The sequence below is a fragment of the Haemaphysalis longicornis genome, unplaced genomic scaffold (assembly GCF_048455015.1).
Source record: "Haemaphysalis longicornis isolate Haplotype H1 unplaced genomic scaffold, Haemaphysalis longicornis Haplotype H1 scaffold_10, whole genome shotgun sequence".
NCBI lineage: Eukaryota > Metazoa > Arthropoda > Arachnida > Ixodida > Ixodidae > Haemaphysalis > Haemaphysalis longicornis.
The window spans coordinates 143856618-143927714 of record NW_027526204.1 but is presented as its reverse complement, the minus strand read 5'-3'; the positions used below and the strand labels follow the sequence as shown (position 1 = coordinate 143927714).

Sequence of the window (71097 nt, the reverse complement as noted above, 5' to 3'; positions counted from 1 at the left end):
TATACCTTTGCATACCTGTTCTCGCTTTCCACACTCTCTTGCGAGCCTGCAGACGCTCGTCTTCCATCCAGTTCCTAGTTAAGCTAGCGCTGGGCGCGTTGCTCTAAGTGCTCGACTTTCTGGCCGCGTTGCTCTAAGTGCGCGCGCAGGCGGACGCTTTTTCAAGTACATGTGGTTCCTGAAAGCGAACACTCTCGATCATTACAGTAAAGACGAAAATGTTTTTTTGATCTTGGGTGGTCTTTTGGATTCCGTACCGAAGCGCAGAACGTTTGCTCCGAATACGGTCGAAGCACACACGTACGTCGGTCGTTCATCTGCTGTTAACATCAGCGAGCGTGTTGATCCGTTTTTATAATTGTGTCATTACCGTCAAATCTGAACAAAGTAAGATAGGATGATGAACGAAGACGCACTTAGCACAACTTTACTTGCTACTTGATTTAACCTTGATGTTATGTACCGACTGCAGCTTCATGGTATATTCAAAGTGTGAGCAAAGCAAATTTCGTGGCTGCCTTGATACTGAGGGTACCGTCGAACGTCACTTGTAGGTTAAACGGCAAGGCATTCTGGCCCCCTTTGTTTAGCTTGAAAAATAAAAGAAAAGCCAATGAAACCCTCCCTCAAAAAAAAAAAAAAAAAAAAGAAAAGAAAAGAAACGAGGTTTCGCCAAGATTCGAACCATGGACTTTTTCAAAATAAAACGCCAGCACACAAGTGCGCAACCGCTCGACCACGCCAAAAGAAGACGCGGGCTCCAAGAATTCGGTACCCTAACAGAGGCTGCCAACGAATATTGTCGAGTGATTTGCTTGGGTCATGTTTGAGAAATTTGAGCCGTGGTAACCCTTGTTTCTTACGCACCCATCTTGGATCCGAGGGCAGTTATGCTATTACTACAAGCGATGCAACCACAGCCCCCTTATTTGAGTCAAGGTAAGCTATCGCAAAACCTCGGTCTTCCCTACGGAAGCCGGTAGCAACGAATGGAATGGCATGCGCCGCTACCATTCTGGCGTTGATAAGGCTTGGTCGTCACGCACCAATCTTGCAGCCAAGCCCCATCATGCTAATACTACAACCCTTATTTAACTTTAAAAAAAAGCTATCGCAAATACCCGATCTCCCCGATGAATACCAAAAAGGCAGAAATGAATGAGCGCTTTCGAACAGAAATAGCTTGCAATTTGTCTCGAGGCAGCCGATAACTGCAAGTTAAAAAGAAATTGATTCTCTTCTGCTGAAAGAAATGACCCCAAACCACGAGGACGTGAAACCCGACCGCCGCTGCCAGCTTTCCGTTGCTTTCTCGCGCTGCGTCGGCGGATATCTGGCGAGCGTTGACATAAGCGTTGCTCGCGCGTCAGCTCGCGTCGCCACGCGAGGAAACGTCGAAAGTACGCGGCATGTGGTTGGGCCCTTAACTTCTACTAAATGTGCGTCAGCTCCCCAGCGCCTCAGCCCTAAAGTCCCTTCATCAGCTTTAGCTCGTTCGAGGGACTTTACTCAGCCCCAGCCTCGCGCACGAAGCGAAACCATCGGCCGCCGCACAAAACGAAAAAAAAAAAAAAAAAAAAAAAAAAAGAAAAACCCACGTCGCATGAAGTCACGCACGGCGAGAACGTGACGTCACGCTGTGACGTCGCCGTTTGAAGGGGGTGTGGCCGGCCTGGGCCCCTACGGGATATGCTTTTATGGTTTAGGAATACGCTGTCGGGGGAGTACGTCCCGTTTAGCTTACGAACTTGCTCCCATATTTTCTTTGATGTTACTGAGCTTTTTATGGACGAAACAAAAGTTTTCTACGAGACTCTCGGTTTTGAGGCGGATTTACCTTCTAACATTTATGAGATTTTCCTGCGTTGGGTGCCTTCGAAAGGCTCCCCATGCTTTATTTTGCAGCTTTTTTGCCTCCTTACATTATTGTGTCCACCAGACTTCGTAGTTTTGCCTTACCAGTCCCGCGGACTGTAGAATAACTACGCGCGCAGCATTAACGATGCAGGATGTAAACAGTTCGCTCACTTCGTCAATACTAAGAGTGTCCGAAAAAAAACATTGTCTAAATTTGCTTCTAAAGTAAAAAAGTCCCCAGTCGGCAGACTGAAGTTCCCACCTGCGCGGTTTCGTTGGGATAATTGTTGGTGATGAAGTTACGTTCATGAGCACAGGTGATGAATCGCTGGAAGCAAAGGGCGAACTAAAAGACACATCTATACAGCTCATCTTTCCTGAGCTCGGAGAGCAGCATTTAGTTTTACTGCTGTTATGAAGGCCGAAGTTAATTGATAATGTAAAATCCCTCTAAAATCTGGCCACGTGCATCAGTCTTTTCACTCCCACAGAAAGAGGAGTGGGCATTAAAATCGCCAACTATTAAAAACGGCTCTGGCAGTTGGTTTAGTAGGTCTTCTAAATCTTGCAGCGTTATTGTGAGGTGTGGTTTGAGGTACAAGCAGCACACTGAGATTGTTTTGGACGCTACTAATGTGGCATCCACTGCTCCTCACCTATCTCGTGTGCTCGCGCTGCGATACCATTTCGGGCAATTATGGCAATGCCACCAGAGAGCCGACCTGTTCGTCTGCTCTCGGTCGCAACAAAATACCTGGTATCCTGGTAAACCGTCGCTGTCGTCGTGACAGTGCAAAAAGACATATGGCCGTCATTATAATCCTGCTGTCCGTACCTCCATTTTCATCACCTTGTCAGGCGAGAGCGAGATGTCGTGACAGTCCTCGACGTCGAAGTGCACTCCGTCCAACGGACAGCTGACGCCTCGGCAAGAAGCGCCATCGAAGCAGACATCCCAGCAGGACTTACACACGGTGTGGGAACACGGCAGCAGAAACAGGCGCGTCGGGATGAGACGGCATACGCTGCAAACCCTCGCCGGAGGCACGACACTTCGAAAGTTGGTCGCTCGGAAGTTTACGCCAGTCGGAAGACCAGAGACGCGGTACCAGTTGCCGTCCGGCATTTCCACTACGATTGGCGGTGCAGTTAACGTCCACGCGTGGCTTCAACCATATGGTAAACGGCTCAATGGCGGAAGCGACGCCCGATTCCCGTTCCAAGTATGCGCTCCTCCCAGAAACGTTCGGTGATAAGCTGCAGTGATTATTCATTGCTGACGCTCTGTTGACGTCCACAATGTACGATTGACCAACGGACAACTGAAGCCAGCATCACAATCTAGGCTACGATAACAGATAAGGGCCCCATTTTCGTGTCCCCTCTGTCTTACCCCTTCACAATGCTAAAGCGATAAGGTTGGCGAATAGCCCAAGTGGGAATTCTGAAAGCAATATCGGCCCCTGGAGACAAGCGATCGATTGCACTTGCGAAGCGACGTAGTCACGATCTATGTTACTGCTGCTGCGGTAATTAGGCGGGCATAAAAGGCGGAAAAATATCTACAAAATTTTAATGTTAGCAACTACCAGAAGTTAGATAAAACTGCTAGAATACAACTTCGCAATTACGATCATAACACATCTGGGTGCTGAGCGGTAAACGGTCGTCGAAAGCAACAAAAGCGTTTGTGTTCACCGAAAGATTTTGCGGCTACAGGGGCAGTTTTTTTTATAGAAGATGAAAACCAGAACGAGCATTAGGATGATATCGGAACACGTTTAAAGGCTACACTAACGATTCGATACCGTTTTGTTTGAAGTGAAAGACCACAAGCTCCAGAGCATATTCTGTGTGCACAAGTTGAGATCGATGATTTGTTCAGAAATGAACAATTTATGTATTTGATCCTCATGACAAAGCGATTAACAGAGGGTGTATAGTTACGTAATACAATAACAGCAAAATAAATTAGATCGATGATTTGTTCAGAAATAAACAATTTGTTTTTTTTATCCTCATGACAAAGCGATTAACAGAGGGTGCATAGTTACGTAATACAATAACAGCAAAATAAATTAGTTCGGCTACCGGCTTTCGTTAAGGCTGCAGGTCATTTCTTGTTTTCTTCAAGATTCTTGCTAAAAGGAAACCCTACCAAGAAAGCCCAGCGAACGCCCAGTAAACCAACCAAAGGCACAAAGGCGAAGGTGCACAAATACAGTGAACACCCAAGTGACCGTAAAACAATTGTCAGATCACAAGAGGCCACCCGCCAAAAAAAAATGGCAACATGTCCTTGTTAGAGGTGTGCGCCTCGACTACTTCACGAATAGTGTTTGCTATTTTATTCGCAGCGCAGTTTTACCGGTCGAAGTATTGGTTGTTTTGGAATATTTTTCGGTATGTTTTTGTTCTTGTTGCGGAGGAAGTTCCTCGTTTTCCATTGCTTGCGGCTCTTCTAGTCATCTTGGCAGTTCTGGGCAGGCTTGAAGAAAGGGTAGCTACGATTGAGGCCAAGCACGATCGCTTGGCGGCTATAGGATCAACGCCCTAGAAGTCAAACAGAAACACGGAACATTAAAGAAGGAACAAGCAGAACGACCGAAGGAAGCAATTGCTATGAGAATGGGACGCTTAGACACCAACCAGAAAGATGAAGCCGAAACAACGCAACAAATCTAATCGCACACGGGTCGTCGACGAGGTGACCGTTATATGTCAGTGGAACTACCGAAGCATAAAAGCCAAGGAAAGGGAGCTTATCCTTTACATAGGGAGCCAGGACGCACACCGACAACCCCTAGTCATAGCGCTACAAGAGACCTAAGCCTTGCATGCCGGGGTACAGTACGCATACCGACCCGACCGAAAAGAGCACCGCCGTCCTCGTGCGTAATACGGTCGCTGCGACGCAACACGTCACGGCGCAGCACGGCTGCGACCACACGCTGGTCGAGCTGCACGCGAGAGACATTGGGCGCGCCAAGAACGTATTCATACTAAACGTTTAATGAAGACCGGGAGCCGAGCACCAATACGATTTCGATGCCATACTGAAGGACGCGATGGGGCTAGCAAAAGGCCGCACGCCCCTGGTTATGGGCGACTTTAACGGGCCTCGCCTCATATTGGGCTATAAAATTGCACCCAAGAGAGGCAAGGCTCTTGTCCAAACCATGGGAAAGCACGAGCTGTACCTCATCAACGAGCCGGGAATCTCGACCCTAACGGGTAACAGCGTGATCCGACCCCCAGTAACAGCGACACGACCCCCGATCTCGCGTGGTCCTCAGGGCCGCTAGAGACGAGGTGGAAGTGCGACGACGCCGACCTCGGCTCGGATCACAAAATCATCAGGATAGATGTCCTCGGGCCTCAGTATAAGGCGGTGTACGAGAAGGCGGGGATAACGGATTGGGATAAGATGAGAAAGCACACGAGTGAGAGGGAGCAGGAAGAAGATGCCGACCCATTTGCGGAATCCTACGGAGACTGCGCCAGACGAAAGCAGGCCACGCTCCAAAAGTACACGCAAGAGATCACCACGACGGTGGACACGCCTTTCGTGGACGCCAGGCTCTCCAACCTGTGGGCGTTGCGCCATTCGCTCACTCGCAGGTGGAAGCGCCAGCGACGTCACAGGAAACTGGCTAGGGGCATCGCCCTACTCAACAAAGAGATAGAGGCGTAGGCGGCCAAACTGTGCAGGGAAAACTAGCATAAAATGCGCGAAGGTCTACAAGGGCGATTGTCGGCGCGCAAGACCTGGAAATTGTTGCGTCACCTCATCAATCCCGCATATAGCAAGTCGACCACGAATCGGAACCTGACCAAAGTCATCAATAATTACGACGGGGATAGCGCCGAACTGCTCAGAGACCTCCAAAAACGTTACCTCCAGATCGAAAAGGGCCGGTATCTGCCACCACAAGTGTACGAGGGGACCCCTAACGAGGAGCTGGACAGACCCTTCGCCATCTCCGAGCTATGGGCCGCCATCGACGAAAGCAACAGAAAAAGCGCGCCCGGGGCGGACGACATCACCTATAAGCTACTCTTCAACATGTATGGCAGAACGGCCAACGAGCTGCTGCAACACATCAACGAGGCGTGGGAAACGTAGCGACGACCGCAAGAATGGAAGACGGCCAAGGTCCGCTTCAAGCCGAAGCCGGGCAAACCACCGTCGATCGAGAACCTGCGACCCATATCGCTCACGTCCTGAGTGGGCAAGGTCATGGAGAGGAAGGTGTTGCAGAGGCTGCAGAGACACCTCGAGAAAACAGGACAGATGCCGGCGACCATGTTCGGTTTCCGCAAACATCTCGGTACGCAGGACGTCATGGTTCTGTTGCACGAACTCGTCATCAAACAAGCAACCATATCGAGCCCTAGAGCCATCCTGGCCCTCGACCTCAAGGGGCCGTTCGACAACGTCGCCCACGCCAGCGTCCTGCGTAACCTGAACGGGACCGGCTGCGGCGCCAGAGCTTTCCACTACGTCCGCAACTTCCTCGAGGACAGAGCGGCCGTTCCGACGGCGAAGACGGACCCGATAACGCTAGGAGAACGCGGAACACCCCAGGGGTCCGTAACATCGCCCCTGTTGTTCAACCCGGCACTGCTACCCCTGCCTAAACTGATGGAACGCATTGACGGGTTAGGCCACGCTTTTTACGCCGACGATATCACCGTCTGGATGAACAGGGCCGGATCGGAGGGGTGGATGGAAGAAACATTGCAGCGCGCAGCGACGACGGTCCACGAGTACGACAAGTCGTGCGGCCTGAGCTGCGCCCCCCAAAAGTCCGAGCTCTTAGTAGTCCAGCTGGGCGTCGGCAAGAGGAGTGCACATGCATGCGGCCTGACGATCGAGATCGACGGCATCCAGGTCGAACCTACTCAACAGTGTCGGATCCTGGGGCTGTTGCTCCACAGCGACGGCAAGGCGGACGCGGCCGTGGACAAGATATGACTAACGTCGGAGCAGGTCCTCGGCATGCTCCGCCGCGTAGAAAAAAGAATCGGGCATCAAGGATAATGACGCGCTGCGCCTGGTTCCAGTCTTCGTGATTACAAGAACCACTTACTCGGCTTCATACCTTAACCTACCGGAACACAGAAGACAAAATTAGACGTCATCTTGAGAAAAGCCACGAAGCAAGCCCTTGGACTACCCGCGTACACGTCGAACAAACGGCTGTACGAGATGGGGGTCCACAACACCGTGGACGAGCTCGTGGAGGCGCATCTCGCGCTCTCTCTAACCAGAGGGTGCGTCTCAGCGGGTTCGAACACGGGAGGAGGATATTGGAAAAGATCGGATGGAGGCCTGAACCGGTGCAAACGTCCGACTGCGTCCCCGAACGTTGGAGCGACAAGATCAACACAAAACCTCTCCCACGCAACATGGAGCCGGGGGAGGATGACGACAGGAGAAAAGGAGCGCGCCAAGGCTTCGGAAACGCGCTTGGAAGGCAACTCCAACGTCATGTACGTCGACGCCGACCTGTTCAAGGGAAGCGACAAGGCCGCTTTGACCGTAACAAGAGGCAGGCTCGTCGCCGTGGCGTCCACGAGGACAAGGAACGCAACAAACGCTGAAGAGATGGCGATCGCATTGGCACTAATCCAACCCGGGGCAACGCACGTCGTAACAGACAGCAAGAAAGCCTACGCGAACTACCGCGGTGGGTTGATCTCCTCCGAGGCGGCGCGCGTCCTCAAACGACACAAAACACCAGACAATGAGGTAGAACTGATTTGGACCCCCGCGCACTCCTCCCTGTCGGCAACAACATCGCCGACTATTACGCCCGAGACATGCTCCGCCGGGAGGTGGAGGAGGCGGGGGTCGACTCGTTGACACCAATCACTACCTATAAATATATCATTGCAATGTAGAGGGAAAACAGACAAACACTACCCGAGCCTCATCACTCCCTCACCCGCAGGGACCAGACGATAATACGCGGAATACAGGCAGGGTCTCTGGCCCACCCAACACTACTACACAAGATGTATCCGCATCAGTACCCCGAGCTCTGTCCGTTCTGCCAGACTAGCAAAGGAACGTTACAACACGTCATCCTAAAGTGCACCGCACAAAGGCACCAATACCCGACACACCCTCCCCTTCTCCCCTTCCCCTTGATGAGCGATGGGAGATCGTTCGGCTCAGTCCCTCCGCAAACGTCCACGCGAGCCTAGCGGCCCGTGGGCGGGAGTTCCTAGCCCGGTACGGAGCCTGGAACTGAGGCTCCGCTCCCGTCGACGGGTACGCTCACTTTCTCGTATACTAAGGTTTGATCAATCAATCAATCGGTATGTGTTCGAATAGACCATTAGAAGTTGGCTCCACCGCCCAACATGTACTTATTAGCTTCACTGCTCGGCATGCCCCTTGGGTTGGCTTTTCTGCAATACTCCAAAGTTGTGCAAGTAAGCCTCAGACGTGCAAGCCTTGCGCGAACAAGCATACCCCAACTCTGGGGTACGATGTTAGCTGAAGTGAAACGTTGCTCGCGTAAAAAAAATTCTGCAGAAATTCAGAGAATTATCTACTAATGCGTAGTATTCATATGCCGCTTGTCTCGAGAGTGACTTTTTTCCAGCCAAATTTTTGGTTTTTTTCTATAACCTAGCTGTCCGACCAATTATCTCCAATTACGCTATTATAACGATTATGGGTGAAACTTTCGCGAAATATTCAATATTGTAGAAATGGCACGCGTTATACGTTTTTCCATTTTCCGTAATTTTTTAACATTTTTCCTATTTTCTAGTTTTTCAAAATTTCGTCCGACCAATTTTCTCCATTTACGTTATTACAACGATTACATTCGGAACTTTCGCAAAATTTGCATTATTGTGGAAATGCAGGGCGTTACACCGTTTGCCATTTCCATGATTTATTTTATATATATTTTTTTTGTTTTTCAAAATTTCAATCGACCAATTATGTCCATTTACGCTATTATGACGATTACAGGTGGAACTTCCTCGAAATCTGCATTATTGCGGAAATGCCATTCGGTATACGTTTCGAAATTTTCCGTAATATTTTTATACTTTTGTTATTTTTTAATTTTTCAAAATTTCATCTGACCAATTATCTCAGTTCATGTTACTATAAGGATTACATTTGGAACTTTTGCAAAATCTGCATTACTGTGGAAATGCAGGGCGTTACACGATTCACCATTTTCCGAAAGTATTTTATATTTTACTTATTTTTTTGTTTTTCAAAATGTCGTTACACCAATTAGCTCCATTTACGCTATTATAACGATTTCAGGTGGAACTTTCGCGAAGTATGCATTATTGTGGAAATGCAGAGTGTTACACGGTCGTGGCTGTGGGGGTACTCGGAAAAGAATGCCACGCATTAATTTACAAGACGGAACGAGATTTAATATCAGTATGGTGGCGTTAGTGAGGAATCAAGTTGTTACTTGCTAGTCATCATGGAGGAAAGAAAAGCTATGCTCGTAATGCTTGCAGTAAGGTACTGATCACCCAGCCCAGCCTCTAGCATGCCAATACCAAGGGCCTAAATTTTCAATGATGGGGGAGGGAGGATGCAACCACTCAAATAGGCTCCCTCTATTCGCATCAAACAGAGAAACTTGCGTTTCGTCACAGCGACGTATAACAATTCTTTTCCCGCTGTGTAGCCATCGTTCTTAATCTTCTATTTTTATTTTTTCATACGAATTTCTTACCAAGTACTACTATTATATGAACATCAGCTTGTCAGGTCCTGACAAGCTTCCTTTTTTTCGTCGCAACGTTTTACAGCCACAGGATATTTGTATTCTATATACTCAATGCGATTCCCAGTCAGTGTCAACTATCTGTATTGGAAAGTATCGGATTCTATTCACGATCAGTTCATATTCATATTCAATTCGCAGCCCCCCAATTTGATATTTGCACACCTTCTGGGCCAGGTGCGTCCAAATACTTTACTGAAAAACGGTAATTGGAATGTCCGTACATTTGTAAAAATTACTAACAGAAAGCATTTATTTTGCTCAACTTGATAGAAAACAATGTCTTCAAGCATTTTTGCTCGGTTGCAACCAGTTCGTGGTGGGTGTTTGTCATACCATCTCATGGTTGCCCGGCTGAAGCCTTGCCTGTTCACATTTTTTGATGGCGACACCTCAATCCATTCCATGCCAGTTTGCGGACCTATGATTACTTTCAGCAGGTTGCAAATGACACCACAGTTCCGGACGGCTTATTTACCACATCTGTGATAAGTCAACATTCGTGGGCGAATTTGGCACTGACGAAGAACTTCAGGCCTGATCACATAGAATAGCAAAAAGAAATAATGTGTCATCAGCACCTTAGCCCAACATTGCATATAAGTAAAAAAATTTTAAAAAGCAAAAATTTGAAGAGTTAAAAATGAAAGAGAGAGTCATTGTTAATAGGCTGAGAAGTAGAGATCTTCGAAGAGTAGTAATATGCACCCATTTTATGTTAACAGAAATATTACACGCTTTTGTGCCCATCTGTTCAGCGCAAATGAAATCGTTTATTTGCTCACAGGTTGACAAAAGGCACTTAACTTGTAACTCTAATTTTCCTTCCATTTTCTTTGATGGAGTATAATGTCATACCATAACTACAGCAGTGGTGAAATCAAGCAGAAACCAAATATAACATCTGAAATCTGCCGGATATGTATTTTACACTTTTCAAGACACTTGAAAATGAATGCTGGACGAAGGTATGCAGGATCCCAAAATACGGTGTCAAGTCCGTAATATTGTCACCAAAGAAATTATTGAAGTAGAGTCAGAGGCCTACTTTGAATTAAGTAAGCTTAAAACCCCTAGGAAAAGTCCTAGTGAAAGATAGTAGTGAAATCCTTGTTGACATAGGTGGGTGACGAACGATATGCCCATTTTGAAGCAAGGTCTTGGCAGTTAAGATATTGAAAAACAGCCTCAAAAAGTGCTTTTAAACAACCACTTTATTTTAGAAGAAAGAACTGTACAGAATGTATGACACAAAATACAAATATTTAGCATAAATATTCTGTGACTATAAAGCACTGCAGCAGTGTCTTGAAATGCGTCACGATAGTGCCAACATAAATCTTTGGTTGAAAAAATAAGTAACAGGAACCGACTGCCCCACCACGTGGCACATTTTTCAGCAACAACATGCAATATGTCCCTGCATTCTCTTGCTACCGTTTTAAGATAATCAGTAAAGAAACCCCAAAAAGGAGTTTTATATTTGTGTTATAGCAAACCAAACCTTTTTGAAAGACTTCCTTGGTCACTGCAGCAAAGAAGCAGCAAGACTTCCCAGACCTTTCCGTGAAAAACCAGTTCAATGGCCATTTATTAAGAATGCTTTTCGCCCCCAACCTCTCTTAAAAAAAGTATTTTCCAAGACTTAGCGTTTTCATTTTCATCTTCATTTTCAAACATAACCTTCTTATTGAGTACTTTACAAAGATAAAGATACAATTAAATAACACTTAGCGTATGCCAACACCTTGAGGTATTTGAATGACCACTAAGAAAATTGTCATTGAATGTTGCATTTCTGCAGACGAAAAGTAAACGAGAGTGGAATGCAATGAAAGTTTCAATAACCTCATGCAATCCTGACTATTCGAATTTGGATCAATTAGTTTGTAAAAGTAGCAAAAAAGGAAAAAAATCGAATACTCGACCATTCGCTAATAAGTTCAGACACTTCCCGAGAAAAAATTTGTATCTGGCAATGTTCGCACTTTTCATATTTCCCTTTCCCATACGAAACTTGCCAGTGTTTTAGTTGGTTGAAGTTGTGGCTTTCAAATGCACCTGTAAAAAGAACCCACTACTGCTTCTTTTTTTGAGCAGGTTCAAATCAGTTGCAGCCCAAGAACAGGCCGCTTAGTGGCCCTGCATTATACAGTTGAACCTCGATATAACGAACCTCGATTTAACGAAATTCGCGATATAACGAATTTTTTCAAGTTTTCTAACAAAATTTTGCTAAATGCATGTATTTTTGTCTCGATTTTACGAAGTAATTTTGTGCGGCGCTTTCGATTTAACGAAGTCACGGCAAGAAAGGAAGAACGAAATTCCGGTCGAGGCACGTTTTATTTTGCCTCTCAGGCCCTACATTGAAAAAATTCAGTGCTCAAATTGACTCTTGAAGGCTCAAATGAAAGAAAAGCGGTGAAATCTACGGTTAACAACAATTAAAAGCGAAGAACGAAGCTGCACAAACCGCTAGCGGTCATAGACGGTTTAATAGTGCGGCCACTATTTTGACGTCTCCATCGTTGCCTACGCCAGCGCCCTCTATGCTTAGGCTACCGAAACCTATTTCAAGCTTTTTTTTTTCAACGCGTCATTGCTCACGGTGCTGCTGCTCTAGGTTGTGCTCGCTGATAACCAAATTAATATTTTGTTCGTGCATCGTTAGGTGAGTTTTGTAAGCAGCATGAGCACTCCAAGAGAAAGAAAAGTGTTCCGAACAAGAGCCTGAGGAAGCTCGGTGAAACTGACAGCCACCGAAGTGTGATGGATGCCATCGATGTTCTGCGGAGGCACGCAGGTGCTCACGAATGTTAAGACCTTGTTAGCGCTGTCAGCATACGACCGTCACGTAAAGCCCGCCCTGGTCAAGAAACGCCAAGCACTGCTTACGGACTTCTTCACTACGGCTTGAACATCGAGTGCTGGTGGCAATAAATTGCTCTCTTTGAACGTGGTCATCTTCGTTTCACCAACGTTCATTAGACAGCTGCGGTGCGGAGAAATCAGTTTCGTAAGGGCTCAGTGGGCATAAAAGTAATTGCTTAATCGAATTTGGCCGGAAGAATTTTATTTAATGTAAGCTTTCCGCTTTCCGGAGCACGTAAGCGCTGCTCCACACAGTGAAGCGGTCCGCGTGTACTCCGCTGAACTCGCAATCATGGCTTTATCTCGAGTGTTGTGGTTGCATCACGCGCCTATACTGCAGAGCCTTTGTACATGAAAAAAGTCTTTCGAAAGTTTCATAGCAGCCTTGCGCTGTTGGCCCGCCGCGCCTAGGCCCCTAAGCCTACCACAGAATAGACGAAAAGAGGCGTAACTTCGAACGAGTACCTCGGCGGGGTGAAGTTCACGGGACATGGACGCGGGCGCGGGTTCAATTGACTATAACAGCGGCATTTAGTAGTGACCGAAATGAAAAAACAAAAAGTGGAAACCTAGTTTGCTATCATATTTAATGAGGCGTTGCGGAAAAAGCACCGGTTTTACGATGACACATGAACTACCGTCGGCTATCCGAATTCCATTGCCCAAGTGTTGAAACTCTTAATTCACACAATTTTCGCGGCCAGTTTTAGTACAAATTTCGCTTTAATTGGAGAGGTAACTACATAGCAGTTGTTGCCTGGCGAGGGCCAAAGTGTTAAAACCCCAATAACTGGTTAAATGAACTGTAAAATCGAAACCTCGATTTTACGAAATTCTCGATTTAACGAAATTTGCGGCCCCAAGTACGACTTCGTTATATCGAGGTTTAACTGTATCAGTACAGTCTAGCCCACATATAATAGCCCACCCGTGACCATAAGAATATGCGTTATTTCGATGGCGCATAATTGCAAGTACAATGAGCGTAATGCTCTTTGCCGATGGGCTACAAAGGACGGACGGTGTAAAGCTGGCTTTGCGACATGGGTTGAGTTAATGATTCTGAAAATCAGTTCGGTAGAGATTAGCGGCAGCAAATCATCGACTCTGACATGGGAAGCCATGAAAATAATTGAAATTGACTGGGACCATTTTATTTGCGCCACTGAAGATGTTGAAACTTTGAAAGCTTGCACGATTAAGTGGGGTGGGTAAGAGCGGTGCAGAGGGTCAGACGACACCGAAACTTCTGAGCCTGCACCTATAAGCACACCTGTAGCAATGGGCTATATAGAGGACCTAAGAAAACTTGTTTATGCCAAGGGCCTTGGTGAACAGCACAGTGTGGCTTTCAATACACTGCAAACTGCCCTCATTGGGTCTGTGATGAAGAAACAAAAAGCCATTACGAACTTTCTCGCAAAAGAAAAAAAATACTGTGTTTTGACTAGAGAATTTTTTAGCTGTTGTCCATTTGCTATAAACTTTGGGACATAACAAACGGAGGTCACATGACACTCGTTTCGGTAAAAATGGGCTCGACTGTATCTAAAAAAACCCTCTTTCAATCCCCCCGTCATTCAAAGATCACCCTCCTACCCCCACCTAGACAAAGGAAATGAAGTTAGAAAAAAAAATACAGGGATTAAAGGCAATTATTATTATTTATTTGATCTATTTTTTGCAGGACAACTGGCAGCCCTCCCACTCAAGTTGAGGGTGCACGACCCTTGTGAAGGTCAGAGTTCGTAACACCCCTTAAACAGTGAGAGAGACAGAGAAAGGTAGCTTTTATTTAGGCTGAAAATGCCAATCTTGCCACAAAATCAGAAGGAACTAGTGGCAGCGTAGATAAGGTAATACAGTGCAGTGATTTGCTTATTTTTGCGCAGCCGTAAACATAAAGGTGTTTGTGGTGAACCTCTACTGCAAAGTTGCACCGAATTACGTAACTTAAAGCCTGTGAGGTATTGAAGCTGTTCCTGCTAGCTACAAAAAAAAAGATCTAGGCATGGTATTTTTTAAAGACCTGAGTCAAGTCAGTTTGTCAGTTTGACTTACACCCACAGCATCTAGCTGCAGGGGTTGAGACTGTAGAGGAGTGCCAAAATGCAAGGTTTTGCATTGTTTATAACTTTGAATACTTGAAGCTTGAAGTTTCTTCACCCTTCAATCAGTGACAACACACTTTGAATTGGAAGCTAATATCCGCAGACCCCAACTGAAACTGAATGAAAATAAACAGGAACAAGTGGTGTGGCTAAAAGGCTTCTAAGGCTTGTGGGCACTGGCGGATCCAGAGGGGGGGGTCCGGATGTAAATTTTGGAATTGATACCCCCAAGATGATGACCTCTAAGGTCTAGTTGACGATTTTTTTTCTACGTATTTCTTGCATTTCTGGTTTCCCATAATTTCGGTGAATAAAAAAAAAGGCTACTATCTTCCTCCTCCCCCTTATCACTATCATCATCATCACAACCGATAGAAGCTGACCCCCCCTCAGGAAAAACCTCTATCTGCCCCTACTTGTAGGGGCAGATAAGTGGGACTACAAGCTACACTAAGAAATGAATCCGAGCGAACATATTTCACATGCAAAGGGCCTATCTGCCGTGTGCGCGCGAGTGTGCATCACGAGCCGATATTCCGCGTTGAACGAAAGCACACAGTAGGCGCACTTGTACGGTTCGTCGTAAGAGAGGATGAGCATGTGCCTCATTAGCTTCCACTTCCCGTTGAATGTATATGAGCAAACGGTTCTCCTCCTTGATGTGAGTACCTCTGCTGCACCACTTCAGCCCTGCAACTGAATGTCAGTGCCGGGCACATTTAGCACTCCAGACGCGTCCGATTGGCGTGCGTGCGAGTGTGCTTGACTAGGTTCTCCTTCTGCGAGAACGCGCGGGAGCAGATGTTGCACTTGAACGGCCGTTCCTTTGTGTGGATGCGAATGTGTTTCCTCACGTGGCTTGTGTAGATGGAACTGTACGGGCAGAACGGACAACAGAAACGTTTTTTTCCGGCTGTGTTGCGAGTCACCTGAGTACTTGCGGTGGCTTCAGCACGAGCTAACGCCACATCACCATTCCCACCAATGTTGGAACTTGTTTCCACGACACCCATGTCTTGGGTACTGAAACGTGGAGTGCTGGCATTCTGATGCTGGCTGGAACCTAGACCTTCTTGTGGGTGGCACCACGCAACTTCGGAGTGTGAAACTGCAACAGCAAGAATCAAGATAGAGTAAAATAAAGTTGAACTAAAACCTTCATTAAAGGGGCCTCGTAGACAAAATACAAGTTTGTTTTATTTGAAAGATTTCGTGTCTTATAGTGCCCCCAGCACTTGTCTGGCAGCAAATGATGCCGTATTCACTGAGAAATTAATCAATTTACGTTAAAATCTTGATTCTTCCACAAAATTGTGTGTTTGCGTGACGTCTGCCATGAAGTCACAAGGGCGGGTATTCAGACAAACTTCCAGTGCGTCATTGAGCAGTGCTTTCCATCAGTCCTCCCAGATGGTGCCACCATACGCAGCAGTGAACTCTTGTCCGCCGTTGCTCTGTTTTTGACCGTATTTCCACCTGGCTTGTTTTTGTTACAGTAGAAAGTAATCGTTTCGCGAAACGTGGGGTAAGCTCGACAAACAGAGACACGTAAGACAACGTCGCTGACGCCAATCATCCAGGCTCGTGTGAGACAAGCCCAAAGCGGTGGACTGCTCTGCAGCTAAAACAAGCATAGTGCACCCAGTACCAACAGCAGTGCGCATCGGTACTTCTATGTTTACGGGCATTTTCGTAACTTTCATTGTTTACCTTACCTTTCTTACCGCTGTAAAATGAATATGCATTACATTTAAGCGCAAATAACTTGTTCAGCAAGCATATAAGCCCTCCTAATTTGCGTTTGCTTTCGCCGGCCTCAGCCAATCGCACAGTGGGGCATATGACATCATAGGCTCTGTTGCGGGAAATGAGTGAGTGGGTCGCATGGCCATTCTGTATTTTCTCAATTATATAGCTTAATTGAGCGAAGTGTGTGTTAAAAGTGGTATCAGTATAATTCTAACGAGGCAATCTTTCGAATGAACCAAACTTGCGATTTGTCTGCATGGCCTCTTTAAAGTTCAGTAGTCCCTCGATTTATCAATCAGTACTGTCAGCTTGTGACAACTACTGGAATGTAGTACAAATAGGCCTTAAGACTTTCTGGAAACTTCATCTTCTTCAAGCTCTTAACACTGAAATATGTTGACGGTTATCCTCATAGCAGTGCTATGTTGGGAGAACAGTATCCTTCAACAACTGTGCCTAATTACACGTTTCGGCCCTGGCGTCCTATACTTAGGACATGAACCAAAAGACTTGTGGCAACACGAGGAAATAAAAATGCTGAGCCACAGAACACATATATTAGGAACACGTCAGCAACTGACGGGCTAGCAGCAGCTACGCCTGGCCGAACGCTCAGAGTTCCCGGGAGCACTGACTGCTCGTGCCACGAGGCTCGCGCAGTGAGCCCCAGAGTGGTGCTTCGTCGTCTTCACTGCGTTGATGCTGCTACAGACTTCTAGCAATTTGAGAACAAAACCAAGAGAGCTAGTTTTCAGGGAAATAGTTCTCTAAAGATGACACTATCAACAGATATCACCATTGTTCAGTTTTTGCTAAAACTGAATGCTAGAAGGAGGAAGGCATCGCAGTGAAGGACAAACTGAAGTCAGGGGCCAAGGACCGAAGTCCTAGTTTGATGGCATGCCTGTAAATCCGAAAATACTTGCACTAACAGCCCTATTTTTTGTATGTGGGCTCACTGCTTTCCAAATTCTAGGAAAACAAGCAAAAATAATTTGCCTGCTTTGAATTTAAATTTTAATTGCCTAATGACCTAATTAGGTGCCATGCTTGTAAATCGCTAATCGCTGGCATCACAAGCCCAATTTTTTATTTGTGAGCCTAAAGGGTCCAAATATTAAATAAGACATATAGAAAAAAAATTTTCCATAGGAAGAAAAAATTCAGGGCTGAAAGCGTTAAAATTACACGAAAAGTGTTGTAGAGATAAGACGGTTGTCCCCTCTTCCTGTAGATATTAGGAAACACAGCACCATTAAGTCACTCCGCAAGCGGTGTGATATGGGTTCGAAACACTGCCACAGACTGTTTGAAACCTCCCCTCTGCTAATACACTGGCACATAGAAATAGAAATAGAAATAGAAATACACATAGAAATAGAAACTTGAAGTTCTAGGCACCCTTGCCAAGGTTCAAGGCTCCCAGGGAATAAAAATGTGTTTAAACATGGATGTTTAGTTCACGCATATACTAATGTACTATAGCACTAAATCTGACTCACAACATGCGAGTGGCGGCTGGAGCTGCTCTTCAAGCAACGGTGGCGCAGTGCAGTGTGGCACTCCAGAACTAATGGGAGAGGGACTTCAGCTCTTCTGATAACCGTCAGCACCCCCGTGCGGGTGACTACTGCCTTTCATCTCGCCCGTGTGCAACGCTTAAATGCACCCGACGCAGAGCTGTTACACTTGCGCGGAGGCGAAGAAGTGTGACGCATGTTGCCTTCCTTGCTATTATCACCGATGAACTGCATACGTTTCCACTGACCCTGAAGCTGCTTCTTCTGCCTGCTTCAAATTTTTACAATGCTTCCTGCAATAAAAGGTGTCTTTTTCTCGCTCTGTTGCATTACTGATGGCGCACTGCTCGGTTTTGGTCGCTTAGGTTCACTCCAAGTAACGAAAACGTACAATAGCCGAATTACGGCTTTTTATGCGATAATAGCAGTGAAACGTCCATACGTCCCAATTTTTAAGATGCTGCACAAGGCTGCACTGAACTACATTGGGCGCATTCATGCGTTGCGCATTCGCTAGGTCAAAGGCATCTGTTACCCGCGGGGGTTACTGATGGTTATTGGAAGAGCTGAACCCCACTCTCGTTAGTTTTCAAGTAGCTCACTATGTGGTGCCACTGCCACTCGCATGTTGCAAGTAAAATTGCGTGCAATAGTACATGTCCTGAAGGGCTCTGCACTTAACTGATTCCTTGATGCACCTAAGTCCGCTTAAGTGCTTTGAATGTGAAAGCCCTGTGGTTTCCCCTCGTGATATTCATTATCAAACCCTCCATTACTGCCACGTCGTGTTTGAGCCTCCTTCTTCACGTGCGTTTTTTCGCCTTTTGGCGTGAATTACTCTGAGAAGCCGACTGGCGACACTTCACAGCACAGCTTTCCCCTGAATCAGAGTTGTTTGTGGCTGGGGTGCACCTACCCTACTTACACCTTTCCCATAATAGACGTCAGGGCTGCACACACTATAGATTGTATTCACTGGCGAGGCACACATGCAGGCAACCATGTGAGTGTATATCACTGGTTACGTCGGGCTCCGCGGGATGGCGGTACTTGTTCGATCAAAGAACACGATCTGTGTTGGACGTTCCAAACTCTACCCCACCGAACGCAAAGTAATGCCTCGACTCCAATGTGAGTGCGATTGAGAACCTATCTGCTGACACCACCGCAGAGAATCGGGTTGAAACGGAGCAGACGACGCACGCCGGTGTTTTTTTCTTCTGCGGCGTGTGGGTGCAGTGGCATAAGCCACACCGTGTCCGTGGCAGTTTCCAGTGTTGCCAAGCGAAGAAATTGACAGCCAAACTTTTCAGTGGATACCACCTATAGTCTAACTTTGGTTCCATTGCTGGCAACGCGCTGTTGTATCACATCGGTAACACACTCGGCTCCTCTTACTCTGAATACCCGAGTTCAATTCCAATATGAACTCCAATGTACCAAACTTTCTCTTTAAACTAATTGATTTGCTGCATCAAAATCAATCCACATATGTGGCACAAATTCCCACACACATTTTTGTACGTGGCTTTTGCACTTTAGAGCAGCTACCACTTCCTGTACGAGGCAACAATGCTGCTTTTTCACCGAACACAGAGCTTGAGGCTTCCGCTTTAAAAAACAAGTATTTAATTACTGCAACATCTCACCTGAGTGGCCCTTTGTGTGATGCTGTGGTGGGATGGTTTGGGAAGCTGTGTTGAATGAACGGATTTGAGAGCTGGACTGAGACGGCGATTTCTCAACCCCTGAAGGTAGTGCAGTGGCACCCAGGATGCAAGTTGGCCTAGAAGGTCTCGCTTCGCTCGTCACCATGTCCTCCTTTTCTGCCTTCATCAGGGCTGCAGATAGATCACATGATCAGCCACACTTCTGCCCCAACTTCCCTGTTTGGCAAAGAGAAATACAGGACAGTTTGGACCCAAGAGCTTGCTACAAGTAAAAGCATCAATTCTTATTGGTCTTCCATAACGGCTCTTAAAGAGGTCTGTAAAGGCACTTTAGGGTAGCCTTACTTTACGCAGTAAATGCCCTAACCCTGGAGTACTTCTTCTTCTGTTCAAACCCATTGGAAACGCAAGGACGGTGGCTTTGCCATAAAAACTTGAGTTTTTCAAACTCCTTCGCACCACAGAAATTAACAGGTTGGCTTCTCTGAATAACGCCAAGCCAGTGCAAAAGAGCCAAATACAGGAGACATTCATACATAAAATGAATATGATTAGTGAAATTTGGTGCCACTCTAAAAAGCTCTTGGCACATTTGTGGCTGTGAACTATCACTCTAGCATGGTCAACTTTAGCCCAGTCAGAGAATACGATGATATTTATTAGCCAATGGACATTCATAGTAAACCATAACCTTGTAAGAGAGAGTACAGCTGTCATATAGATATTATTTTTTTAGGGAGGATTTTTATTTTTTTAGTGCCGCCGACTGACTTATTAGGCATTATAGCAAAGCTTCATTAAAAGTGAAAGTCAACACTTACATTAACCACTGATGTGAATCCTTTAATTTAACTGACAGAAAACTGGGCAACTGCAGTAGTTATTTCACAGCACTTACATAACCAGTTCAGATTTCAAAATATAAATTCTGCTGCATATAAGTGTTGTGAAGCTACAAAAACCTACAGTGAACAAAATTCTAGTTAGCACTCAAATGCGGCAGTGAGCCAGACAGTACACAGCAGCTGCGAGAAAAAGATTAATCTCTAAGCCGTTCAAATTTAAGATTTTTTTTACTTATTATTTCCGACGACGACTTTGACCTTCAAGAAAGGGGAAACAAAATAGAAGCTGTCTTTGCAAGTGCTTTCACAGCAGTTCGAAATACCGTATTTACTCGCGTAATGATCACACTTTTTTTCCCCAAAAAAATATGGTGCAAATTTAGGAGTGCGATCATTACGCGAGGTAAATTTTTCGCGAAAAACGTTTCAGCGCAGAAAACGCAAGCAAGCTGGAGGTCAGAATTTTTATGGTATAGGTCTCATGAACATAATAAACGTAATCGATGAAAACAGAATAAAAACTCCACGGACCACTGCCAGCCGCGTTTCCTCCGCACCAATAATGAACTCATGCGTGCCGATATCGCTAATATCGGCAAGTCTGCGGCAATGACGTAGCCATGTCCGCTTTGAAAGAGGAGGAAACATAGGTAAGCACGACCATCGTCAGCTGGACTTGGCACACACACACGGCATAAGGCTGCGGCAAGTTCAGGGTGCGATTGTTGCGCGGGAAATAAAAAAAAAATCGTATTTTGACGACGAACATCAGGGGTGCGATCATTACGCGAGTGCGATCATTATGCGAGTAAATACGGTATTCTGGTAGCACTTGTGTTGTCACACACATTAGGCAAACTGCCAAATTAAAAAAGGAGTATCTCAGTAGGACAGCAAAATCAAAAGAATAAAGGGTGATGCCACTGCCTAAACCACTGCTTTCATTCATCGGGCCCATGCTTACTTGCTACACTCAAGCTGAAAAATCATGTTAGTGCAAGAAAAACGTATCCACTTATAGCATGTAGACTACATCCCAACTTTTTTCCCTAGCTTTGCACATACAGTCACCAGCTTCGAGGCATTACTTTCGAGGCATGGGAAGTGCAAAATGGAGAACATAAACCACCGCTAAACGACTTTGGTGCCAGGTGGTCTGTGTTACTACTTCAATAATTGGAAAATTATGAGATATTAGGGACTTCAGCTGAACCAGTTTCAGGGCTTAGAAGGTTGAAGAAAGTTGTAGCAGGGTATGCAGAATGGGCCACTTTTTTTCCGATCCATTGCAGTGTTCTCCCTCATCAAAAGAACGTCCATATCCTGGAACAAAACCGCAATATTCAATTATACATACACACTCTTTTAAACCAATGCAGCTGAAAAGTTACCGTTGAGCATCAAAGGAAAAGGGTGCAAGTCTGCATATACATATTAGCATGTAGCAAACCACTCAAGGCTACAACTACCCAGCCAAAGCAGACCAAAAAGTGCTATGAGGAATTCAAATGCATTTGTACTTGAAGTGATTTTAAGTACACCACAGCTTATAATGAAAGCAATATGAAGAGTGGTCTAGACAAAAATGGCACCTTCCAGGCATAACTCCTGCCAGCTCTAATCATTTGATTAGCTCACTCTGTACTCAGTGCCTCGCCTATAAAAGAGCAAACACAGAGAACAGGCGATAATACTGGCCAGAATTACGGAACACATGGTGGACCAAACACCGCAAGCAGCTGATGCAGGTACAGTACGCACCATGCTCAGCAGGCCAGGAATCGTTAGCCAATAAGGGTTATTTCTAATGCCCTGGCCGGCCTTTTTGGTACTGGAATATATAAATAAAATTTAAATTCCCTTAATCAAGGCTAACTCGAGGTCCCCATTAATCTTAGGCACATTTAAAAGTTCAACGCCCCAAAACTCACACTTTATTTTTTTTTAAATCCTGGTAATATACGACAGTTTGTGTAGGCCAAAAAGAAGGCTCCACAGGGGTTAAGCACTCCTAAAGGGACATTGTACAAAAGGAAAATGCAGACCCGAAAGATGAACGAATGGAAAAATGACACAGATTGTAATGTTGGTTGTAACCAACCTTCATTATTTTGTTACTGGAGTTTTTAAACTAGCATGAGCAAATATGCGGAGATCTAATGCATTGCGCCAAGACGAAAAACCACGGCTTGGTTGGCTTGGTTGGGCTTGTTGGCTTGGCATCGATCGTTAAGCTGATACAAAGCACGTAAAGAGGAGGCAGGGGAAGCAACAAGTAGCAACAAATCGAACGCTACACGCGAATAATTTTTTCTGAACCTTCCCTTCACAGATACAAGCAAGCGCAAGCAGCAGCAGTGTGTGTGTATCGATGCTTTCGATTATCGCAACTTGCTAATGCGTGCTGATGCGCGCTGAGCCACATGGGCTAGAAAAAGGTAGTTATTTAAGTGAATGAAATGTGTGAACGCCCAAAACGGCGGTAGTACTTAATTGGATGACTTAAAGCCGCGGCAACGCAGACGGGATAGCGAATTTACCGAGCACAGCGCTCAAATCCGTTGCTTCGGAATTTAAATTGCTTAAGCAGACGAGACAAAATTTTAAACGAACGAGCGTGTTAGTTATTCGTCGACGCCAAGCTGACGCAAAAACATTTTTGAGGCACCTTCCAGGGCGGTACGCGTAACAGTTCGGTCTATGGGTAAGCTGTAACGGGCTTTGAAACACCAAGGACGTCGTCAACTATTTACTTCTCAGACCGAATAAAGCGCGACAAAATGCGACCAAAAAGGATATTGTTGACTATGGAAAGTTTGAGACATGCAGTTGCCAAATTGTTTTGGGGTCTGTTTTTTTCGAACACATCCGGCTGGCGTTTTCTCTATGCAAAACTCTTAACAGTACACAACACAGCGACTCATAAATTAGCACGTAGAAAGAATATTTTGCCGCCAGTTCGCGATAATCTTGTCTGCTCCGCTACTGTAGCTCTGCTGCTACAGTGCCTAGTATATTCTAGGCACTGTACTGCTGCTCCAGTTTCTGATCCACGGGCGCTGCCATTGCTGATGATTTCGCACTGCCGCCGCTGCTTTCAATCAACAATAAGAGCAGTAGTATTAACTCTATGAATAAGAGGCACAATTAATTTTCTAAAAATCGAGTCAGTCTTAGTTTATGAAATGTTTTAATAAAAAAAAGGGCAACTTATATTTAAATATTTATGCAAAAATAGCCGCAGTGGCTGCACAATTTGGCTATCCGATTGATAGAAGCTGCAAAGCCGAAGCAATCCGTTGCGGTTGTCGCGGCTATTTTAATCTCTTCTTTGCGCTGTTAGACGTTCTGTGGTTAGACTCATTGTGCAGGAGCAAAAAACAGCCGTTTCTTTAAACAGATTAGTCCCTCGGGCCGTCGTATCTTTACGAAAATGCAGCTGTCCTCCTCAAGCCTCAAGATGTCTGCCTGATATCCTTTCAGAGCCCCAAAGATGCTTTCCAATTCGAAATTGCCTCAAGCTAAAAACGCGGCCTTGACACTGATGTAGCCAACTTTTTAGTGCATGTCGTTTCTTCTGCGTACTAAAATATGCCCTTCCCCTCGCTGGTATCTTCATTCTCATTTACACCGATTGCCGCTGCCTTTTCAGAGTGTTTCCAGTAGTCTCGCTTATAAATACTACGAACTCTTGGCGACACAGCATTTTGACGTTTTTGCTTGTATTGTTTAAGCATTTCTGAGTATCGCTAAACCGTGTCAGTCAAGCGGGATTTTAATGCTTTATGGAAGTCGAACTAACTGCATAAAAAAACAATATAAAACAGTGACTACACGCACGCACGCACGCACGCACACACACACACACACACACACACACACACACACACACACACACACACACACACACACACACACACGCACGCACGCACACACACACACACGCACACGCACACACACACACACACACACACACACACACGAAAGAATACTGTGAACACAGCAGAAATAATTTTTTATAGCACTTAACAAGCATTACAATAGTTTCCACGGATAACAACGAACTATTGCAAGTGGTAGCCACTTGAAGGACAGGTTAAAAAGTTTAAGGCATCTACAAGTCATGCTGTGAATCACAATGTGAATGAACTGTATGCGAAATGTTGACTGATAGTTTTCGCAAATGCAGAAGGTGCTGCATCGGAACCGAGTACAATGGCCATTACTCTTGAGGCAGTGGTACATGAGTCCTGCAGACAAGGGCGTCCGCAGAACTTTTTACAAGGGGGGGCATCCATTAGCAGGGGGGGGGGGTATGGTTGGATAGTACCAAAAAGGCGCTATTTGTGGTTACAAAAAGTACAAACAGTGAATTAGAACCAGACCTGGAGGATACACATTGGCTTTTATTACCTAACAAAGAAATAAAGTTAATAAAGAAAATGCGAAAAGTTACTGTCACTTTGTAAAGAGTCTCGCTGCATGAGGGTTCCCGACTCACGCCAACTGATTACTAGCACACAGTACAATACATTCACATAGATAGAACTGCGCTCCGTCAATCTTCCTTGAATAGCAGCTGCAGACGCCTCTGGTTTTTCTGGGCAAATTGCGAGATGCCATGTGTAATGAAGTCTGTTGAAATGGCTCACGCAATAAAGATACTACTCGCCTCCCAGGCTTTCAATGCAGTACAGGCGTACAAGCGTTTTGAGGGGCTGATTTATAGGTTTTGTTTAGGGGCTTGAGAGCTGCCGACATTTCGCAATTTCGAAGGAAAGGGTGTACAAAGTGATGGGACGGCACGGGAGGATGGTACACTCTCCCTACTAGATGTAGCGGTGAAGATTTTTTGCAAGATATAGCTGCAACTTTTTCCGAAAACTGAAGTTCTTGCGGTAAGACTGCATAAATCTAGAGTTTATAAAAACAAAAAAAAACGTCAAACCTTTCAGAATTGTTCGCTATCTTCAATAGCCAGCACAGGCAGTTTGTTTCACTGCCATCACATGACCGGCAATGTTAGTCAGTGTCTAAAGTGCAATGTTGACCGCAGTTCTGAAGGGCGTTTCATACGGATACTTAGGACCTGAGTGTGCTAATCATTTGAGTAGCGTGGATTGTTGCGCTAGTTGGTTCACGTACATCATTGAAAAAACTTTGCGCTAAAGGACGGGACAAAGGAGAGAACGTCGGTGTCGTTCTCTCCTCTCTTCCATCCTTCAGGGCAAAGTTATTTTAATTATGAGCCAACCAAGCTGTGCACTTTTTTTGTAGTGCATAAAAATATCCGAACTTCCAAGGGGGGGCAGTTGCCCCCCCTTGCCCCCCCTTCCGGACGCCCATGCCTGCAGAAACTTTGGCTCAGCTCTGACTATCCCTGTGTAAACCTCAACATGCTTTGTGAAAAAAGAATTCAAGGAAAGCTCACTGAACATGCTCGCGCAGTCTTTTGACTCAGCAGTGGCGTGTAAAGAACATGGTTCATTATTTATAACTTTAGCATGCCTCCAACACGTCCGGAGAGTTCGTGATTAGCTCTTGAATTCAACCCATACCTTCCTCTTTTATATAGTAACAGTGCTGTGTAACTAAGAGACGACTGAGTAATGCTGATGCTATCATGCCTCTCGCCCATGCAGCCAAGAAAAATTCTAGGGGTGAGACAGCTGCACACATTGCGCAGTTCTGATAAAATTCTGTTTTTCTGTGCCAGGCTGCTCAAAGAGCCTTAAAATCGCTTACATCGCACCAAACCGCTCCAAAACAGCGAGAAAAGTGAGAATTTTAACGCTCACGTTAGTTTCAGAAGGGGAGAAGGTCGATGTGACAATGTTATTTTCTGAGCAGCCTGTCAATGGTGCTTTTTGTAACCCGCATCAGCCTATTAGATACTAGTATCGTTCGATCAGCTGAGCTCACCCTCACCTGCTTTCTGGTTCCCTCTTATCCTCACTTACCCACAAATGTACAAATGACAGAAAGAGAAAGACTGAGACAAAACAAGCGATACCTTCTGAATGCAATTGGCTCTCTCGGCGGGTCCGCTGAAACGGCCTTCCTGATTCATTGTTGCTATGGCAACAAAAACATAGCCACCAGGTGAAGTAGCTGCTCCGTAGTTCAAGCACTTAGTGCGCTTTTCCTATCTGTTTCGTCATTTTGGTTACGCAACCAGTTGGGTATAATTAAAGCAGAGAGTTGGGTGAGTTCGTTACTGATGAATGAACTCATACTTCTAGCGAACTTTAACACTGGACAAAGAAGAAAAAGACGAAACACACGCTAGTGTGAGTTCACTAGAAGTATGAGTTCATTAGTCAGTTGGGTTCCCGTTTAGTCGTTTTATCCGTTGTGGTCCTGAACAGTGACGTAAACGCAGGGCTAATGCTTGAAAACATGTGCCAGATTACAAGAAGTTGTGCAGATAGAAAGAGGGGTTTCATTGAGAACAACAGGCCTACCACTTCACCGTGGTTTGTCCCAAAGTATAAAACACGGTGCGTGCGTCTATAATCAGGGTTCGGGAAGGGAACTTTTGGACTCATTGTGATTGTACAAAAGGTTGAGTTATTAGCTTGCGAACCGGGAAAGGGTAGAAGTTGCAGCATGTGCTGCATTGCGGTGACATCTTCGGGAAGCGCCCTATAGCAGTATTGGTTACTGCAAGCGCATAATAATTATATATCTGAAGTTAAGTGAAAAGTTAAAAAAAAAATTGAAGTGAAATGAAGTGAGTGATTATTGAACACTCAAACACTAATTATGTATATGAAGGGAAACTTGATGCCAAAGACGATCTGGTTGAATGTGTGCGCCTTGGGGATTGAATTGTAAGTGCTGGTGGGGTGTAATGACCGGCACCACGCTGCCTGAAAATTTTGCCGTGGCTCTACGCTCGTTCTACAACCCAGTCTGGCATTACCAAAATAATACTTTCAGCATGCAAATAAATAAAAAAACTTTTGATTTCAAATAAAAAAATACCTTATTACTGCAGCATTTCAAAATTTGATTTTTTTTAACGGCACTTTACATTGTCTATGCATGCAGCCTCAACAAAATTTAAGAAACTGATGAGAAAGTAGTGCAGTAACTAGGGTGTTTTGGTGTTCAGTATTCCAAACTGATTCAAAAGTGTACTTGTCCCCCAAAGTTGCCACAGATTTGATTTTTAAAGCTCCTAAGACAACATAATAATTGTCTTTAACTGCTCCAACTCAAGGTTATTCTTCTTTAAAAGGGAAATTTTTCTGCTCCAAAAGGTGCAACCCAAATCTCTTGCTGATGTCTCACCCCTAAAAAGACAGAAACAGTTTTATTTTTATGCCCAATAGCTGCCTTGCAGTGAGTGCCATTGAGCCAGCCGTTTAACCATTAGAGGAGCTGTATACTGAACTTAAACATGTCGCTTTTATTCCAGGAATTTGATGCGGCCTCTTCCAGAGAAATATGCAATTTGTGGCAAGAACTGGAAAGGACAGTCTACACCCTGTGCCCTGGGGCTACTCACCTGAACCTATTAGTCACCTAATTGAGTTCTGTTAAGATCCGTGGTGTCTGCTCATTTGATTGTTTTCAAAGCAGTCTTTGTGTCATGAAAATTTTTTGCTTTGTATAAGTGCCTTGTGTGCCTTCAGTAGGTCTCTTGCATGGAGTGCTCATGGATGATAAAAAAAAAAAAGAGTTCACAAGGCGGCTTTGTATAAGTGCCTTGTGTGCCTTCAGTAGGTCTCTTGCATGGAGTGCTCATGGATGATGAAAAAAAAAAAAGAGTTCCCAAGGCGGGTCTGAGTACAATAAGTGAACGTGATCTTCTTTCACATTCTAGATTTTTCAGCCCTGGTCGATCTTATGCTTACATCTTGAAAACGAGCAGTCTCCCAATGAGTGACATTGGTGGTGAAAGCATGCATAGGTTTATTTCTTCTCTTTTGAACTACTTGAAACATACGTTTCTTCTTAGAGCGCTACTTGTCATCTGAATGTAAATGTGAACAGTGCTAGTTAAAATGAAGCCATTCAAGTAGTGCGATGATCGTTCCTGAATTTTTTCAATCATGTGTGCCAAAGCAATTTTTTACTTGTAATGTTCGATAATGATCGAGAGCCCACAGGCTACTAATATTGTGCCTTTCTGCTGCACTTGCCTACTTCATTGATCAAGCATGAGCACATCCCAATGGAAACTGCAATGGTGTTTAAAGAACTTCCAGTAGAAAAGTGCCTTTTCTTTAATCAAATTTTGATGATTGCTTTCCGATGGACATCTTGGTTTGAAGCCTCATTGAAATGACTAGTTTCTGGTTGCATGAAAGTAGAGTTTTTAGGATTCGACTGCTTACAAGTGATTGTGTTTCTTTTTATGCAAAAAAACCGATTAGGTTTTATTTTAACCTGGGAAGCCGGAAGGCTACTAGGCCAAGTTTGTGCCTGTGTGATAAAGCAGTGTTCAGTGTCGTAACTATATGTCTCAATGAGTCAAGTTTTTCAGAGTTCATTCCTCCTACTAGTATTGCATGGAATTTCTTTCCGCCAAAAAACTGCCTTGTAACTTTACATGTCAGAATCTGAAACAAGTCAAATGCAGCTCTTGACCCTGGCTGCTACAGAAGAGCTACATGTTAATGTTTGGTGAACGTTCTTGGTACTAGGATGAACTATTCTGACCTTGGCTACATGCATGAAGTCAAAGTTGCAATATTTAATAAAAAAAAATGCCTGAGAAGGGGCATTTGTTTCTAAGAAGAAACAGGCAGCAGACGAGGTTAGTCTGTAAGCAGTCGACTTTACTTTCGGTTACCGGCTGGCATCTCATTCACTGGCTCGTGGCATTCGCAGTTTGCCAAACTTTGATAATGGAGGGGATAGAAAAGTGGTGTGAATGTCCTTGTTTGTAGCCAGTGTTCTTAGGTGGGAGCGACTCCTTTTCTGTGTCTGCCGAACAAGGTAGCTGGTGGCCCAGTTTCCTTGCCACACGACTTGCACGCAGTTGTGGACAAGATAGAAGAAGAGGACGCTGCGATCAAGATAGAGGATGAGGAGGTGGTGACGGAAGTGGTCGAACCATCTGAGCCGAGCTGTGGAACGAGCGCGGATCCACAGCATTCCGAGGCCAGCAAGACTGCCCCACAGTTGGACTGCCACCTGTGCCCATTCATCGCGGAGTCCGAAACTTCCCTCCTGGACCACATCAGGGGCCATAGACGTGAGCACTCTGTTTTTTATTGTAGATATGTAATGCCTGGAAAGAGTTTTGTTCATCTACAACTACCTACAAAACTTTTATGGGACATTGGAAATGTATACAGAAACCATCTTTGGCATGGAAATGAAATTTTATGAAATGGAAGTGATATACATTGGCACCCATCCTTGTCAGCCTTTCTCGTCCTGTCCCTTGCGCTGTTTTAATCATGGATCCTTACCGACTCGCCCAGCTTCGCACTCTTGTTCAATATGTTCGCATTTTTTAGATGCGACGCTGAGAGGAGCATCTCTTGCCGGCGGCCCTGTCCTGCGTGCGTCGTTGTCGTCCGCATCCGCACAGCTGCGTCGCTCCTCCGCTCGCCTCCTCTGCTCTCTCCGATAGCGCCGATAGCGAACACTCTCTCCCAACAACTGCGCGCGGCGCAAGCGCGCTGTGCGCATGTGCAGCGCCCTCTCTCTCCGCGGTCTCCTCTCCTTTTGGCGCGCTGCACTCCGCTGCGCGCCCGAGTGCGCTGCACTCGACAGCTGCGCTGCGCTGCCGGAGTGCCGCGCTCCGGCCCCGGTCCCTCAGTCGACGGTCGTCCCCCCCCCCCCCCTCTCTCTCTCTCTCTCTCTCTCTCTCTCTCTCTCTCTCTCTCTCTCTCTCTCTCTCTCTCTCTCTCTCTCTCTCTCTCTCTCTCATATTACCCGACGATTTCTCACGCAATTTGAGTAATCGACCCAACGGAAATGCACAATGGAACCCCCTTCAGCGTCGCATCACACCAGGGTTCTCGCAAGGGGAGGGGGGCGTAATTTTTTTTTTTTTTTTGGTGGCAATTATTTTTCAGTTGGAATGTTCTCATACCAACTGTAATATTGATTGCAGTGGACTGGGTGTCAATATAAATCACATATCATTGGAATATGGTGCAATTAAATTTTTATGCGATAATACTTTAGCTGTCACTGTACTGCCAGCAATTTTTAAATAACAAGGGAGTAAGTGCACACTTTTATAATATGCCTTTTGTATGGTGCCATACAGAAAGGTTCTGTTAGAAATTAGATGCTCTTAGTTTGGTGTAAGTAATTAGGAAAATGTAAGCCAATTTTTGTAAATATGGAGTTTAAAGTGCTACGTTGCCTGGCATGCCACACCTTCAACTTTGACACACTTCAAACTATACAAGGGTTTTGCTTTTCACTCAGTGCATGCGTTAGTAATAGTACCCACGGTAAGATGGGTTGGTAGTATCAGTGCTAATGAATAGATGGACATCAGATGCACGAGTGATTTACAGCCTGACCGCATTACTATACATACAGTCGGCTTTGACTGTAATAGACATTTTTTTGTGATCTTGCTAAGTTTTCAGCTTCGAAAGTACGCATTTGAGGAAGTACGAAATTTTAACATTTATACATTTTAACATGTAACATTTATACATTTATACATGAGTCATGATAGCTCGGACACATGCACTCGAAGCATTATCCTGCTGTGAGAACCTACAGCAGACCATTTTGGGCTTTTGAGCACCAACAGAAGGTGTCCCCATGGTTACCAGCGTATTATTTGAGATGTTGTGTTTTGGGGCCCAGACGACAGTAGCATTGAAGAACAATTTGTGCAGTAACGTGGCTGGGTGTCTGTGAGGTGAGGTGAGGTATCGTTTATTTCAATTTACCGTTATTACATTGGAAGGCTGACGATAAAAGCTGCATAGAAGCAGCTTGACAAGCCCGTCAGCCCAATTCAAACGTCAGCAGCAGATGGCAAATATGCATGCTGTACAGCTTTTACAGTAATAAACACAAAACACACCAAAGTATCGCAATTCTTTAGTAGTGAATAGCAATGCCAGGAGGGGATATAAGGGGGATATATAAGAAACACTGAGCACTGCAGACTTCAAAGGTGGTTGAAACGTTGTCGTCGTCTTTGCTGACTGCATAAAGCATACGCATGTTGCTGGCCTCCCGACATTGCTTGGGGTCTTGAGGGCAGCTTGTGTCCCGCACAGCTGATGTTCAGCTCACGGGAGTGTGTGTAATTAAGTGTCAATTGATGCGCGGCCTTTGTCCCAGCTGGTTGGCTCAGTGCTGGTCACTGCAGGCCATCTGTCCACTTTCTTGATGCTATTTAATTATAATAAGAAACACTGATATTGAGATTGAACTTGCTTAGTCTACACCTGAAATATGATGCACCCAATAGTGAAGCACTGTGACTTCCTACTTTGGACTACCTGGGCATCTCTACTGTGCATTAACATCTTGACACATGCGCGGTCGTATTTCCTTTGCCTCTGTCGCAAAAACAGCCAAATTGGCCGGAGACTGAACTTGCGTTCTTGGGCTCAGCTGTGCAATGCCTTAGCCACCGTAGTAGCTAAGCAGTTCTCACCATCAGGTGTAGTAGGTAACTGTGGCTAACTTCAGACTCCGTTGCATTTGTTGCATTTCTTTTTCATTTTTTCACTTTGGTGGGTTTTCGTGGTTCTTTTTTTAGCCAAGGGAACAACTTTTTGTAATGTATAAGCAATCAAAATCTTCATTTAGATCTGTTTGAAGTCAGCTGCTGTTACACGTTCTTCTGTTGCCTCGTAGTGCTAGTAAGCTAGTGCAATTTGTAATTGCCACTCATATTCAGGTGCTTTTTTTTTTTTTCCATTTTCAGGTTCTGTAACCTCTGCTACCAGTGAAAGTGTGGTTGGCCAGCCAACTCCCAAGTTGTTCACTGAAAGCAATGGACAAGTAAGTCGAGAAAGAAATAATTGGAATTTTTGATCTGCTTGAAGGATGGAATTGAAAGAGTAATAAGCAGCATACAATATGCCCATATAAAGCCGGAGAACAGGTCCTCTTTATTATGAAGAGACTCATTAATTTGCTAAGCAACTTAAAGCAACGTCTTAAAGGGGCCCTAAATAGGCTGCCAAATGTTACGATTTTACGTGCGCAGTCACTGGAGTACTATCCAAGGAACGTCATGCCGCAAAAATTGTTTAAATGCGTTAAGTATTAGCCGAGTTATCGCTCATTAAAAGGGGCCACCCATAAGGCCTGGGGCTCTCCTCCTCTAGTAGCTCCTCCGAAGCACTGTGGAAGCCGCGACGTCATCGACCCGGTGCAAGACCACCGAGAGAAACAGGGCAATCCATCACCCTCCTTGATGTACGTGCAGTCATTGGCTGTGGCAAGCCCTGCGCGCGCTTTTTTTTTTTTTAGCACTCGACGCGCATGCTCCGCCCACCAGATTCCGGTTGCATGGTGAGCGCTGTCGCTGTGGTTCGCGTTCGCGGCGCCGCACCACTGGGCAGTGTCTCGTGCGTCATAGAGGCGCGTCAGAGCCGGAAAGAACTGCGTCAGAGCGCACAAGTGTGGCGGCAAGGTATGGTTGGTGAGCCAGGAGAGAAAGTGAAATCTTTTTTTCGTGTTTGTGCAGCCCCTGCTTTACGCAGAGGTGTAATATTTGGTACACGTTGTCGTGAAGGGGTACTCTAGCGATTGCCCGATTGAAATGGCGACCTTCGGAAGCCTATTTAGGGCCCCTTTAAAGCAACTTCTTTTAATTTTCAAGCAAACACTGTGAAACTTCTCAGTCTTGTTGCTTTTCCACTACTGATTTCAAATATGCCATTATTTTTTGAGTCGGTCAATTAGTTACCAAGATAATTAGAGGTAATTAGCCATTCTTGGTGGAACAATAGACAAAACAGTGTTAGTCATAAAACTGTAATCTTTATATTTTTCAATAATATGAACCCTGGTGAATGCAATAAATGAAAGTTTTTTGATGCACTACTTGGAACTGGCATTCCAGCTCATTAAACCTTGGTGGCACCAGTGGCAAGGAACTATTTCAAGTACCCATTTCAAACACTTCAAAGTTTAATGAGCTGTAAAATTAGTTTCAAGTGATGCATCAAAAACCTGTTTCATATTTATTGAATTCACCAGGGTTCATATTATTGGAAAATATAAAGATTACAGTTTTATGACTAACACTGTTTTGTCTATTGTTCCGCCGAAAATGGCTACTTATCTCTAATTGTCTTGGTAACTAATTGACTTAAAAAATAATGGCATATTTGAAATCAGTGGGGAAAGAGCAGCAAGACTGACAAGTTTCACAGGGTTTGCTTAAATTAAAAGAAGTTGTTTCATGACTGATGTCCCCCCTTAAATGCGAATTCTTAATGCCAGCTATGAAAACTACAACCAGCAAAGAGGTTTCAGCTTTACTTTAAATATTTTAAGAGTAGTTATTAAACCTGTGAGATGACTTAATTCTGGTTTTAAGTAATTTTTCACTCTTTAAACCTGGAAACAGCCGAACAGGGCCCAGATTTAGAGGGACCGCTTCCATCTGTTCATACCGCCTGTTGAAGCCGAGCAGTAAAAAGTGCATACCTGTCAGTTGGCTTTGACACACATTTCAAGCTGGAGCAAAGAATTTAACCTCCGGAATCTGGCAAGGGCTGACTTAGAAACAAGGCCAAACAAGCATTTGCCCCTGAGTTTTCATAGTGGATGAGGTCTCCACTTTGCCAATTGAGACAAGTCTGTTTTTGAGGGTAGTAATGAGTTTTTATTGTTTTGTACGCCGTACCTTACTCTAGGTGTATCTGGGGGAAGGGCTGTACATGCCAGAGGCAAAACTGAACCGCATCTTATATTCAAAGAATGAAGTGAAGGCCGCAAGGGACATGGCCCGTCACTTTTGGACTAAAGCGGAAAGGAAGATTCGGAACTTCACTGGGCGGACTCCGGATGGTGTGGCCAAACAGGTCGCCACACCAGAGAAAGTAGAAGCCGTGATGGGTAAGTTGGGATGTGTGTCCTTATTATTTTAATGGGAGTCAGCAGTGCCACAATTGCAATGTCAACGGTACTGTCAATACTGTTGCAGACAAAAAAAAGAAATTCTGGTGTTTTGGAAATACGCTAAGATAATTTTAAGCAAAGCTTCAGTGTCCTCACTGATACCATTGTATGCCAATACGCCCTGCAGGAAAGCCAACTTTGATAATGATGATGATGAATGATCGTGGGTGAGGTGAAAAAAAAAAAAAAGCTAACTGTGGTAGGAACCGAACCTGGGTCCCTTACCGGCGTCTATCCGATTGCTCCATTTCGACATGGTTGAAGCGGTTTAGAAAACTCAGACAACCAAAGAATCCGTCACGAGAAGAATGGTGTTGCTCTGCATGCTGTAAGGCTGTTAGCCACGGAACGTTAGGCCTAACTTCCCATTTTGAGGTTTAGGACGTTAGGCCTAACGTCACATCTTGGGGTTAACGCATCAATCCAGCAGCCACCCAGAAAGTTGCTTACTGAGCACCAAGCAGCATGTACCGATTCGCGTCGTACACCCCAAACCCAAATATTAGCCTATGGAGTGCACAGCCTGGAGTTGCTTGGGTAATCTAGAAAAGTGTTGCGTACCTGCAGAGTAGACGACATGCTTGCAGTGGGGGATTGGCCAACCCAAAACTCCATCACGGAAAAGCTTCGCGTTCAACCAGCGTCATCGTTAGATGGAGGGAGTCAGGATTTTTTAAATTAGACGTGGGCGCATATTCACAACTGAATACTTTGCAAACTGTGTTTGGTATCCCACTTCATGTGCATTGCAGTTTTGCCGGTGAACGCATTCAGGTTTCGAAATTTTTAAATTTACGAATTCTGATAGCAAGAGAAGTTTGCTCAGGCTCAAAGCATGCGTACTTGCAAGCTTCACTGCACGACTTATGCATTCGTGTTGGCTAGTTGGTGTGGCATCCTTTCAAGGGAAGTTGCGCTGGGTATTCCCATAAAGACGTGAAAGTGAACGTTTTTTCGTGTGCCCGTCTTTATGAGCATACCCAGCGCAACTTCAGAAGAGCCTCCGTGTTGGTTTTTCTTGCACGACGGTAAAGCTGTGCAAGAAAGCTTGCCGTGTGTAAGCCTTCCGCAAAATAAGTGCACACTAACTTTGGTGTACTTTAGCTGATGTGGAACATTGTTTTTTTTTAACCATTTTTTGTACCATTATCTTATCATGCACTATTACGTGAATACCCAGATGTGTTAGGTCCTGACTGCCCAAGTTTTGTTTCTGTAGCCTTGTTTTAGAGGCTCTGTACACACTAATGGAAAGATATTTGTATATTCAAAAATATTCGGTGTGATTTGCAGTCAGTGCTTGCTATTAGTATGTGAATCGCAGTCCCAAATTTCATACTTCCACACCTCTTAGCAAATGCTGATAGCAGGAGAGAGGGAACGCGAAGCACGGTTGAGAGTAAGGGTGCTCGCTTCAAAATTTGTAGGCAACTATTACGAAAAAATTAGTTCAGCTTCACTGACTATGCTCGTTGCGAACGCTGATATTAACAGTGAGGCTGCCTGGAATTCCCTAATTGTGAGGCTAAGCTTCATAGAACTCAAAGCCAGAAGATTGAGCCCCGTTTGTGCCAATTCAACTTTGCCATGTTCCACTGCTCGCGCCATCTACTGGAGCCTTTTGTTACTTTTTAACTTGGAAAACCCCCACGAGGGAGCGTCACAAGCGCTTTGTTTTTTCACAGTGTATTTTTTTATGTGCTGTCGCAAAAGTCCAGCAGCCACATATTTTTAATTGAAAGAACAATGCAAATGTCACTTATGCAAATGTCACTTATGTATTGATATCTGGTCTCAAATATGCGTAATGTTTTCTTTTTGCTCAACAGTGTGGACATGTATGAATACCGTATTTACTCGCATAATGATCGCACTCGCGTATTGATCGCACCCCTGCAGTTTGCCGTCAATGTTCGATTTTTCTTCATTTCTCGCACAATGAACGCACCCTGAACTAGCCGCAGCAATATGTCGTATGTGTGCCAAGTCTAGCTGATGATGGTCGTGCGTACCTCTTTCTCCTTCCCTTTCAGACAGGACACGGCTACGTTATTGCGGCATTTTCGCCGATATTAGCGATATCGGCAAGCATGTGTTCAATATTGATGAGGAATGAACTCTCTCTAAATGCACATAATTATTACTCACAAGACAAAGACAAAAATGCGCTCAGGTTGCTGCGTGGGCAGCCATGTCTGTTTTGATGTCCCTCACTGTGGCAGCGGCAGCCACTTATTGATCAAACTGCTGTCACCTCGCAGCGAACTCGTTCCGGCACATTCTGTAATTCACGACAACGCTGCATGTTGCGTCACTTTGCAAAGCAACAGGCGGCGGTGTGGGGAGTTCTTGTTGTGTTTTTGTTTATCATTTTTTATGTTCATGAGACCTGTCGTAAAAATTTTGACCAACATCTTGCTTGCGTTTACTGTGCTCAAACATGTTTCGCGAACAATTTACCCCGCGTAATAAACACACCCCTAAATTTGCATCGAATTTTCTGGAAAAAAAGTGTGATATCATTGCGCGAGTAAATACTGTATTGCCACCTGATTTTAGCACAGAAAAGTGATGCCTATATAAGCGTCTCGTTCTTGGCGCCCGCTCTCCTACCTTGCTAAGCTATGCTCTCTCCACATTGCTGTACCACATGACCACATTTTGTCCCATTAAAGCCTCAACCAAGAACAGCTTCACTGTTTAAATTCAGTCTGTCTTTCTAATGTGATGCGTCCTACAATTGCAGCCACTGGTGCACAGCAGTGTGAATATGACCAGAGTTACTTGATATAGACAGTTGCGAAACTCCCCATAGGCCCCATGTATTGAAAGCCGGTCTTCGGTTGCCCCCCTGCGCCGGGGCAAGCACGGGGCAAGTTGACTAGCCTGTCGTCTGTCGGCAGGACGTTGAAGCAGTACTCAAGTGCTTGCGGCTGCTGCCGTAAGTCACAAAAAGAAAAGCCGCAAAAACACGAGTAAATTTTACGTAATTATTGTGTTTTAATTTAAAAAGCAATCTTTATTTTACAGAAGAATTTTGAATAATAATAGTTTAGCGAAGTTCCGTTTTTATCTCCTAGGTGCCGCGCGCGTCGACTTGCCCCTCAGCTTCCACGGAGTGGAGGGGCTAGCGCCGCCCGGACTCTGAAGCGGAGTTTCGCAACTGTCTATATTGAGTAACTCTGATTATGACGATCCTCCACGTATGAAGTTTGATACAGGGTGTCCTAAAGGTGGCACTTCAAAAAGAAAAAAATGAACAACACCCCGAGTGTAGCCATGTGTCATGTGGGCAGAGGTGTGTATGTTGACTGGATGGCAGACGACCGTTCCGATAAGCTAGTAAGGTACTATTTTCTTTGCCATCAGTGGTCAACCTGCTCTGTCAATATAAGCATAATTTGTGTGCAAGCGGAGATCTTTGGCAGCAACAGCCTAGATTTTTGGTTTTTTTTTTTCCCAGGTGGGGTAAATTCTAGCAGTTCTTAAATTTTTTTGGCCTTCTGAGGCTTAAAGGGACACTGAAGTGAATTTGCCAAACTTTTTTGCATTGGATACATTGGCTCCACCAAACACTCTTTTTATCGTTTATCCGGTCAATAAAGAAGTACCGTATTTATTCGAAAATAGGTCGAGCACGAATATAGGTCTACCCCCTAAAAATTGAAGTTGCCGAAAAAAAAAATAATATATTCGATTATAGGTCGACCCATACTTTTAAGAAAGAAACTTGAGGAAACTTTTTAAAACCCCCATTTATTTACAACGCGGTCACCTCACTGGTCGGAGCCACACACTGCGTCGTCGTCGGAACTTGCGCCGCATGCGCCGCAGTTCATTACCCACCCCCGCCCCCGACTGGCTTTGAAGGCTGAACGGCCAATCCCGCCTCGCAGCGCTAACTGTTGAGCTTTGGTCTGAATATCTTCGCAGGACACTCGGTGTCCTTTCGCACGCTCCTCTTCCACGTGCAGCCGGAGTTTTTTCTCGAGAGCATCGTGCCTCCCACCACGAAACGCACGACGCAGTCCCCTACAAGCAAAAAGTTCGTCCCGCTGTTTCCGCCATCCCCTGATCTGCTTTTCATTAACGACTAACTCTCGCTGAGCGGCGCAGTTGTTCAAGTTCTCAGCAAACAGGATCACCCGGCGCTTAAAGTCTGACGTGACATCGCGAAATGCGTACGAGAAAAACATTGTGTGCGGAAATCACAACGAAGCAAACACAAAGAAAGCGCATGAAACGGAGAACCGGAGATAGTAGAGACAGCGAGTGAAGCAGGCAACGCCGTTCCGTTCACGAGGTGGCTACGCTAGGTGGCGAAAGTTACCTTTACCCCCACCTCGCGCTAGCCGCTACCGCGGCTCCGAAGTCACCAAGCCAAGCCAATCTGGCTCTCTAGCCAGTACGTAAGCTCGCTCGTGCGGTTCGGCCACAAGTAATGCGCGATAGCCGGCAGTGACTGTGGGTGGCTTTCTTACGCTGATTGTTTTGTTATTTTTTCCTTTATTTTCTTGCCTGTCTTTGTTCTAGATGCTCCGCGCAGCCGCCTCAAATTGAGGAGCGCCGGGCGCGACGGAGAAACGGATCGCTCGGTGCGCTCGCCATTTTTGATCACGACTATAGGTCGAGGTTCTTCGGTCACGATTATAGGTCGACCCTCAATTTTTAAGCACATTTTCGGAAAAAAAAGGTCGACCTATATTCGAATAAATACGGTATTTAATTTATACAGCCTGAAAGAAGTAACAATAATATTCAACATTTGCGGTGGTCGCAACAACTAACACCAATGGTGCCCATACGAGATGCAATCTCATTGGACGATGTCCAAGATTATAATTTAAACCAGTTTCAGTTGGTTCTGTGAAACAACATGCTTGGCATCCGACGTCATCATTGGCTGGGCATTCTCAGTACCTCAGTAATCGGCATAACATGCTTCTGCAATGTTGTCGGCTGTAAAATTCATCAGATAAGCTTGCCAGCATGACTTGGAATCAGAAAAATCACCAGCCAAGGCGTACATAGTGGATGAACACCCTCTGTGTCACCGGAGATGCTCGAATGCGATGCGGTTTTGCCCATCTTTGGAGCTTGCCTGGCTCGTGCCTGTATAGTAAAGCAGCAACCACATAGAGCGTTTCGCTCGCGGCTGCCGGCCGTCGGCGTCTCCTAGTGGCGACTTGAAACGGATGTTGGGGAGCTCCGGATTCAAAAAAAGAAAGAGCCAATTTGACCAATTAGGCAGTTTTGAGCTAACAAACCAAACTGGCAGACGTTGGTGGGGTAAATTGTGCTCTCCAACGTATTTCGCGTGGCCACCAGAGACGCCGACAGCTGCCAGGCGCGAGCAAAAAGCTCCATGTGGTTGCCGCTTAAGAGGCATGTTCGCACCAGGCCAAAGGTCACGCAAGCAGTCGGTGCTTATGGCAACACCACGCCAATGAGAACTTGCCGGCGCATCAATGTCAGTCTGGACGCGCTCTGCAAACTTGCTAATGGAGCAATGAACGTTACAGCGCAAAAATAGTGAATTCAGTATAGAAAACATTGCCCCAAAACAAAAAAATCAACCTAAAAAAAAAAAACATGCACTTTTGGGTATTTGAACTTGCGAATTGCAAATCATTATACCTAGTGCTCCAGACCGCTTGGCCATAAGCCAGCACTGTCAGGAGTGGAAATATAAAGTATATATCGTATAGCCGGTTTGCATTGTTATTTATTTTAGCATTATAAGCAGCTTAGATGACTATTTCTTGAATAGCGCTCGTGCGGTAAGCGTCTCTTAAGTTCTCACAAATATCTCATTTCTAGCGGCTGCATTCCTTAGGCAGCAAAAAGATCGCAAATGTGTGGTGGTGCTGCGGACCGCTCTGCTAGTTCACCGAGTGCAAAAAGTGCTTCCCACACCTTGGTTTTATGCTGTGCGATAAAAGTTGCGATAAAAAAAAGATAAAAACTAACAAACTTTTTCCTGGCACAAATGTGTCGGGGCTTAGTTTGAACTGAGTGAACGAATTGCGACGACCCGCAGTTCGACTAAATGCTGGGCTGACTGATTCTGTTTCGTTTCCTGAAACTTAAGATTCGTTTAAGATTCGGACTGATTGGTTTCCTAAAACTTAAGCTACAACTCGACAAACACGGTCACGTAAGCGACCGTGCTGCTCGTGTCAGTGGGTAAGTTACAGTGAACTAGAATATTGTTTCAGACAAGTCCAGCACGTTCGACGGCTGTGTTGGCGGTGTCAGCTGGCTAAGTGCCGCACCAACTGCTTTAGTGTTTACGTGTTCATTCCTAACTTTAATTGTTCGCCCCACCATTCTTACTGCTATAAAAAGAATGTGACCTACATTTAGGCACAAATAGCTTGTTTGGCAAGCGTCTAAGCCCTGCCTAATTTGCATTTGCTTTTGCCGGCCTCAGCCAATCGCACAGCTGGGCATGGGACATCACAGGTTCTGTTGTGGAGAATGAGCTAGCGGGTTGCATGGCCATTCCCCTTTTCCCTAATTATGTAGCTTATTTGAGCGAAATGTGCGTTAAAAGTGGTGTCAGTATGATTCCAGCGAGGCAATCTTTCAATTGAACCAAACTTGTGTTTTATCTGCATAGCCCGATTAAGTAGCCTATACGCCTTGAGCTTTGCGATCGCTGCGCCACCTGCCGCCGCTTCTCTGCGGCGCTTACGGGAGAAGCGCTGCGTGGCTCGTTGGGACTCATGCAGGGTTTTGGTTCTCTTCCGTTTTTTTTTTTTTCCCTTCCGCACCCTAAACAGCTTGTTATAGTGATGTCTGTAAGCAAATGCTTACAGACATCAGGACAATTAAAAAAACAGCTGTGTTTTGGTAGAGTTTTCAAACACCAACAAGAGCTATCCGGTGACGCGGTTCTGCACGCTTCTTGGCCGTTCTTACGGGCGTCGGCGACGGCAGCAGCATATTATTACTGTCACCTCTTAATACGTCAGGCACAAGTGAATTCTATTACCACCTCGTTTAGACCTGATACTGGCACATTGAGAGGTTGGTTTCGTTTTGCAGCGCGGACAACGAATGCCGCTTTGTTTCGAATATAAATGTTGTAGAAAAATATGTTTCGGGGATGTGATCTCCCAATACCTGACAATAACTTGTGCCTTTTATGAGAATATACCTAAGCCACGCAAAAATGTTAAGTATATTTCAAGGCTGTGGTTCGTTAAATATGTGCCCACTCACGCCTTATAGCAAGGACCAAGGCAAGTTAATGAGACCACGGAAAAATAAATTGTCCGCCAAGTCCGAAAGAAACAGAACAGCTTGTATGGGATTGGGAAAACCCTGTGCAGTTTCGGAAATGGTAAAAACGTTTGTCGAAACTTAAGCAAGGTCGTGCTCATTAGACCAACTAGATGCGAAATGCACCGATATTTCGCAGCACGTGGGGAGGGGGGGGGGGACACTTAAATATCATTGCGCACAAATTCAGAGCGAAATCAAGGAAATGAACGTTTTAGTAATCACACACACAACCTGCGCATTCAATTTCCTTTTGTTTTTCGTCTTCAACGCCCAGGTGATCACTCGGTGGACGCATTTTTCAAAGTAGAGGGCAGGGAGTTCGCAATGATAAAAGGTGTCGCTGGAAGAGTGGGGTATTTGATAAGGCCATCTAATTTAAGTTTTTGCTGGTTTCTGCAGGCTCCCTGTGTCGATTGGTAATGTTTCGACGACGCGTTAGGTCACGGGCGCAGCAATTGCTATATAAGCCCGTCGCCGTGCTGGTTGCAGAGGATATCTGTAGCAGATGATGAATGTTTGAGAGTGCTCACCTCAGGACAAGACGACCCAGCATTAAATTTTTTGTCAGGTGCAGAAGCCCAGGTGTTCTTTTGTATTATTTACCGTACTTCTTTTGTAGAACGTTCGTAAAATTTGTGCCACACTGGTCGACCAAGGTAGTGATCAATATCCGAGGTATTATATCAGCAGTCGTAACTGGCGTGCCGTCAGGTATGAGTGCTCCGGAGTAGGGATGGGCGAATATTCGGTATTGTCGAATATTCGATCGAATAGCTCTCTATTCGTTATTCGCTTCGATCCGAATGCAGGTATTCGATATTTTCGAATTATTCGATGCTCCCGAATAGGCAGCTAAAAGCCAAGCTTTTCGGTCAAGCTTTCCGAGAGTTACCCCAGGCTTGGCTCAAGACCCACCGACGCGGACATATCTATTATCAGTGCCGGCACTGCCGAGTTGCTGCCTTGCCTAGAGGTTCGACGAAGCTCTCGGCCGCCAGCACACTTAAGTTAAAAAAAAAAGGCGGCACTGAAACGACACCGCTCCGAACATAGCGGCACGAAGCCAGCAGACTTGTACAGGCCGCCATTTTGAATAGGCATGCCGCCATTTTGAATAGGCTCGCACAGCGCGGCAGTACGCCGCACTAAGCGAGCCTATTCAAAATGGCGGCCAGCCACTTGCGCTTTGCTTGGCTACGGCCGAGGATACTAGTGGCTACAATGCTTCTTTTTTTAGCGGAGCTTCTAGGCGGCGCTTAAACTTGTGAATGAGCAGCCGGCGGAAACTGCTGCACCTAGAGCATGTGACGCAACAGGCATTTCTTCATGAAAACTTGTGAATACAGCAAAGGAAAGCTGTGTGTAAGATTTTGCAATAAATGTTCAACTGGTAATAGTTTTACACAATGCTGTGCCTACGTGAGTTCTAATTATTAGAAAAAAAATGTGTACATTAGTCAGGTCACAAGTTGCTCATTTGTCTTTGTGATTTGCAATGTGCACTATTCGAACTATTCGATTCGAAATTATTCGACCAAATCACTATTCGCTTCGAATTCGCTTCGAACCTCAAAATCTATATTCGCCCATCCCTACTCCGGAGGAATATATAAGTGCACAAAACCGATTTACATCATAGTGTATAGGCATCGCATGGCCATCTGAGGAAACGCTGCTTACGGAGACACTGTTAGTAAATTTCAGGGCAGTGGAATTACAATCAGTTCCATGCTTATGCTGGCTTCGCAACATTGGTCTGTGACATACACCTGGCGCTCCTATCGTCCGAATGTACCACACTAAGATCGCGCCAGAAATGGATCGCGCCCTCTCGTAAATACACCACATTAGCGAACAGGCCGATTGCTTCACATTAATACGTGTTTCGAACGCATAGAAATGGTAAATCTCAGTCTCGAACGTGCCCCAAAAGCAGTGGTGACAGTGGGGAGCGGGACGGCGACTCCCACGTTTGGTTTCGAAACAGGCCACTAGGGGGATTTCAGTAGCGCCCCTACAGGCAGCGCTTGAGGCGTATATATATATGTGTGTACCTTTATGGTAAAGTTGTGCTTGTTACAGTCTGTGTACTACGTGGCAATAAACGTTGTTTTGCCAATGTTGTTTTTTCGTTGCAGATGTCGTTAGGAAGGTGGTTAAGGACAACCCGACAGAGGTTCCAGCTGCAAAGCGTATCGCCTTTGGAAGGAAGGCAGTCAGGGACATTTTTGCCAAGACGTCCAGAGGACAGCCACGCAAGTCTCTATAGTGCAACAATAAATGCAACATTTCGCAAAAAGGGGAAAGCATCTTTTTCTGCTAGTCTTCCTACTCGAACCATGTCGCCCATACAACACCAGCCGGCTTTTCCGCGGCATCTCAAACAAATATCTTTCATATTGTTGCAGTAAAAATATGTTTTGTACTGTGGTGTTACCGCCGTACACCGTAGTCACACGATGTAACTGAGTTTCACAACTTTGTGACGGAACATTTTCGGTAGTTTTGCAGTATGGAACATGTTTCATTGTACCACGATAATGGAATATCCCATTGGGCTACGAGCAGGGTGTGCTCCAAGTTAGTTTAATGGGAAACATATTATGTACTCTAGTTACATGAAAAAGGTTATGTAATTTGCGATACAAGACGTGTTGTGGAAACAAGGTTTGAATACACGTTTCCCGCACAATGACCACATTTTTTTGTGGTTGAACTGCCAACGATAGATAGTCATGTTTAAATGTAACAGCACAGGAAATGACGCGGGAGACAGAAGAAATTCACGAGACTGACGCTGTTTTTGTGAAAAAGCACCCGTCTTGTGGATTTCTACTGTATCTCTCATCGTTTCTTGCGCTGTTGCATTTCAACATGAATACCCACCAGCTCGCCCAACTTTCCATTTTGTTGAGATAGGCAGTCATGGAGTGCTGGTTGGCCTTGTGGGCTTCGGGTGCCTCTGTTGGATCGGCCGCTTTAGCTGCAATGGTTGGAAACCCTGGTGTTGCAATATCCGGAGCGGGCAAATCACAATGTCGCGGAAAAATATTTTTTTTACTGACAACCTATGTGTGTGCTTAATGCAACAGAAAACAAGGCATGAACGAATCTGGACAAAATCATCGCAAAAATTCAAAGTCCCATGCCACCTTCCAACCAGAAACTCCCCGATCTGATGAATTTGTCCCCTTAAAAAGTGTTGTTTTCCCCTACTTTCGTTGCAGTGTTCGCACATGTCCTTGAAAACCCTTGAATTTACGAGTGTCATTTTCAAGGCCTTGAAAGTCCTGGAATTTTTTAGCGGTCCTTGAGAACCCTTGATTTCTTACACGGTCATAATCAGTGACTCTGTCTTTTCATAAAAATATAAGGTGTTTGTCATTGATTTTAAGTTTTGTAGCAATCAAGTTTCCGTGTAGTATGCAAAGTTACAACACATTCAGAAAATTTAATTTAAGCATTTGGCAGCATTGAGAGCAGGAACTCCCCAATGTAACCACTGCCGTGATAAAATCCAATCGAACCCGTATTCTGCCATCTAGCCCATCTAGCATCTTTCTTGCACCGTAGCCTGTGAAACTCGCTCATTGCTTGCTTGCCGCGCCTCACATGCTCGAAGAGCCTTTACATCCCTAAGAGCCCTCATCCCCAGCAGCTGTAGAACGCCTGTCCACGGCGGCGGTCAGAACAGCGATACAGCAGAGGGTGCTAAGAATCCCTGGGTCCAGACAGACCACCATTGGAAATTGACGCTGGCAACGTTCAACGTGCGAACCCTGTCTAGTGAGGGATGCTTAGCTGTACTACTAGAGGAGCTCTCGGATATTAAGTGGGATAGGATTAAGTGAAGTTATAACAGGAGAAGGCTATGTGGAGTTCACTAGCGGGTGCTACTGGGCACCCCAAGAAAACAAAGAGCACAAAGTGAGAGAAATAGCAAGGAATGTGATGGAATTCTTTAGCATTAACAAAAGAGTAGCAGTCGTGATCAGGCGATATAGTTTAAAGATAATACAAGCCTATGCGCCAACAGCCAACTACGGTGATGCCGAAAGAAGTTTCTATGAGGACATTGAATCAGCAGTGACGGAGGGAACAACGCAGTTCACGAATGTAATTGGAGGATAATGCAAAAGTAGGCAAGAAGCAAATAGGAGACAGGTCAGTGGGAATCTTTGGAAGAGGCAGTCGCACAAGTCAAGAAGATGCACTGGTGGGATTTGCAGAGAGGAATAGCCTGAGGGTAATGATCACATCCTTCCGCAAACGTAAAAACACGAAATGGACTTGGAAAACTCGTGACGGTTCAGTAAAAATAAAATTGACTTCATTTGTAGTGACAGTCCAGGAATTGTGCAGGGCGTAGAGGTGCTAGGCCAGATTCGGAGCAGTGATCATGGCCAGGTTCAGAGGATTAGACGCAAGCTAAGGCTAAATCTCGAAAGAGAAAGAAGGAAACTCGTAAAAAGTAAGAAACCCAGCATGAAGTCAGTGAGAGACAGGAAGCAGGAATTCAACATAACCCTTCGAAACAAATTCGAGCCAATGAAACGAGGAGACAGAAGACCGTGTAGACAGGCTAAATGACAACCCAACAATGCCAATAACAGAATTTGGTCACTGAGAGAGAGAACTAGAAGAAGGTGAAGGCCATTAACTTGGTGGAAAGAAATCAGAAAATTCAGAGGCAAGGAATGCAATCAGTCAGCGCAGGGTAGATGTCAATGGGACAGGCCTTTGTCCTGCAGTGGACCTAAATAGGCCGTTGATGATGATTTGAAAGTGAAATGGATACATTGTGATCTGGTCAACTACTCAAGGCTGGTCAAAGCTGATCAAAAAGTTCTGGGAAGGGTGGAACTTTTGAGGTGACATGATAAGTAGGGCAGATTAGGTGGATGAGCATGTTTGGCCACGGGGTGTGATGTTTGTGAGCACTAAGAGGAATGCAAGGGCATACATATTTGAAGTGGCAACTACAAGATAGCGCATAATAAAAGCAATGTAAATGCTATTTTTGACAAGAATGGTACCTCGTAAAAATAATTCCTTCCAGTTCTGAACATTTAATTTACTCTACCCTGTGTTCAATACCTTGCCTACGCAAGAGTGAACAGTCTGTGTGATCACGCAGGCCATGTGGTGGACCAAACGTAGCAGGGCACCCAGTTATTAGCCCCTCATGGTTATTTCGTTCCCCTAAAAATTGCTACATTGTGCAGGCACGTTTAAATGCAACCTTCCACCGCCCCCTTCCTCCCAGTATTTCTTTCTTTTTTCGGAATGCTCGTGATACGCCAGAGTTTAGATTGGGACGCTGTACGAGAGGAAAATGTGGACCCGAAAGGTGAACGTGTGGCAAAATGACAGGTTTTAAGGCTTGTTGTAAACTACTTTTTTTTGGTACTGGCGATTTTGAACTGGGCAAGCCGCCAGTACGCAAAGCTCTAATTTCAGGAGCCAAGGCGAAATAATTAACAAAATCTTTATTGAGAACAACAGGTGCTGCTGTTGAGCGAGCTTTCAATTATCAAAGCTTGCTAATGCACGCCCCCGTCCTAGCATTGTCCCAGGCGCTTGTAAACGCTGTTTATATAAGTGACTGGAATGTCTGAACGCCCACGACTTAAAAGGAAGCCACAGCAACGCAAAAACGCGATCGTGAATTCGCAGAGCGCGGGTACTGCGCTCAGGGGCAGACGCGATAAATGTTGACACGCGTTGGCTTGCCGTCGACGCCAAGCTGCAGCATAAATATTTTTGCTGCGTCCAACTCCGAAATACTATTTTATATGGCTTTGCCACACCAGGGACCTCGGTGCTGAGAGCGACGATTATATTTCCATTCTTGGCATAAACAAAGCGCGACAAATTGGGACCATTTGCAATGAAAAATTTGGGAACAGTTTGTGATCTATATTATCTCTATGATGCCCATGGGCGCTGCCATTGCTGATGTTTTGACATTGCCGCTGCTGCTTTTAACCAACGTTGATAGGTAGGATAAATTTTCTAAAAATTCAGTCAGTATTTTTTATGAGATTTTTAACCAAACAAGAACTTAGGCAATGAAAATTTAAAAATATACACAATTATTAGTCACAGTGGCTGCACAATTTGACTTTCCGGTGTGTAAAGCAGCAAAGCCAAAGGGCCAAAGCAATCCGTTGCAGTTGTCGCGGCTATTTTAATAAAGCGCGCTTTTGGATTCATTGTGCGTCGATCAAAACACAACCGTTTCTTTAAGCAGTCAATCCCGCCGTCCGGTTCGCTCTTTACAACAATGCAACTGTCCTCCTCAAGCTTCAAGAGATCTGCCTGATATCCTTTCTGAGCGTTGAAGATGCTTGCCGATTCGAAATAGTCTTCAGCTAAAGAACGTGGCCTAAACTTTTTTTTGAATATTGATACGGATTTTGGCAGCCTTAACGCACGTTCCCACTGGCGATTTGTCTCGTCGCGCGAAAGTGTGAAAAAAAAGCATGCTTAGTGTTGACTAATCATTTTTTTAATGCAGAGGGTGGTGAATTGGAACTGAATGCAACGGCTGTTACCCTCAAACGGGGAGCACACGAGTCCTGCTGAACCTTTGGCTCACCTCTGACTATCCCTGTGTAAACCTCAATGTGCTTTGTGAAAAGGAGTCCAACAAACGCCCACTGAGCATGCTCACGCAATCCTTTGACTCTGCAGTGATGTGTAAAGAACGTAGTTCATTATAACTTGACAGGGTGTCTACCAACCTGGAAAACTGAAAATTCTCACTGATTTCGAATAGTCTGAAAAAAAACTCGGGGAAAACTCATGGAATTTGGGCTTCTGTCAGGGAAAATTACTGTACTTTATAAAGGAAGCAAAATTCACGGTAATGCTGGCTCAAGTAATGGCAAGTCAAAAGTGGACAGCCCTCTGGAGCCGTCGGGGATGGCGTTGTCTGATGTCACTGGTTCCAGTGAGAATTCGCTTCATACAGCTTGCAAGTCAGTTCCCCCTCCTGACCCCCCATACGCTTCCCTTTGTGTTTTGGCAGGTTTCCCAGATTCCCGAAAGGCGGAAGAAACCGTTGCGCACCCCGATAGCTTGCAGTGGCAGTATAAGGGAATCTACAGGGGAAGGGGCAGTAGTAGCTTTCAATCCTATGCTGGAACACCTGGCACCATCTACTGTGGTTTCTAGTTGACGCACGTTGCGAATTTTTGAGTTGTGAATCTGGCGTAATAAAAAAAAAAACATTTCTCTTAATTTTCTACTTCAAAAGTTTGCAGCTGCGTTCAAAATATGTCTTAAGTATCGAATAGAGACATTGTACCCCATTTTAACAGTTACTTTTGACTGCAAGCCGGCACTATATTTCGCTGCCAGGGCATGTTTCGTCTCGGTAGCTTTTGCTGAGCGCCGAAAGAACTTTACGTGGAGTCACCATAGCGGGGTGTAGTTGAGGTGTTTCTGATTTCCAATGCGAGTCCCAAATAAATTCTTTTCACTCATCCCGCGCAGCGCTTTGATGCTAGAAGTGTAGTGGCGTTTGAGGGCACCTAACATGACAATGTTCAAGATGCAGGTGGCCCTCATCCAAAATAAAAATAAACTCTCTGAAGCAGTGAAATACAGCACTGTGGCGTTGAGTGCGAGCTGAGAACATGGCAGTACGGTTTTACCATTTTTTTTTCTATAATACATTCACTGTGAATTTTACTACCACTCTTATGTTTTCTTTTGGGTGAGATAAAAGTTCCTGGATAGCATTCAAACTTTATTATGTCATATTTTATTTTATACGATGCTTTTTAGAGGGTGACAGCAACTGGTGAAGTGGTGTCAGCCAGTGTTGACATAAAACAGAGTTAATAATAATACTTTATTTGTACTCGTGGTGGGTGAAACCAGGTGTACAGGGCCGCAAAAGGCAGAATTGCCCATATCAGTCAGGCTTGCGTACCCAACCTGGGACCCAAGTTGCGTCACTCGGGGAATTTATCAAAAAGACTCCGGGAAAACCTGAATAACTCAGGAAATTTGAAAATGTCAACTTGGTTGACACCCTGCTTGAACGTGCCTCTAACGCATCCAGAGTGTTTGTGATGATTGCTTAGCTCTTGAATTCCACCCGTACCTTCCTTTTTGATATAAAAACGGTATTGTGTAACTGAGAGGCAACTGAGTAATGCTGATACTAATCATGTTTCTGGCAACCAATGCGTAATAGCATGCCTAATAGCAGCATGCCTGACAGTATGCCTAATGCCTAAGAGTAGCCTTGTAGTAAGTGCCTTCGAGCCATCTGTTTAATCATTAGAGGACCTGTACACTGAACTTAAACATGTCTCTTTTATTCCAGGAATTTGCTGCTGGCCTCTTCCAGAAAAATATGCGTTTCGTGGCAAGAACCAAAAAGAACTGTCGACACCCCATACCCTGGGGCTACTCACCTGAACCTAATGCAGTTGTGCTGATACCAGTGGTGTCTGCACATTTTCTTGTTTTCGAAGCAGAGAATGTGTCATGAAAACTTTTTTGCTTTGATTAAGTGCCTTGTGTGCCTTCAGTAAGTCTCTTGCGTGAAGTGCTCATGGATGATGAAAAAAAGAAAGTTCCCAATGTAGTTTGAGTACAATAAGTGAACACCCGACTTTCTTGCGCATTCTACATTTTTAAGCCCTGGTCGATCTTACGCTTGCATCTTGAAAATGAGCAGTCTCCCAATGAGTGACATGTGGTGAAGGCATTCATAGGTTTGTTTCTTCTCCTTTGAACTACTTGGAATATGTATGTCTTTTTGGAATGTTACTTTTAATCTGAATGTAAATACAAACAGCAAGTCAAAATGGACCTATTCTGGTAGTGCAGTCTTTGTTCCTGAAATTTTCCAATTCAGGGTGAATGCATCAGCCGAAGAATTTATTTACTAGTAACGGTTGATATTGATTGAAAGTTCCCAGACTATTAATATTGCGTCGTCCTGCTGCACTCACTACTTTATTGATCATCCATGAGCACATCCCAATGGAAGCGGCAGTGGTGTTCACAGATAACTTCTAATAGGAAAGTGCATTTTTTTATAACTTTTGATGATTGCTTTCTGATGTGCATTTGTGTTTTAATTCATTGAAATCATTAGTATCTGGTTGCATGAAAGAGCTCTTGCAATTTTACTGCTTACAGGTGATTGTGTTTTTTTATGCAAAAACGAGAACTAGGTTTTATTCTAATTTGGGAAGCCCGAAAGGCTCCTAGGCCAAGTATGTGCCAGTGTGATAGAGCAGCGTTCAGTGACGTAACTATATTTCTGTATGAGGCAACTTTTTCAGAGTTCATTCCTTCTACTAGTATTGCTTGCTATATAATATTGGAATTTGAAAGAAATCAGATGCATGCTCTTGACCCCTGGCTGCTACAGAAGAGCTACATGTTAATGTTTTGGTAAAAGTTCTAGGTACTAGGATGAACTATTGTTACCTTGAAGTCAGTCACATGCACCAAGTCAACTTTGCTATGCATATTTAAGAAAAAATGCACATAAGAGACATTTATTACTAGGCAGAATTGGGTGTGGTCATGGTTTCATGGGGTATACAGAGGTTTATCTGTATGAGCAGAATTTCTGCTAACAGCTTGCAACTCGTGCACTAGCTCATGGCATTCCCATTTAGCCAAGCTACGATGATGTAGAGAATGGAAAACTGATGTTGACGTCCATGTTTGTAACCACAGGTCTTAAGTTGGAGTGACTGCGTTTCTGTGTCGGCCAAACAAGGCAGTTGGTGACTGAGTTTACTTGCCGCACGGCTTGCATGCAGTTGAGGTCCAGATAGAAGAAGAGGACGCTGTGATCGAGTCAGAGGAAGGGGAAGTGGTGACAGAAGGGGACGAACCATCCGAGCTGAGCTGTGGAACGAGCGCAAGTTCGGAACATTCCGAGACCGGCAGGACATCTCCACAGTTTGACTGCGAGCTGTGCCCATTCATGGCGGAGTCTGAAACTGCCCTCCTGGATCACATCAGGGACCACATTTGTGAGCTCTCTATTTGTTATGGTAGATATGTAATGCCTGGAAAGAGTTTTGCTCATCTACAACTATCTAGAAAACTTTTAAGAGACATAGGAAATGTATATGAAAACCATCTGTGGCATGGAAATGAAATTTTATGATGGAAGGGCTCCTGTGCCCATTCATCGCGGAGTCTGAAACTGCCCTCCTGGATGATGCAAGGGGTATATACATTGGCGGCAATTATTTTTCATGTAGAATTTCTCTTAAAGGTGTGCCAGTTGTGATGTTCTCATACTGACAGTAATATCGATTGCAGTGGACTGGGTGTCAATATAAATCGCACATCATTGGAATACGGTGCAAATAAAGTTTTTCTTTGCGACTTAAGAGTGATAATGCTTCAGCCGTCACTGTACTCTCAGCAATTTTTGAACAAAGGAGTAAATGCACACTTTTATAATACGCCTTTTGTATGGTGCCATACAGACAGGTTCTGTTAGAAATTAGATGCTCTCAGTTTAGTATAATGAGGAAAATGTAAATTGAATAGCATAAATATGGATTTGAAGGAACTGCACTGCCCGGAATTCCACACCTTAAACTTTAACACACTTCGAGTTTGAAAGGTTTTGCTTTTCACTCAGTGCATGCTTTACTAGTAACAAAGTTAGAACGATAGGTTGTATCACTGTTCCTGCTTAACTCGAAATCAAACGCACAAGTGAATCATAGCGTGACTGCATTACCAAACAAGTTACAAGGTCACTTATGCCAGCGAGATCGGCAAGGCTGATCTCACTGTGTAACAACAGCAAATCAATTACTAAAGATGATTGAAACAATATTTGTGTGTAAGTGTCAGCATATGATCGGGTGCAAAAAAATTAAGAAAAGAACAGTTAAAGATAGAAAATTGGATGTTGGGGGGGGACTAGAGATTTTTCTGTGATCTTGCTTTGTTTCTAGCCTCAAAAGTATGCATTTGAGGAAGTACGAAATTGTAACACCCATGCACAAGTCGCGATGGCCTGGAGACATGCACCCGGAGCACTATCTTCAATCATGCTGCGAGAACCTACACCGGACCATTTTGTGCCTTTGAGCACCAACAAAAGGCGTCCCCGTGGTTACCAAGGCGGAATTCAGAGTGTGGTGTTTTGGGGCTCAGGTGCAGACTAGCTTGGCGATTATGAAGGCATTACTCCCAGACAACAGTAGAACTTAAGAGCAATTTGTTCAGTAAGGTGGCTCTCTGTACACTTTAATGGTGAATATCAACGCCAGGAGGGGATATTAAAGGGGCACTGAAGTGAATTTGTCAAGCTCCCGTTTTTGCTTGCACTGCGTAGACTGGCTCAAATTACCGCACTTTTCATCGTTTATCCGGTTGATAAGTCGTTAATTATTTTATAAAGCGGGAAAGAAGAAAAACTAGCATGCGCGGTCTGTGGCGGCTGCACCAACTAAAGCTGTGACGTTGCGAGGAGATGGCACCGTGATTGGACGATGTCCGAGGTTAGCATTCAAACAAGTTTTGGTTTCGGTTCTGTAAAACAACATGTTTGACATCTGACGGCATCGTTGGATGGGCCTTCTCGATATCTCAGTAATCGCCGTACCGCCCTTCTGCCATATTGTCGGCTGTAAAATGCCTGAGGTAAGCCTCCCAGGACGGCTTGGAATAGTAGAAATCACTAGCCGAGGCCTACGCAGTGGATGACGCCCTCCGCGTCACCGCTGACGCTCAAATGCCATGCGCTTTTCCCTCATATTCGGAACTTGCCTCACTCATGCCTGTATCGTAAAAAGCGTGTTCGCACCAGGCCAAGGGTGTGCTGATTCAGGCCTGTGCCCACTGCCCGCAAGCAGCAGCACATAACGAGAACTCGCTAGAGCGTCAGTGGCAGTCTGCGCGCGTACTGCAAACTCGCTCGTGGAACAGTGAACGTTACGGCCCAAAAATGGTAAACGCAGTTTAGAAAACATCGGCCGAAAACGAAAAAATCAACTGGGAAAAAAAAAAAAAAAAAACGATGCACCCTCGGGAATTCGAACTTGCGACTTGCAAAACGATAACCTAGCGCCTTAGACCACTCGGCCACAGGCCAGCTCTGGCAAGGTATATAATGTATAACCAGTTTACACTTTTATTTAGCCTTAAAATTTCAAGTACTTTAGGTGACTATTTGTCGTATAGCACCCGTGCAGTAAGCGTCCCCCAAACTTCCACAATCTCTCGCGTCAAGCAATTGCATTTCTTGGATGGAAAAGCGTTCACAGAAGTGCGGTCGTGCTGCTGACCGCTGTGCTTGTTCACCCAGCGCAAAAAAGTGCTTCCTGCTCCCTAGTTTTGCGCTGTATAGTAAAAGTTTCAGTTGATTTTATTTTCTTAGTACCAATATTGACTTCGCTGACTCTTCTCCCGCCTTCAAGTGGCCTTAGCTTTTCCTACTAGTGTAAAGTCAGCGAAGCGTCGCATGTGCCCTTGTGCAGCGTTTGTGTGAGGCGACCTTGACTCGACTTAGAGCTAGATACAGTGTACAAACTAACAAAGTAAAGAAAGGCACATTCTTTCATTCACAAACGTGTGGTGGCTTAGTTTCAATTGAGCGAGCCAATTACGACGACTCGTCGGCGGCCGGTGGTCTAAACGCTGTGCCGACTGACTCGATCGGAAGGTCGGCGAACCGTGCAGTAGCGCAGCCAATTGCCAGCTCGTCTCCTCGTGACGTCACACGAAAACGCCACAAAAAATGGGCGAGGGTGCAGAGAGGAGGACAGCAGTTTCGAATTGCTTTTTCTAGTAAATAAATTCGTGTAAACGTGCTCAGAGTGGTCGAAACATGGCCTATGGACTCCGGACTACAATTTGCGCTAGTAATCCCGCAATGTTTACAAATCACTTCAGTGTCCCTTTAACCCGGAGCACTGTAGGCATCAAATGTGGTTGAATTGTTGTCATCGCCTTTGCTGGCTGCATTAGGCCTGTGCACGTTGCTGCCCTCTTGACATTGTGGTCGTGTGTCCTGCACAGCTGATGTACGCCTTATGGGAGTGTGCGTAACAAAGTGTCAATTCATGCGCAGCTTTTGTCATTGCTGGTAACCTCAATGCTGGTTACTACAGTCCATTTGTCCACCTCCTTGGTAATACTTAATAATTAAAAGAAAAGCTCTGGCATTGAGGTGATATGTTTTTTAAACTACACCTGAAATATGAGGCATGTGAACGGCTGCGCATTAGGTATGTTAGTGCCTGGGGATCTTTATTCTGGTCGCGGGTTCGATTCCCGGCCGCGGCGGCCGCTTTTCTGATGGAGGCGAAAAGCAAAAACGCCCGTGTGTACGAGATTTCGGCGCACGTTAAAGATCCCCAGGTGGTCAAAATTAATCCGGAGCCCTCCACTACGGCGCACCTCATCGCCTGCATTGTGTCGGCGCGTTAAACCCTAGAATCAATCAATCAATCAATGGATCTTTATTCTGATTCGTCTGTCCTTTGCCTCCATCAGAAAAACAGCCACACTGGCTGGAGACTAAACTTGCTTCCTTGGGCTCAGCTGCGAAATACCTTAGCCACCGCCACCGCAATAGCTTAATACTTCTCACCATCAGAAGTTGTAGGTAACTATGACAAACTTCAGTCACTGTTTTTATCTTTTCCATTTTTCCATTTTCGTGGTTCCTTTTTTCACTAAGGGAACAACTTGTTGTAATGTAAAAGCAATCAGAATTGTCATTCAGATCTGTTTGAAGTTGGCTTCTGTTACGCGTTCATTTGTCCATTTTGTTTTCTTACTACGCTTTGCAAGCGTCTTCTGGGAAGGGACAGCTCCTGCATTGCCTTGCAGAGCAAGTAAGGTGGTGCTGTCATGTAATTGCCCCTCAGCTTTAGTTACTAGTTACTTTTTTAACAGCAGAGCTTTTTAGGTTGACACAGATCCGTCCGGCGTAGACAGAAAACCCCGAGGCTTCAAGAGAAAAATGTGGAATCGAACCTGGGACCTTTACGCCGTGAAACTGGCAACCTAACCACTGTGCCACCCCAAAGGCCCGAGGGAACAAGTTAGCTATGGTAGGGAACATTAACATGTGCAGCCAATTAGAAAAAAGAAAACGCTTCCCATGGTCAGAATCGATCTAAATCCCTCGCATTATGAAACTGGTGTCTAACTGATTGATTATCATCACAATCTGGGAGCGCAGAATTTCCTTTGCCTTCGTAGTGCACGCGTTGTCTTTGGACTTGGCTGCGGTTTCTAGCGCATTCAATTGCAGTCCACTTTTGGGAGAAATGTGAAAGCCTGCGGATGAAGTGATCCGGGTTTGCCAGTCATGGAGAACTTTTAGCAAGAAGTTCAGGAAGAAATGTGAGCTGATGACATATGGAGCGGAAACTTGGTGGCTTGCTAAACAACGTGAAGGCAAATTCAGGTCAGCTCAACGGGCCACGGAACGAATAATGGTCGGAGTAACACTGAGAGACAGGAAACGAGCTTGCTGGATCAGAGAACAAGCTAGAGTAGAAGATATCATAGTTCAAGTGAAAAAGAAATGGACTTGGGCTAGCAATGTAATTATGTGAAAGAACAATCAGTGGACTACCAGGGTGACAGAGTGGACACCGAGAGATAGGCCTACAAAAAGAGGAAGGCCAATTAGTCGATGGAGGGACGAAAGAAAGAAGCTCAGAGGCAAAGAATGGACTCCAGCGGTGGCACAGGACAGGAGCGTGTTGGAGGTCGATAAGGGAGGCCTTTGTCCTGCGGTGGGCCTGAATAGAATGATTATGATGATGATAATGAAACAGCCGGGTCTCCGACAAAGGGGCCGCCAGCTTTGCAGTTTTTCCAGCCTTGCGCCACCAGTGGAAACTGCGGCAATTCTTTTTTTCTGTTGCATTTTCAGGTCCTGTAACCTCTGCTAGCAGTGAAAGTGCGGTTGGCCAGCAAACTCCCGAATTGATCATTGCAAGCAACGTGGTTGGCCAGCAAACTCCCGAGTTGTCCACTGCAAGCAACGTGGTTGGCCAGCAAACTCCCGAATTGATCATTGCAAGCAACGTAATTGGCCAGCAAACTGCCAAGTTGTCCACAGCAAGAAAGGTGGTTGGCCAGCAAACTCCCAAGTTGTCCACTGCAAGCAACGTGGTTGGCCAGCAAACTCCCAAGTTGTCCACTGCAAGCAACGTGGTTAGCCAGCAAACTCCCAAGTTGTCCACTGCAAGCAATGTGGTTGGCCAGCCAGCTCCCAAGTCATCCTCTGCAAGCAATGTGGTTCGCCAGCGAGCTCCCAAGTTGTTCTCTGCAAGCAATGGAGAAGTAAGTCCAGAAAGAAATAATCAAGTTTTCATCTGCTTGAAGAATGGAATTGAAAGAGTAATAAGCAACATACAATTCAAAGCATGCCCATATAAAGCGTGGAGAATAGGTCCTTTTTTATTATGAAGGCACTCGTTAAGTTGCTTAAATGTGAGTTCTTAATGCTAGCTATGAAAATTACGAGCACCAAAAATTGCAGTTTTACCTTCAATTCTTTAATTCTTGTTATTAAACCTGTGAAATGAGTCCGTTCTGGCTATAAGCAATTTTTTTACTCTCTAGATCGGGGAACAGGCAAACAGGGCTCAAATTCTAGAGGGACCGCTTTCATCTGTCCAGAATGCCTCTTGAAGCCGAGCAGTAAAAAGTGCATACCTGTCAGTTGGCTTTGACACGCATTTCAAGCTGGAGCAAAGAATTTCACCTCCGGAATCTGACAAGGACTGACTTTGAAACAAGGCCAGATAACCATTTTCCCCTGAGTTTTCATAGTGGATAAGGTCGAGCTTGCAACGTGAGATAAGTGCATTTTTGAAGGAGTAACAAGTTTTTGTTTTTGTGTGCTTTACCTCACCCTAGGTCTACCTTGGGGAAGGGCTGTACATGCCAGAGGAAAAACTGACTCGCATCTTGAATTGGAAGAGTGAACTGAGAGCCGCGAGGGAGACAGCCCGTCACTTGTGGTGTAATGCGGAAACGAAGATTAGGAGCTTGACTGGGCAGTCCTGCCGGCAGATGCCGGATAGCGTGGCCAAACAGGGCGGCACGCTGGAAAAATTTGGAGCCGTGATGAGTGAGTCTGCATTTATTATTGAATGGGAGTCAGCAGTGCCACAATTGCAATGTCACTGGGGCCAGCACAACTGTTGCGAAATATGAAAAAAATTCTGCTGTTTCGAAAATAAGCTACGATTAATTTTTGAACTACTAGACGTGGGCAGATATTCCAAACGCTGAATACTGTAAAATCTCGATGATACGAGTCTTGCGGGACCGTGGAAAATATTTCTATCATCCGAAATTCGTATGAACCAACACAGACCGAAAAATTGAGCACTAAAAGAAGTTTTCGTTTATTTGTTTTCTTACTTTCGCGTGAAGAAATTCATAATGACTCTCTGCATTTTTTTTAACCTCCATGATGCCGAGCAGTCCTTTCTGGAACGCGTAAAACATCGCACGCGTCTCCTCACTCGCGGTGCCCAAGCACACTACGCGCCGTAACAGTCTAGGCATGAACCGCATGGCGCATTTTTGCACGCAATTCGTGCGCATTGCCGTTGCATGTGCGACCTTCTAACGCCGGCGTCGACGATTCCGTGTCCGCGGCAGCTTCTGCCTCGGTCAGAAAAATGACGCGCGACAGTTTAGAAGCGCTTGAGACAGCCGCTTGCAGCTCCACCGGAGATGTTTAGGCTTACCTCCCCGGCAGATATTTCATGGGCGCTTTCACTAGCGGCACGGATGATGTTTTATAGTGCAGTTTTCGCCCTCATTATCAGCTCCTTTACCGCACAAGCGACTTCTTGTGTGCCTTGAGCGGCATTTGAGAGAGCGGTTAGAAGCGGTCGCTCGAGCGCCCCGCAGCACTTCGCGGCCGAAGCCGCCACCGTGCTGCCGCCGCCGCCGGCCGGGCCGTGTGCCGTATGTGGGCGGTTCTGCGGCAGCGTCTGTACGCCTGTGGCGGGTGCTGCACGCTTTCCCGAGCAGGAAACATCCTGGCTGTTCCTGGAGAAAGAGTGACAAAAAGGGGAGAGAGAGCCCGTACGCATTTCCGTACATCGCTGTCGCTTTCTTGCTCAGCAGAAGGGCGCCTCGCCGACTCGTTCGTCATCCACTAAGCCGCGCAGGTCCGTTCGTAACAGCCAAAATTTTGCCCATTGCAAACAATGCAATTTCGCCGGGACTTCTCAGAAATTTGTATCATCCCGAAATTCGTATCGCCCAGAATCGTATCATCGAGATTCCACTGTAGTACTTTGGGAATTATGCTTACTATCTGATTCGATCCGCAGTCCAGTTTTATACCTCTGTCACACGGGCACTTTCAATCGGGATTGAGTCGATCCGGATCGAGCTCAATCCGGATCACGCGCTGCTACATGGCAGCTTCAATTGCGATCGAGCTCAATCCTGCTCGAACTCAATCCTGGTTTCTGAAGCGCGATCGAGGCTTCCAAGCACGATCGATTGATAGCGGCGATACTGTCGTCCCCACTCAGTAATGGCACAGAAAATGACAACTTCAACTAATGCCACAAATTGTCCCAAATAACTTGACCTAAATAAGCGTGCGGTAACATTTACATAGTTACGTGTACCTACGACGACGCAAAGTTACCAGATGCCGGCCGCAAGTACATTGGTAGCGCCATCTAATGTACACGAGTGCAACCGCTGCAACTTCCCGATCGCGATTGAAACAGGCCGTGTATTAGCGGCAGTGCGTCGAGCGCGCTCGGAAACTCGATCGCGATTCACTTCAATCGGGATTGAATGTGCCCGTGTGACAGGGGTATTACAGCTGGAAGTGTTCAATTCTCAATTCGCGAATAGGTTAATTGAATGCGCAATGTCCCAACCCAAAAAATAACCATCCCCAATTTGTTTGAGAAAATTTGTGCTACTTGCCGACTAAGTGTAGGCGGTCTGCGCAGGGTATTTTCGTTCAAAAAAATTTGCTGTAATGTGAGCGCTCCTTGAAATTTCTGCAAACAGGAAAAATGTGATTGGAGATAATAAATTTTAAATAAAGAGTAAAAGTATCTAGAATGACAAAGATTATTTTAGAACATTCTGCTTGCATTCTTCTTTGATGTGGGACCATGATTGAAGCTGTGTAGGCATTTTTGGGGTTGTATATTAGTGAAGTAAAAACGCAACAAATGGCGCGTTTTCAGGAATTTTTCGCAAAGGCACTGTGAAAACTTCAGCCCTAATATTTTGATCATGCACTTATATGGTTTTTGAGTGTATACAAAAAATAATTTAGGTCAACTACAGAGTCAACTTGCTTACAAAAATGCAAAAAAAAATGCTTTTTTGCCAAACTTCAAACGTAAAAAAAGCATCAAGGCCCTCGAGGTAAAAGTACCCGATACCGCTCATTGTACGCATCAGCACTTCTGCTTTTAATTTAGGAAATTTCTTCTGAGTAAATTTTGTTTGAGGTGATAAAAAATTTTTTGAAGTTCACGATCAGCCGCACTTGTGTGTACTGCGAAAGTTTGTCCTTAACTTGGAACCCGTACGTGCCGGTGCCCTTATTTGTGGCAGCCACATGCACACCTGACTCTATGCTGAATTAACATTGTTTGTGTCACTTGACATCATAAAAAAAACACCGCAATTGGCATACTCCAGTCCACCACCTTGCCTTCTGTTTTGTTTACTTATGTGTTTTGTTGGCAGCATCTGGCCACACGCGGAAGCAAAGCGGATGTTCACTTCCCTTTCTTTAGTATGCCGCACAGGCTATTGTATTTGACAGGGAGAGTGCTTTGCCCTGTCGTCACCAGGCTAGAATGTTTGTCGTTTACTGCCAGTGTTCTCAATCTAGTGCGATGGTTCCAGAAAGGATTACGTGGAAAGATAAATGCTTTCCTCGTAATCAAATGACGCTGCACTCGTTTTTGCCAACGCTCTCTGTGCACTCACTTTGCTGACTGTTTCTTCGACGCTTGTGTTTTTTTGTAAGATCTTTGCAGAGCATGAGTTCACTCCAATAAACCTTATCTGAGCAAACAGTGCAAGGACGCGGACGAGAGAACGGAAAAAAGACAGTTCAAGCACTGACTAGCAACTGGGCGTACTTTATTGCGTTCTGCAATACAGTAAAATCTCGATGATACGAATCTCGCGGGACTGCGAAAAATATTCGTATCATCCGAAATTCGTATGAACCATACAGACCAAAAAATTTAGCGCTGAAAAAAGTTTTCGTGTATTTCTTTTTTTACTTTCGCCTGAAGAAATTCGTGATTTTCTTCTGCATTTTTTTACCCCCACGTTGCAAAGCAGTCCTTTCTGGAGCGTGTAACGCTTTGCGCTCGTCACCTCACTCGCAGTGCCCAAGCTCGCTACATGCCGCAAGTCAAGCGTGAACCGCATGGTGCGTTTTTTCACGTGATTCGCACACCTCGGCTTTGCGCGCACTGTATTTTCACGCCTGTATCGACGATTTCGCGCCCGCGGTAGCTCCTACCTCAACCAGAAAATGACGCACGACGCGCGCGGCAGGATGGAGGAGCCTGACGACTTGCGAAGCGCTCGAGACAACCGGCTTAGCTCCGCCGGAGATGGTTAGGCTTAGCACACCGGCAGATATTTCATGGGCGCTTTCACTAGCGCCGTGGATGATGTTTTATACGTAGTACCGTTTTCGCATGCATAATCAGCTCCTTTACCGCACAAGCAACTTAGCGTCTGCCTTGAGCGGCATTTTAAAGAGCGGTTAGGAGCGGTCGCTCGAGCGGCCTCGCCACTTTGCGGCCGCAGCCGGCCACACCGCGAGAAGCGTGCGGGGTTTCGCGGCGGTGTCAGCAAGCAGAAAATAACGGCCCGGCCGTTTCTAGAGAAAGAGCGACAAAGAGGGGAGAGATAGCCGTCACTTGCTCATTCGGCAGTTGGGCCCCTCGCCGGCTCGTTCATATCATCCGCCTGGCCGCGCAGGTCTGTTCGAAACAGCCGAAATTTTTCCCATTGCTAACAATGCAGTTTCGCCGGGACTTTTCAGAAATTCGTATCATCCCGAAATTCGTATCACCCAGAATCGTATCATCGAGATTACACTGTATATACGAGAACACAGGCGGCGTCACAACTTTGCGATTAATCAAGAAGAAAAGGAAAAGGAAGGATAAGAAAACTGGTAAAAAATGAACAATGTACACAGCACTGAGGGTAACATTTTGATGCTGCTACCTCCGACATGCTACGTCTGGGTAGTCACGTTCCTTCTGTACCAATGTAACAGAGGGCTGAGTGACGCGCGTGTCACCCCTTTTCGCTATTGTGTGAGCCTCATAAATTTCACGCGTGCGCGATCCCAAGGTAGTGCTTCAGAACCTTTGTGTTCTTAAAAAGAGGTGGGGTGCACCCAGAAGTCTTGCAATGGGAAACCGGGTGGCTGCCGGTGCCGACACGTACGGCATACGTGTGCTCCCACGTTCGTTAAGACATCTTCTCGTTTGTCCAACGTACACTGCACCGCACCTGAGGGGGATCTCGTACACTACGTTGTCGCGACAGGGAACGAAGCGAGTGGCAGGTTTTATCCCGCATGCCGCCTTTGGAGGGGTCACGTTGTTCACAGTTTCGCACACTCTCCTAATCTTGTTAGGTGCGGGAAACACTGTCCTAATTCCCGCCTTCTGGCCGATCTTCTTGAGTCCATGTGACACTTTTGACTGCCGCGGAGAGTGTGTTGAACTCGACGACATTGAAGGCTATGCCGCAGATCCAGGAGACGAGGCATGGGCGTATAAACGTCATCCCTATACGTGCACTAATTGCCACATGGACTTAAGAATATCGGCCAGAAGGCGGGAATTCGGACAGTGTTTCCCGCACCTAACAAGATTAGGAGAGTGTGCGAAACTGTGAACAACATGACACCTCCAAAGGCGGCATGTGGGATAAAACACGCCACTCGCTTCGTTCCCTGTCGCGACAACGTAGTGTACGAGATCCCCCTCAGGTGCAGTGCAGTGTACGTTGGACAAGCGGGGAGATGTCTTACCGAACAATTAAGGGAGCACGTGTATGCCTTACGTGTCGGCACCGGCAGCCGCCTGGTTTCCCATTGCAAGACTTGTGGGTGCCCCCTACCTCTTTTTGAGAACACAAAGGTTCTGAATCACTACTTGGGATTGCACACGCGCGAAATTTTTTAGGCTTACACAATAGCGAAAAGGGGTGACACGCGCGTCAGTCAGCCCTCTGTTACATTGGTGCAGAAGGAACGTGACTACTCAGACATAGCATGTCGGAGGTAGCAGCATCAAAATGTTACCCTCAGTGCTGTGTACATTGTTCATTTTTTACCACTTTTCTTATCCTTCCTTTTCCTTTTCTTCTTGATTAATTGCAAAGTTGTGACGTCGCCTGTGTTCTCGTATATATTGCAGAACGCAATAAAGTACGCCCAGTTGCTAGTCAGCGCTTGTACTGTCTTTTTTCCATTCTCTCGTCCGCGTCCTTGCACTGTTCGCTCAACTGATGTATAGCCAACTAGCCTAAATCCAATCCTTAATTATTCCAATAAACCTTGTTTACTGGAAGAACCGTGCACCGTTCTTGGCTTTGTGACAGTATGAAGTGTGGTGCTCTGCCTTGCAAAAAGAAAAGATCCACATGCAATTTTTGGATGTTTGGAATCCTGACTGATCACAGTTGACTTCTAGAATACGTTGTCCCCTCACAGTCTTCAAGGTGTCCCTTTGGTGTGTTTAGTGTCTTAATTTTGGGGGGTTCTGAAGCCATTTAAGGCATTTCAATAACACTCAGATCTAAAAATCTGCTACATCCAGTGATTAATCAACAGCTGCTAGCAACGCTGCCGTATAACTAGTACTGGCAGTTATAATCGAGATGACCTATTTGTGTGGTTGCGCCAAATAGCCTATACAGCTATTATATTTATTTATTTCAGGTACCCTCATGGACTAGAGGGCATTATTGAGGGGAGTGGTACGTCTGGATGTTCAAAAATGGTCAAATTGTACAAACATTGTATAGATATAAAGCAGTATACAAAAACACTAAACCAATAAGTATGGAGCGGTGTGCAGATATATACAAATGCTATATAGTATTAACAAATGCATTCACCGAGCATGCAAAGAAAACCGGCCATCAGATTGACTGGAACGAAACAAAGATAATGACAACGGAAAAGAATGTATCAGCCCGTCGAAACCTTGAGTCACTAATCATCCAGGCAACGTCCAGCACGCTAAACGGGAACAATGGAACTTTGGATCCTATCTATGCAAAGTCACTCAAAACACTGCTAAGTGCATAACCCGGGGACATAACCCGGGGACATCCATCCGGTTGCTTCAGTGTGAACAAGGGAGCCGTAGTGCTCCCGAAACGTCCTTTGTACATTTTGACTTTGGTCAGTGACCAGTAAACCATTTCAAGCCTACACAGCTGTATGTACCTCCATGGCAAAGCTGCGCATGTTGTGGTTTTGTGTACCACATGGTGATGAGCATTGTTTTGCCAACGTTGTCTTTTTGTTGCAGATGTTGTTTGGAAGGTGGTGAAGGACAACCCGACAGAGGTTCCAGCTGCAAGGCGTATCGCCTTCGGAAGGAAGGCAGTCAAGGACATTTTTGCCGAGATGGCCAGAGGACAGGCAATCAAGTCTCGGTTGCGCAACAGTGCACACGACATTTCTCAAAAAGGGAAAGGAAAGTTTTCTGCCGGTCTTCCTACTTGAACCACGTGGTTTCGTGCCTATGGCCCATACAACACCAGCCGGCTTGTAAGCGGCATCTCAAACAAATCTTTTCCAGATTCCTGCAGTAAAGATACATTTTGTAGTCTGATGATACCGCCATACGCCATAGTCATGCGAGACAACCACGTTTTTTACCTTTGTGACAGAACAATTTCCATAGTTTTGCAGTATGGAACATGTCTCATTGTACCATGATAAGGGAATATCCCACAGGGATGCGTGTGGGGTGTGTTCCAAGCTAGTTTAATAAGAAGCATATTGTGTACTCTACTTGCAGGAAAAAGATTATGTAGTTTGGGATAAAAGACGTGTTGTGGAAACAAGGTTAGAATAGACATGTCCCATACATTGAACCACATCTTTTTCCGACTCATATGAAGCCTTGCGTGCTTGAACTGCCAATGAAAAGTAGTCGCGGAGTGCTGGTGAGGTGTAGTGTCTTCATTCAGGCCCGCTGAAACATAGGGATGATGTGGAGCCGCGCTGCCATGGTTGGGGCCTAGTCGGCCTTGGGTGCCTCCGTTGGACTGGTCGCTTTAGCCGCGGTGGTTGGCAACACGGGGGCTGTGAAATCCAGAGCGGGCAAATCACATTGTTGCATATAAAAAGCTTCACTGAAAACCTGTGTGTACCATTAATGCAAAAGAAAACAAGGTATGAACAAATTTGGAAGAAAATCATTGCACGAATTCAAAGTCCCATTCCACTTTCTCAGCAGAAAGTCTGGTCTGGTGATGTCGCCTTAACAAGTGCTGTTTTTCCCTAATCTTGTTGATTCGTGTATGGGACCTATTGCCAATGCTTCTTAAAGTGACTTGATGATAAAAATGCTTGATTTTATTTTGATGTCCTTAGCTGGTGTTAATATTGCATACGTCCAAGATAGACGAAACCCAACCCTGCTACCAGCAAGTTATCATCATCATCATTACCAGCCCATTCGTGTCACCTGCAGAAACAAGCCCTGTACCATGTTACTACGACCATTCCTGTCCTGTGATACCATAGTTCAAATCACCCTGACACATTTCTCCTTATTGTCCTAAAGAAAAATAAAGCTGTTCCACTCAATATGAAAGGTGTCGGAAGTGCAGAGCAGTGATTTGCCACAATGGGCCGTGATGCCGTTATCCGCTCACTGCTACCACCCATCACGCTCTTTGTCGCCCCTGTCTCACGTCTCTCTTGATGAATGGAGTGGAGGTTTGTTCAATGCAATTCAAATTTCCCGCCTTCGCAGTGCTCGCGTGCCCTTTGCCTGGAACAGTGCGAGTGGGAGTTCTGTTTTGCTTGTTTTCATGTCGCACGTGCCGGAGCCTTACTGTGTAGTTTGGAACGCGCCATTTTTTGGTGGTTGATTTTTTCGCTTAAAAAACCAACCGAGCGAGCGTTCCTAACTAAATGAATGCGGGGGCTGCCGGTTAATTACGTATACTTTGCCTCAAATGTACCTGCAGTTTTCTTTGCGCTAAACAACGGGGAGATTCATGACAAGCAGCAGCAGTTCAGGAGTTTCGAATGGTTATGACTATATAAACTGCTTGGTTTTGGAAGCCTCTGTGAGACGCTGTTACGGTCGGACGAGAACCAGCGTATTCAGCATGGTATGGCCGATTGTGAAATGTTTTGAGCCAATCACAGGTAGTGGAGTAAACCGGGGGAGTGTTTCGGTTTCTAACATGAGGGCTGGTCTTTGACACTGGAATTTTTTGCCAATGTGAGTTGGGAAACGAGCCCTGTTAGGTATCTAGGGTCGCCACTGGAGTGCTACCAGGACAGCGAACCGTACTGGTGTGCCCAACGCAAAACGTACGCGACAGGGCAGAAAAGTGGAAAGGGGCTTTTCTCTCAGTGTTTGCTAAAGCGACCGTTTGTAATTTATTTTTTATTGCCAAAGTGGGGTTGCATTGCTGCATTGCTCGCGCGTGAATGTACAAAAAATGTATCGAGTATTTGCTATGTTTATCTGGTCATCTACTTGGGAAAAGAGATAACCTTTTTCGGCGCATCAAGGAGGGAGGTCTTGGGCTGGTTCACCTGTTTGTCCGCGAGTTGCTGAACATGTTCCTTTCCCATCGTGATGCAAGCGACCTTTTTTTCCGAACAGTTTGCCAGGTGCGGCTGTCTCGAACACCGCCGGAATTTGTTGTATCTAGTTTGCACATGCAGGGATGGATTTTGGGCTATTTTAAAGAAGTTGTCATGCCAGTCAAGTTTCTGTCTACTCGCTTTCGATGGACTATTTGAGCACAGTGTCATGTACAAAGTTATATAAAGATGTTTGCGACAGTAGATGTTCCCGGTACCATGACATAGAGAACTGTACAGCGGAGGCCCAGGGCAGGATGTACTGAAAAGAGTTAAGTGTATGCCTGCAAAACCGGGGGTGAAGTCCCTTTTGTAATGAAGGAGTCCCATAGGATTTAATAATGCTCCTGGGCTTCACAGCATATGGTGGCGGGCGCGCATGGCATGGCTCCAACGGTGCGTGGATGCCCGACTGGCCCGGCAGTAGTGTTGCGTGGTTCGTAGAGGGGCAGAGAGTCCAGCAGCCAGTCCCAGGTCGGTTGGATTTTGTAGAGCCTTTAACTGCTCTAAAGTGATGACTAAATGACAAAGCCAAGCCGGAGGAATGGCTGGTAGGTTTGTGTTGGTGTGTGTTGTATCACATGCAGCATGTGGCTATTTTTTATCTCATAGAGTTGTATTGAAGACTGGCAATAAAGAAAAAAAAAAAGGTGGGGTGGTGTTACGGTACACCGTTATGTTACGCCATGGGGCTGTACTTGGGTCTGCTATTGCGCTGCGCCACCTGATTCCAACAGTCGCTTGACATCGAACAGCGTTACAGTGAGCGAGCTACGACAAGGCGAGCCCATAAAGTACTCTGCACTTAATAATAAAGCTATAAACTCTGCTCATCCTTCCTACCCTAATCTAACCTAACCTGGCACTGTTGATGAGTACTGAATTCAACGTGATTACATGGGGGTAGGCATGTATTTATTTGACGAAGAATATAGGTGTTTTCACTGTATAGGAGAAGAGCCACAGGAGGCAAGTCATGCTTAAAATAATGCTAGCATCAGATGTGTTCTTCTCCATGCCTTGGTACTATTTGGACCATACTGCATCAAAAATTTATAAAACCGCATGTTTTTGAATCTGGTATTATCGCTTGTATGGTAGATAGCAGCATTATTTCGGCTTGCTTGGGCTGCTATGTTTGACCACTAAGGGGCATTTGCTTATGCTCGCAAACGTCTATCCTTCTTTTCTCAAAAAAGCTTTTTTTGGCCACCCTGCATGTTTTCTGTGCAATTGTCTCAAAACCTAGGACAGCTGGAGTCACAGTTTTCTTTGAAAAATGGAGCTCACTGTGTAAGGCATGCAACCTTGCAAGCGTATTTTATCTGTTCAGAAGTTTTTCATTGTTGGCAAATTATTTTAATTGTCTTGATACCTAGCGGACAATGCACAGAAGTAATTATGCAAATCAGGATAGGAAATTGAGAGATGCTGTGAACTTTCATCAAATTCTATTAAGATGCAAAAAAAAATGTTTTGCTGACCCATGTCCCCCCTTAGGTGAGAGCTGAACTTGATGGCAAATGAACATTTATTTCTGAAAGCGGGCTGACCTGCTACTGCTTGGTGCCTAAGCCACTATTTTGGAACAATAAAGAGAGTATGTCGAAACTATAGCGCAGCAACGTGTAATGAACTTGTGAACAAAGTTCAAACACCTAAATTTCATGGTGAAGGCTTTGGACTGGCAAGGAAATCTAGCAGTTTCAGTTTGCTTTGTACGTTAAGCTCACTCATAGTCACTTTGGCATGCGAGAACTGTTATTTCCAAAAACATTTTTTAAGATGAACATGCTATAGCATTGGGGAGTGACTCTACATTGGTCTATGTTGAATATGGGCTTGCAAAACTGCTGCAGTAAGTGTTTACATATTCGTCTTTGCTTGTGACCGGCGATACGTGAGGGACCACTGTCGGCCAGTGTGGCTTAATATTCTTTTCTTTTCATTTCTGTGTTCAACATTTCTCAATGCCTTTATTCTTGACATGCCTGCTGCGTGTGGCATTATATTTGGGGGCAATGGCCCGCATTAATTGCAAACAAACCGTCTTTCTGACGCATACGTGTTTAGCGGCTGCAACCGCGTAGGAGCTTCTTTCTTCGTGATCATCACAATGAGAGGCAGGCAAGCTTCGAGTGTTATGTTGCTAATTTTCTGGTACGAGCGGTGTTTTGCGTGAAAGCGAGAGAAAGGTACGCCGATTCCAGATTACTTGAAACATGTCTTTCGTGCATTCGCGGTGGGCACATTAATTTATTTTTTGTTTCCTTTCTTCTTTTCCCTTCCTTTTCATTTTTTTTTCTTTTTCTTGCTCTTACTCTCCTCCTCCTGTGCTTTCTTCTCCCATCTCCCAGAGCAGTAGTGAAGATAGGAACAACACAATTCACGATTGCGATGGGAGGATTTAACCCAAAAGTAGGCAAGGAGAAAATAGGAGAACGGTCAGTGGGAATCTTTGGAACAGGCAGTCGGAACAGTCGAGGAGATGCACTGGTGGGGTTTGCGGAGAGGAATAACCCGAGGGTAATGAGCTCATCCTCCCGCAAACGAAAGAACAGGAAACGGACATGGAACAGTCCCGACGGTTTAACAAAAAATTAAATTGGCTTCATTTGTAAATATAGTGACAATCCAGGAATTGTGCAGGGCGTACAGGTGCTAGGCCAGATTCGGAGCAGTGATCACAGCATGGTTAGATGCAAACTAAGGCTGAATCGCAAAAGAGAAAGAAGGAAACTCGTAAAAAGTAAGAAACCCAGCATGAAGTCAGTCAGAAACAGGAATTCAGGATAACCCTTCAAAGCAAATTAGAGCTGATTAAACGAGGAGACAGGGGATAGTGTAGATGGGCTGAATGACAATCGAACAACAATAACAAAATGGTCACCAAGAGATGGAACTGGAAGATGGGGAAGGCCATTAACTTGATGGAAAGAGGAATTAAAAAAAAAATTTGGAGGCAAATAATGGCTCCCAGGCAGCACAAAACAGAAGCAGGTCGAGGCCAATGGGAGAGGCCTTTGTCCTGCAGTGGACCTAAACAGGCTGTTGATAATGATCAAAATGAAAGGCTGCAACAATAAGCATACGTACATTGTGATTTGACCAACTACTCAAGGCCATAACTAAACAAAAAGTTCTAAGAGGAATGTGGAGGCACACACATTTGAACTACAAGGAATGCGGAGGCATACATACTTTGAACTACAAGATAGTGCATAATAAAAGCAACGCGAATGATAGTTTTGACAAGAATGGTACCTCGTACATATAATTCGTTCCAGTTCCGAACATGTAATTTACTCTACCCTGTGTTCAATACCTTCCCTATGCAAGAGTGAACAGAGTCTGTGTGATCACGGAGGCAAGAATTGCACAACACGTGGTGGACCAAACATAGCAGGGCACACAGAACGCAGTATTTATTAGCCGATCATGGTTATCTCATTTCCCCCCCAAAATTGCTACATTTTGTTGTCGCAGGCGCGTTTGAAAGTGCAACCCCCTCCCGGCCCCCAGCCCCGCTTTTTTGTTTTGTACAAAATGCTTGTGATACTTCACAGTTTAGATAGGCCAAGAAAGACGGATCTACAAGGGTCACGACCGGCTTTATCGGCTTTATAATAAAGCCGGTCGTGACAAGGGTTATGCACTTTTGAGGGGACACTACAAAGAGAAAATGCCGGACTTAGAACGTGTGGCAAAACGACACCGGTTTGTTGTAACCAACTTTTTTTTTGTTACTGGAGATTTGAAACTATCATGGGCAAGCCGCAAGTATGCAGAGCTTTAATTCCAGGAGCCAAGGCGAATGAATGAATAAAATCTTTATTGAGAACAACAGGTGCTGTTGTTACGGCCGCACCAGCGGCCGGAGCCAAGCCGAGAAATCATGGCTTCATTAGGCTTCTTGGCTTAGCGTCGATCGTAAAGCAGATACGAAGCCGTAATGAGAAGCCAAATAATAATAAAAAAAAGGTACCTACACATCCAGCGCTACTCACGAACTCTGATCCTTCCCTTCGCAGATACATGCAATCGGTCCAAACAGCAAACTTTCAATTATCAAAGCTTGCTAATGCACGCTCCAATGGAGGAAAGTAAAGCACGCTCTCGTCCTAGCATTGTCCCATGCGCTTGCAAACATATAAGTTACTGAAATGTCGACTCCCAAGAAGCAATTGCTACTTGCACGACTCAGGGAAGCCACGGCAATGCAAGAACGCAATCGCGAATTTAAACAGCGCGGGCACTGCGTTCAGGTGCTCTGCCCAGAAACCGAAAACTGTTGAAGCAGACGCGATAAATTTTCAAGCGCATAAGCACGCGTTGGCTTTTCGTCGACGCCAAGCTGCAGCAAAAATATTTTTGAGGCACCCGGCAAGAGCGTCAACTTTTATAACACCGAACGCTGGTCCATGGAGGGCTTTGTCCCGTCAGAAACTTC

At 45.3% G+C, this 71097-nt stretch overlaps 3 protein-coding genes and 1 long non-coding RNA gene across 7 annotated transcripts in view; 2 read left to right on the top strand and 2 right to left on the bottom strand.

Moving 5' to 3' along the window:
- Positions 1-3178, bottom strand: part of LOC144159555 (uncharacterized) — a 10706-nt gene extending 7528 nt beyond the window's left edge. Inside the window, exon 1 of one of the 2 annotated variants that reach the window (XM_077691121.1) lies at positions 2708-3178. In XM_077691121.1, the coding sequence (XP_077547247.1) occupies positions 2708-2983 (276 nt within the window). In that variant the 5' untranslated portion in view covers positions 2984-3178. Of the gene's footprint in view, positions 1-2692 lie in introns of both variants that reach the window. The other variant, XM_077691120.1, reaches the window with a different exon arrangement.
- A 16717-nt stretch (positions 3179-19895) lies between these two features.
- LOC144159554 (uncharacterized) lies at positions 19896-23460 on the bottom strand. The gene is made up of 2 exons (XR_013320327.1): positions 22506-23460; positions 19896-21727 (listed from the first exon to the last, which is right to left on the bottom strand). It is a non-coding gene; the product is annotated as an uncharacterized LOC144159554 (long non-coding RNA).
- A 3797-nt stretch (positions 23461-27257) lies between these two features.
- Positions 27258-44479, top strand: LOC144160138 (uncharacterized). Its single transcript, XM_077691739.1, has 5 exons — positions 27258-27317; positions 29318-29612; positions 32277-32353; positions 34222-34423; positions 43915-44479. The coding sequence occupies exons 1-5, from the start codon at positions 27258-27260 to the stop codon at positions 44043-44045; spliced, it is 765 nt and encodes a 254-aa protein (XP_077547865.1). The 3' UTR covers positions 44046-44479.
- A 3501-nt stretch (positions 44480-47980) lies between these two features.
- LOC144159552 (uncharacterized) lies at positions 47981-65534 on the top strand. 3 transcript variants are annotated; one of them, XM_077691118.1, is made up of 6 exons: positions 47981-48393; positions 50118-50240; positions 51577-51813; positions 56679-57091; positions 57671-57884; positions 64342-65534. In XM_077691118.1, the coding sequence occupies exons 3-6, from the start codon at positions 51744-51746 to the stop codon at positions 64536-64538; spliced, it is 894 nt and encodes a 297-aa protein (XP_077547244.1). In that variant the 5' UTR covers positions 47981-48393; positions 50118-50240; positions 51577-51743; the 3' UTR covers positions 64539-65534. The 3 variants fall into 3 exon arrangements, with proteins under 3 accessions (XP_077547244.1, XP_077547243.1, XP_077547245.1); XM_077691117.1 differs by lacking the exons at positions 47981-48393; positions 50118-50240 and having other exon boundaries at positions 50275-51813; XM_077691119.1 differs by lacking the exons at positions 47981-48393; positions 50118-50240 and having other exon boundaries at positions 50279-51792.
- Positions 65535-71097: the final 5563 nt, after the last annotated feature.

Bases quoted from the DNA above. Each gene is read 5' to 3' on its own strand.
- LOC144160138 (XM_077691739.1), top strand. From the start codon at position 27,258: ATGACCGGCACCACGCTGCCTGAAAATTTTGCCGTGGCTCTACGCTCG. The intron at 27,318-29,317 runs GTCTGGCATTAC...CAGTGTTCTTAG, and splicing joins TACGCTCGTTCTACAACCCA to GTGGGAGCGACTCCTTTTCT. The intron at 29,613-32,276 runs GTGAGCACTCTG...TTCCATTTTCAG, and splicing joins CCACATCAGGGGCCATAGAC to GTTCTGTAACCTCTGCTACC.
- LOC144159552 (XM_077691118.1), top strand. From the start codon at position 51,744: ATGGCGGAGTCTGAAACTGCCCTCCTGGATCACATCAGGGACCACATT. The intron at 51,814-56,678 runs GTAGATATGTAA...TTGCATTTTCAG, and splicing joins TGAGCTCTCTATTTGTTATG to GTCCTGTAACCTCTGCTAGC. The intron at 57,092-57,670 runs GTAAGTCCAGAA...ACCTCACCCTAG, and splicing joins TCTCTGCAAGCAATGGAGAA to GTCTACCTTGGGGAAGGGCT.